General features: G+C 47.5%; 4 protein-coding genes across 4 annotated transcripts; 3 read left to right on the forward strand and 1 right to left on the reverse strand.

Moving 5' to 3' along the window:
• Window positions 1–11,846: 11,846 nt before the first annotated feature.
• Window positions 11,847–13,984, forward strand: LOC123104038 (transcription factor bHLH94). Its single transcript, XM_044525759.1, has 3 exons — window positions 11,847–12,579; window positions 12,678–13,127; window positions 13,590–13,984. Exons 1-3 carry the CDS (start codon window positions 12,097–12,099, stop codon window positions 13,692–13,694), a joined length of 1,038 nt encoding a protein of 345 aa, XP_044381694.1. The 5' UTR covers window positions 11,847–12,096; the 3' UTR covers window positions 13,695–13,984.
• A 7,671-nt stretch (window positions 13,985–21,655) lies between these two features.
• LOC123104039 (E3 ubiquitin-protein ligase RING1) lies at window positions 21,656–23,423 on the reverse strand. Its single transcript, XM_044525760.1, has one exon. The coding sequence runs from the start codon at window positions 23,230–23,232 to the stop codon at window positions 22,162–22,164; it is 1,071 nt and encodes a 356-aa protein (XP_044381695.1). The 5' UTR covers window positions 23,233–23,423; the 3' UTR covers window positions 21,656–22,161.
• On the forward strand, window positions 23,231–27,849 carry LOC123101392 (uncharacterized). Its single transcript, XM_044522866.1, has 4 exons — window positions 23,231–23,370; window positions 23,524–23,653; window positions 26,487–27,668; window positions 27,742–27,849. Exons 1-3 carry the CDS (start codon window positions 23,231–23,233, stop codon window positions 27,225–27,227), a joined length of 1,011 nt encoding a protein of 336 aa, XP_044378801.1. The 3' UTR covers window positions 27,228–27,668; window positions 27,742–27,849.
• Window positions 27,850–30,151: 2,302 nt separating this feature from the next.
• Window positions 30,152–32,505, forward strand: LOC123104040 (uncharacterized). Its single transcript, XM_044525761.1, has 6 exons — window positions 30,152–30,339; window positions 30,456–30,515; window positions 30,613–30,726; window positions 30,843–30,913; window positions 31,314–31,507; window positions 32,138–32,505. The coding sequence occupies exons 1-6, from the start codon at window positions 30,281–30,283 to the stop codon at window positions 32,249–32,251; spliced, it is 612 nt and encodes a 203-aa protein (XP_044381696.1). The 5' UTR covers window positions 30,152–30,280; the 3' UTR covers window positions 32,252–32,505.
• Window positions 32,506–71,685: the final 39,180 nt, after the last annotated feature.

Here is a 71,685-nt window from a genome sequence, read left to right on the forward strand (position 1 = left end):
TCCACCATCACCCTAGCATATCCTTCTGGAATCGGCCGGCAGTGAAAAGTTGCGCCGGGTTCAGTAGGATAAACAGAGCCAACAGCCGCCTTGACCTTCAAATTCATCCATTGCGTCATAAGGTGGCAATTTTGAGACTCCGTGATAGCATCCACGGGATAGCTGGCAGGAGCCATCAAGGCATGCTCCGGCTGAAGCAGCTCGGTGGAAGCCACGCTGCTTCTGCGCTGAGATGGCGGGGTAGCTTCGGGGGAGGCTTCGGCAGTACGTTTGCTGCGATTTGCTTCTCGTTCCTCTATCGCGTCTACCCTTGCTTGCAGCGCCTGCATTTGGGTCTGCTGCACTTTTTTCCTCCTCTCATGGGATTTGTAACCGCCTGCGTCCGGAAACCCAACCTTCCACGGAATGGAGCCTGGCGTGCCTCGTGTCCGTCCAGGGTGCTCAGGATTCCCGAGGGCCATTGTGAGCTCGTCGTTCTCTCTGTCTGGAAAGAACTTCCCTTGCTGCGCTGCTTCGATATACTGCTTAAGCTTCCTGACTGGTATGTCCATTTGATCGTTCGTCCAAATGCACTTCCCTGTTACAGGGTCCAAGGTTCCGCCAGCCCCGAAGAACCAAGTCCGGCAACGGTCTGGCCAGCTAATTGTCTCTGGTTCGATCCCTTTATCAACCAGATCATTCTCAGTCTTGGCCCACTTAGGCCGGGCTACGAGGTAGCCACCTGACCCCGTGCGATGGTGAAGCATCTTCTTCGCAGCATTTTGCTTGTTTGTCGCCGACATCTTCTTACTCTTTTCCGATGTCTTGTGGGCCACAAATGCGGGCCAGTGATCTCTGATCTTCTCATATCTGCCCTTGAATTCTGGTGTCTCATTATTTTCGACAAACTTATTCAGCTCTTTCTTCCACCTCCTGAATAGTTCTGCCATCCTCTTAAGAGCAAAAGACTTGATTAATTGCTCTTTAACTGGGTTCTCTGGATTATCCTCTGGCGGTAGGGTGAAATTTGACTTCAGCTCAGTCCAAAGATCATTTTTCTGCATATCATTGACATAAGACACCTCAGGGTCTTCTGTAGCCGGCTTAAACCATTGATGGATGCTTATCGGGATCTTGTCCCTAACCAGAACCCCACACTGAGCAACAAATGCGCTCTTTGTCCGGAGGGGTTCAATCGGTTGGCCGTCGGGCGCGATTGCTATGATCTCAAACTTTTCATCCGAGCTCAACTTTTTCTTCGGGCCTCGTCTCTTTACCGAAGTTGTGCTCGATCCGGAGGGCTAGAAAAAAGAACAAAGACTTAATTAATATGTGTACATACCAAAACAATGAATGCATCAATCAGCTAGTCAGCACAGGCTTAACTAATATATATACCTGGCCGGACTCGGTTCGGTCACCGGAGCCGTCATCACGGTCTCCTTCTTGCACCGGCATTGGGTCACCGGAGCCGTCCTCATGTTCTTCTTCTTGCACCGGCATTAGGTCACCGTAGCCAGCTTGTTCACCCTCTCCTTCCAGACCATCGGTGTCGTTGAGAAACAACGAGACGGCATCACTTCCTTCTGCGATTATGTCCCTCAACAACGCTTCTTTTGCTTCGTCTAGGGCGGTGTCCATAGTTTCTACAAATATTTACAACATGGCAATTATTATTCAAACATGACAGATGGATATATTAGTGCCAAACGTAGAACTAGCTACCTAATCATAGTAAGGAATCATATATATTAATTAGTGGCCTCGACCCCCCCCCCGGCCCACGTGTTGAAGCTATCGGGAGGGGGTATATATCGACAACGACGACACTACATCTATATGTCCCTCGACGACCCTCGTTCCCAATAAAAAAGAGGAAGAAGAAGAAAAAAAGAGGAGAAGAAAGAATAGAGGAGAAGAAAGAATAGAGGAGAAGAACTCCTCTATTCTTTCTTCTCCTCTCTTTTTTCTTCTTCCTCTTCTTCTTTTATCCTGTTCTTCCTCTCATGTTCGAAAGGATCGTCGAGGGGTCGAAAGGTTGCCTAGTGTCAAAGGATTCAACAAAACCATGTCTTCATCATTAGCGAAACTAACATGTGCATGATGGTACGAAGCTCTCCAAAGTTATTTTGGAACGGAGTCCCAGATAAGATAATTCGCTTTTTGGTACAAAGTTCAGCAACACCTTCCAAATATCATTATTTGGAAGGCCTTTGCTGAAATTCATACAAAAAGGCAAATTATCCTATCCGGGACACCATTCCAAAATAACTTTGGAGGACTTCGTCATGCCCTGGTTACTTCCGGCTAATGATGAAGCCATGGATTTCTTCAATACTTTGACACTAGGAAACCTCTCTCGACCCCTCGGCGATCCTCGACCCCTCGAACCCTCGACGACCCTGGAACCCTCGACCCCTAGACGACCCTGGAACCCTCGACCCTTGATCCCTAGACCCTATAGAACCCTCAAACCCTCGACCCTGAAACCCTCGACCCTTGACCCCTTAACGACCCTCGACCCTCTACCCTAGTTCCCGACCCTCGACCCCTCGGCGATCCTCGACACCCTCGTTCCCGATAAAAATTAAGAAGAAGAAGAAGAAGAAGAAGAAGAAGAAGAAGAAGAAGAAGAAGAAGAAGAAGAAGAAAGAGGAGAAGAAGAAAGGAATAGCTAGAGGAGAAGATCGAAGAAAAAAAGAAGAAAAAAAAGAGGAGAAGAAGAAAGGAATAGTGGAGAAGAAGAGAAAATAGAATATTATATTTTCTCTTCCTCTCCACTATTCCTTTCTTCTTCTCCTCTTCTTTTTCTTCTTTTTTCTTCTTCTTATTTATTTCTCCTCTTCTTTTCCTCTCCTCTTCTTCTTTCTTTCCTCTTCTTATTTTCTTCTTTCCTATCCTTCTTTTTCTAAAATTATAACTTTTGCATATATAAAACTTTTCTAAAATTGTAACTTTCTATATAAAACTTTCCTATCGGGAGGGGGTTATATCGACCCCCCCCCCCCTCGTGTTGAAGAAAACGAAGAAGAAATAAAAAGAGGAGACGAAGAAAGGAATAGAGGAGAAGATCGAAGAAAAAAAAAGAAAAAAAAGAGGAGAAGAAGAAAGGAATAGAGGAGAAGAAGAAAAAATAGAAATCTCCTCTTCCTTTTCTTCCTCTCCTCTTCTTATCCTTTTTCCTTTTCTTATTTTCCTTTTTCCTCTCCTAAATATATAAAACTTTTCTAAAAATGAAAGTAACCTAAAATGTACTAAATCAGAGAACATATATAGATAATCCTTTTCTAAATATTTAAACCTAACTTTTGCATATATGAACATATATACACAGAGAACATAAAAACATATATACATTTTTATAAAAAAGAGAAATACAAAATACAAACATATATATGAAAAAAAATCTGAAAAGAAGCAATATACACAATACATATATTGACATATATACATAATATACACAAAGAGGCAATATACACAAGCATATATAATATATAAAAAAACAGGGGAGGGGCGCCGGCCGGACCAACGGGCAGGGCGACGGCAACGGGCGGGGCGAGGCGGGCGACGGTGACGGGCGGGGCGGGGCGACGGCGACGGGCGGGGCGGGGCGACGATGACGGGCGGGGCAGGGGCGACGGCGATGGGCGGGGCAGGGCGACGGCGACGGGTGGGCCGGGGCGCGCGACGCGCGTCAGGGCAGGGCGGCGATCGGCGACGGCGTCGGGCGAGGGCACGGGCGACGGCGAGCGGGCGACGACGGCGACCTCGGGCGGCTAGGGGAGGCGACGGCGACGTCGGGGCAGCCGGCGTCGAGGAGCAGCGCAGCAGCCTGGCGGCGTTTGGAGAGAAGAATGGCGGGTGGGGGAAATTTCCTAAGTGTTTGGTTATATAGGAAAGGTATTGGTCCCGGTTCGTGGCTCAACCCGGGACCAATGCCCCCTTTAGTCCCGGTTGGTGCCACCAACCGGGACCAAAGGCCTCTTTTCAGCAGCCCAAAGGGCGGGAAGCGGCGGCCTTTGGTCCCGGTTGGTGAGGCGAACCGGGACCAAAGGGGTCCATTGGTCCCGGTTGGTGCGACGAACCGGGACCAATGCCCCCCTTTGGTCCCGGTTCTTCCCACCAACCGGGACCAATGGCCTTGTGCTGCCCCGCGCCCAAAAGTTTAGTCCCACCTCGCTAGTTGAGAGGGCTCGGGAGTGGTTTATAAGCGCTGCTGCGCCCACCCTCCCGAGCTCCTCTCAACTGCAGGCTTTCGGGCCTAATCTGTCACTGCAATGCCTGTGGGCCTACTGGGCCTGCTGCGGGCCTGAATCCTGGCCCATGGTAGGGTTTCTAGTCGTATTCAGGCCGTGGTGGCCCAGTAGGTGGCATTTTTTGTTTTTTCGTTGCTTTATTTATTTTCTTTTGTTTTTTGCTTTATTTTTTAATTCTTTATGCTTTTAGTTTTAAAAAATTATAAACTTTTTGTTAATGCCATTAGTTTTCAAATTTGAAAATAATTTTTTAGTTTTTTTGTTTTCTTTGTTGCTTTATTTATTTTATTTTGTGATTAACTTTACTATAAAAATAGTTTTTTCCTATTTTTTGATTTGTTTTTTGCATTATTTATTTTCTTTTGTTTTTTGCTTTAATTTTTAATTCTGTTTGCTTTTAGGTTAGCAAAATTATAAACTTTCTGTTAGTGCCATTAGTTTTAGAAAAATTATAAACTTTCTGTTAGTGCCATTAGTTTTCAAATTTGAAAATACTTTTTTAGTTTTTTTGTTTTCTTTGTTGCTTTATTTATTTTATTTTGTGATTAACTTTACTATAAAAATAGTTTTTTCCTGTTTTTTGATTTGTTTTTTGCATTATTTATTTTCTTTTGTTTTTTGCTTTAATTTTTAATTCTGTTTGCTTTTAGGTTAGCAAAATTATAAACTTTCTGTTAGTGCCATTAGTTTTAGAAAAATTATAAACTTTCTGTTAGTGCCATTAGTTTTCAAATTTGAAAACACTTTTTTAGTTTTTTTGTTTTCTTTGTTGCTTTATTTATTTTATTTTGTGATTAACTTTACTATAAAAATAGTTTTTCCTGTTTTTTTGATTTGTTTTTTGCATTATTTATTTTCTTTTGTTTTTTGCTTTAATTTTTAATTCTGTTTGCTTTTAGGTTAGCAAAATTATAAACTTTCTGTTAGTGCCATTAGTTTTAGAAAAATTATAAACTTTCTGTTAGTGCCATTAGTTTTCAAATTTGAAAACACTTTTTTAGTTTTTTAGTTTTCTTTGTTGCTTTATTTATTTTATTTTGTGATTAACTTTACTATAAAAATAGTTTTTTCCTGTTTTTTGATTTGTTTTTTGCATTATTTATTTTCTTTTGTTTTTTGCTTTAATTTTTAATTCTGTTTGCTTTTAGGTTAGCAAAATTATAAACTTTCTGTTAGTGCCATTAGTTTTAGAAAAATTATAAACTTTCTGTTAGTGCCATTAGTTTTCAAATTTGAATAGTTAAAATTTGAATTCTTTGAAAATTGTTTGAATCACAAGTTTGTGATTAACTTACTAAAAAATGAGAATAGATGCGCTTATAGAGAAAATTCAACCTAATTCCTAGTAAATTTCTATGAATTTCAGAGAAATTCACTATGAATTTAGGTTAAACTTTTCTTTATTAGGGCATCTATTTTCACTTTGAGAGGAGCTCAACAAGGCAGAGAGGGAAGGGCTTATAAACCGGTGTGAGCCCCCTTCGGTTGGCGAGGTGGGACTAAACTCGGCCCGTAACGAGGACCAACCCTTTAGTCCGGTTTGAAAGTTGGCATGGGCCAGGGACTAATGGTCATGGTATTACGAGGGCCGAACCATAAGACATGAAAGCATTTCAAATGAACTCTGAAAAAGTTGAAAGTTGAGATGGTATCATAATTTCACCCACATAGCATGTGCATGTACAAAACAGACAATGGTAGCATGTTCGTGTGTTACAAAGTTGCGGGAGAAAGTCTTCATTTTTTCTTCGCTTGTGTCATTTGCTTATTGCGCCGTAACCATGGATAATCTTCATTGTTTATCAGGATGCTTGGGTCAGCCTTGACATTGAAGGGAGGAATTTCATGAAACTTTTCATAATCTTCAGACATGTCTGTCTTGCCGTCCACTCCCAGGATGTCCCTTTTTCCTGAAAGAACTATGTGGCGCTTTGGCTCATCGTATGATGTATTCGCTTCCTTATCTTTTCTTTTTCTCGGTTTGGTAGACATGTCCTTCACATAGATAACCTGTGCCACATCATTGGCTAGCACGAACGGTTCATCAGTGTACCCAAGATTTTTCAGATCCACTGTTGTCATTCCGTACTGTGGGTCTACCTGTACCCCGCCGCCTAACAGATTGACCCATTTGCACTTAAACAAATGGGACCTTAAAATCAGGTCCGTAGTCAAGTTCCCATATGTCCACTATGTAACCATAATATGTATCCTTTCCGCTCTCGGTTGCTGCATCAAAGCGGACACCGCTGTTTTGGTTGGTGCTCTTTTGATCTTGGGCGATCGTGTAAAATGTATTCTCATTTATCTCGTATCCTTTGTAAGTCAATACAGTCAAAGATGGTCCCCTGGACAACAAGTACAACTCATCACAAACAGTGTTGTCACCTCTGAGACGTGTTTCCAACCAACTGCTGAAAGTCCTGATGTGTTCACATGTAATCCAGTCGTCGCACTGCTCCGGGTGTTTGGAGCACAGACTGTTCTTGTGTTCATCGACATACGGGGTCACCAAGGTAGAGTTCTGTAGAACTGTGTAGTGTGCTTGAGACCAAGAATATCCGTCCCTGCATATTATTGAGTCCCTTCCAAGAGTGCATTTTCCAGTCAGTCTCCCCTCATACCGCGATTTAGGAAGACCTATCTTGTTAAGGCCAGGAATGAAGTCAACACAAAACCCGATAACATCCTCTGTTTGATGGCCCATGAAGATGCTTCCTTCTGGCCTAGCGCGATTACGGACATATTTCTTTAGGACTCCCATGAACCTCTCAAAGGGGAACATATTGTGTAGAAATACGGGTCCTAGGATGACAATCTCGTCGACTAGATGAACTAGAACGTGTGTCATGATATTGAAGAAGGATGGTGGGAACACCAGCTCAAAACTGACAATACATTGCGCCACATCACTCCTTAGCCTTGGTACGATTTCTGGATCGATCACCTTCTGAGAGATTGCATTGAGGAATGCACATAGCTTCACAATGGCTAATCGGACATTTTCCGGTAGAAGCCCCCTCAATGCAACCGGAAGCAGTTGCGTCATAATCACGTGGCAGTCATGAGACTTTAGGTTCCGAAAATTTTTCTCTGGCATATTTATTATTCCCTTTATATTCGACGAGAAGCCAGTCGTGACCTTCATACCGAGCAGGCATTCAAAGAAGATTTCTTTCTCTTCTTTCGTAAGAGCGTAGCTGGCAGGACCTTTATACTGCTTCGGAGGCATGTCATCTTTTTCGTGCAAACGTTGCAGGTCCTCCCGTGCCTCAGGTGTATCTTTTGTCTTCCCATACACGCCCAAGAAGCCTAGCAGGTTCACGCAAAGGTTCTTCGTCACGTGCATCACGTCGATTGAGGAGCGGACCTCTAGGTCTTTCCAGTAGGGTAGGTCCCAAAATATAGATTTCTTCTTCCACATGGGTGCGTGTCCCTCAGCGTCATTCGGAACAGCTAGTCCACCGGGACCCTTTCCAAAGATTGCGTAGTGTAAATCATTGACCATAGCAAGCACGTGATCACCGGTGCGCATGGCGGGCTTCTTCCGGTGATCTACCTCGCCTTTGAAATGCTTGCCTTTCTTTCGACATTGATGGTTGGTCGGAAGAAATCGACGATGGCCCAGGTACACATTCTTCCTGCATTTATCCAGGTATATACTTTCAGTGTCATCTAAACAGTGCGTGCATGCGTGGTATCCTTTGTTTGTCTGTCCTGAAAGGTTACTGAGAGCGGGCCAATCGTTGATGGTCACGAACAGCAACGCCTTAAGGTTAAATTCCTCCTGTTTGTGCTCATCCCACGTACGTACACCATTTTCATTCCACAGCTGTAAAAGTTCTTCAACTAATGGCCTTAGGTACACATCAATTTCATTGCCGGGTTGCTTAGGGCCTTGGATGAGAACTGGCATCATAATGAACTTCCGCTTCATGCACATCCAAGGAGGAAGGTTATACATACATAGAGTCACGGGCCAGGTGCTGTGATTGCTACTCTGCTCCCCGAAAGGATTAATGCCATCCGCGCTTAAAGCAAACCATACATTCCTTGGGTCCACTGCGACCCGTCAGCGGGTGCTCTCAACTTCCCATCTTTCTTTCGGTTCTCACTGTGCCATCGCATCAACTTGGCATGCTCTTCGTTTTTGAACAGACATTTCAACCGTGGTATTATAGGAGCATACCACATCACCTTCGCAGGAACCCTCTTCCTGGGGGGCTCGCCCTCAACATCACCAGGGTCATCTCGTCTGATCTTATACCGCAATGCACCGCATACCGGGCATGCGTTCAGATCCTTGTATGCACCGCGGTAGAGGATGCAGTCATTAGGGCATGCATGTATCTTCTCCACCTCCAATCCTAGAGGGCATACGACCTTCTTTGCTGCGTATGTACTGTCGGGCAATTCGTTATCCTTTGGAAGCTTCTTCTTCAATATTTTCAGTAGCTTCTCAAATCCTTTGTCAGCCACAGCATTCTCTGCCTTCCACTGCAGCAATTCCAGTACGGTACCGAGCTTTGTGTTGCCATCTTCGCAATTGGGGTATAACCCTTTTTTGTGATCCTCTAACATGCGATCGAACTTCAGCTTCTCCTTTTGACTAATGCATTGCGTCCTTGCATCGACAATGACCCGGCGGAGATCATCATCATCGGGCACATCGTCTGGTTCCTCTTGATCTTCAGCAGCTTCACCCGTTGCAGCATCATTGGGCACATCGTCTGGTTCCTCTTGATCTTCACCAGCTCCCCCCGTTGCAGCATCACCGTATTCAGGGGGCACATAGTTATCGTCGTAGTCTTCTTCTTCGTTGTCTTCCATCATAACCCCTATTTCTCCGTGCCTCGTCCAAACATTATAGTGTGGCATGAAACCCTTGTAAAGCAGGTGGGAGTGAAGGATTTTCGGTTAGAGTAAGACCTCGTATTCCCATATTCAGTGCATGGACAACACATAAAACCATTCTGCTTGTTTGCCTCAGCTGCATCGAGAAACTCATGCACGCCCTTAATGTACTCGCGGGTGTGTCTGACAACGTACATCCATTGTCGGTTCATCTGCGTGCATTATATATAATTAAGTGTCCAAATTAATAGAAGTTCATCATCACATTAAAACCAAAGTGCATACATAGTTCTCATCTAACAACATATAGCTCTCCAGAGCATCTAATTAATTAAACCATACATTGAAACTATGTAAAACATTTCAATGCGAAAACAAATGCGATCATAATCGCAACCAAGGTAACAATTGATCCAACGGCATAATGATACCAAGCCTCGGTATGAATGACATATTTTCTAATCTTTCTAATCTTCAAGCGCATTGCATCCATCTTGATCTTGTGATCATCGACGACATCCGCAACATGCAACTCCAATATCATCTTCTCCTCCTCAATTTTTTTATTTTTTCCTTCAACAAATTGTTTTCTTCTTCAACTAAATTTAACCTCTCAACAATAGGGTCGGTTGGCATTTCCGATTCACATACATCCTAGATAAATAAAATCTATGTCACGTTGGTCGGCATAATTTTCATAAACAATAAATGAACCAATAGTTATAAAGATAATATACATACCACATCCGAATCATAGACAGGACGAGGGCCGACGGGGGCGGATACCAAAACCATCGCACTATATAAGATGCAATAATAAATGTAAGAAAATGATACAAGTATCTATCTAAACATACAAGTAAGAATATTTTTCCTTTCAGAAAGAAGATAAGAACAAGAGGCTCACCACGGTGGTGTCGGTGATGAGATCGGCGCGGGTGATCGACAGCGGTGAAGACGGGGACGGGGCGTGACGGACCGCTAAATCTAGACAAATCTCGAGGAAAATGGAGCTTGGAGGTCGAGCTTCGAGAGGAGAAAGCTTAAGTAGTGTGGCTCGGGCATTCCATCGAACACCTCATGTGCATAGGAGGTGAGCTAGAGCACCACAAAGCCCTCTCCCCCTCGGCCAGAGAAAAACAGAGCACTGGGGTGCTCTGCTCGCGAGCGAGGGGTATATATAGGCACCTCATTGGTCCCGGTTGGTGACATGAGCCGGGACTAAAGGGGAGCCTTTGGTCCCGGTTCAAGTCACCAACCGGGACCAATGGTGGTGGGCCAGGAGCGAGGCCCATTGGTCCCGGTTCATCCCACCAACCGGGACCAAAAGGTCCAGATGAACCGGGACCAATGGCCCACGTGGCCGGGCCGGCCCCCTGGGCTCACGAACCGGGACCAATGCCCACATTGGTCCCGGTTCTAGACTGAACCGGGACTAATGGGCTGACCCGGCCTAGACCAAAGCCCTGTTTTCTACTAGTGATAGAGGACATTCATCGGGAGCGGCGACTCCTGTGTTTGATGATTGTTATTTTATGGCTTGTGATTTTCCGTCAATTAGATTTGAACATTGTAATAGAAAAGCAAATAAAGTAGCTCATGAAATTGCTAGATTAGCTAAAATTTTTAAGAGAAGGGATTGGTTCGAGGAACCTATCAATGATATTGTAAATCCTATAGACGATGTACCATTATTTCTAATAAATAAAGAGGATGTTTTACTTCAAAAAAAAGTCTCCTTAGTTTTTTTAACCATGCAAGAGGCATGCATGTGTTATATAAAAGATTCAGTTGTTTGTTAAGTAAACCTTTTTCTGTTTTAAAGCTAAGTAAAATTGTTCTTAAACTTTGCTAACAAGCGTTTTTATTTTCTAATGTTGTAATAACAGTTTTCTCCAATGTACTTTCCTACTTTATTTTGAATGTTTCTACTGCATTATGTGCATGTACTTTCCTCTCTTTTTTAACGTTTCTGTTGCATTATGTGCATCTTCACTTCTGCTGGCTAAGAAACTTATAAACATGTACTGAATGTCAAGTAACTCCTGGGTTTTGTGATTAGAACATCAGCATTAGGGGAGAGGGGCGGACACTACCCATTTTTTTGAATAAACAACGCTTTTAATTGCTTATAAAGTACTAGTAAGGAAATATAAACAGTACACAACCGGCCGGCATCTGCACGATTGGGATACACAAAACCAATATCAACGCACATACATCAAGGATCACGCTGGTAAAGGGCAAAGATATACAAGATGGCTAAACGGATTGAATGAAAAACAAAAAGAAAGAGAGAAAAGGTAGAGCCTGTTGTTTTTTTTAGACAAAAACCGCCGGCATTGCCTCGCGGTGGCCGGCGATGGCGTCGATCCTCGTTTTCCTCGGCACCTCGCTGGAATCGGCAGGAGGAAGGGTTTGGGGAATGTTGAGGTCATCACCTCAGCACAAGCCAGACACACGTTTATACGGGTGGTGCCAGGGAAACCATGCCAAAGCCGAAGTTACATTCGTTGCCCCGATCATGGCACGTAGAACGAGGTTTCGGCTCCCCCCTTTTCTCTTCACGAGCCGAGATCAACAAATTCCAACACTGGAAAGTCGAGACTTTCTCCGTATGCTCTTTCCCACGAGGCCATGATGAGCTTTCCGGCGACGAGGCAGTAGTACGACCCACTCCGACTCCGACCAAATCATGGCCTAATCACACGCAAATCCGCAACCTTCCAAGCCCTCCCATCAATCAAAAATCATCCTATATAGCACCCTCGCCACCGGCTCACCGCAACACGCCTCCCCCAGTCCCACTCCGTTTCCCGAGCACACACGCAGCATCATTCACTCACTCACAGGAGCGCTGGCTGGCTAGCTAGCTCCCTTCGCTTCACGTGTCCGTCTCCATCCCCGGCCACCAACCGTCGCCAACTTGCCATGGAGAAGACCTAGCCAGCTCGCGCCCTTTGGTCATTGGGAGTTGGGGGAGAGATCCACCGGAGGTAGACAAGGCATGGCATTGGAGGCCGCGGTGCTCTCCCGCGCTGCTGCTGGTCTCTTCGGTCGCTGCGCCATGGCGGGGGCGGGGGCGGGGGGAGCTTGGAATGGTCTGTTCGGCGGCGGCGAAGGGCTGGCGGGCTTGGACGGCGGGGACTGGGACGCCGCCGTCGCGGCGGCGTGCTCGTCGATGCTGCTGCCTCAAGCTGCGTTCCAGGAGCTGGACATCTCCGCCGTCGCCGCCACTGCCGCTCCGCAGGAGGAGTCCGGAGGTCGCGGCGAGATGAGCGCGGCCGGCGTGGGTCAGGATGATGCTGCGCCCGTGGCGGCGGCGGCGACGGGGCGGAGGAAGCGGCGGCGGACGAGGATGGCCAAGAACTCGGAGGAGGTGGAGAGCCAGCGGATGACCCACATTGCCGTCGAGCGCAACCGCCGCAAGCAGATGAACGAGTACCTCGCCGCGCTCCGCTCTCTCATGCCGCCCTCCTACGCGCAAAGGGTACGTTAACAGCCGCCATTGACCTCCTCGACCCCTTTCCTCGGTTGTTTATGGAGTAGTTGACACTGAAGTGTGTGCTATTGCTGCGTACTACGTAGGGTGATCAGGCGTCCATCGTCGGAGGTGCGATCAACTTCGTCAAGGAGCTGGAGCAGTTGCTCCAGACGCTGGAGACGCACAGGCAGGCCCGGGAACGCGCGGCCGCCGTCGACGGCGGGGAAGCGCCGCCACCGCCGTTCGCCAACTTCTTCACCTTCCCGCAGTACTCGATGAGCGCCACCCCGGCACCGGCACCAGCACCTCCGGCGAACAACGACGAGGGCGCCGACGGCTGCGCCGAGGCGGAGGCGTCGGGATCAAAGCCGTCGGCGGTGGCGGACGTGGAGGTGACGATGGTGGAGAGCCACGCGAACCTGCGGATGCTGTCCCGGCGGCGGCCGAGGCAGCTGCTGCGGCTGCTGGTGGGGCTGCAGGGCCACCGGCTCACGGTGCTGCACCTCAACATGAGCAGCGCCGGCCACATGGTGCTCTACTCGCTCAGCCTCAAGGTACGTTACGTAGCACGCCTAGCTACAAGTAAACAACTCCGGCTTTTGTGATATGCATGCATATGGCCCTCAGTCCAAGGAGGTTTACGGCAGCAGTGCCTCTATATCTGGTTAGCAATATCATACCGCTTCAGCCTGAAACAAGCTGGTGCCTAGGTTTCCGTGCTTTTTGTATTTTGCGTTGTCCTCGACAGCAAACGCCTCCAAATTCTCCCAGCTGTTTACTCTAATGGACCTCAGCAAACCTAGCTAAAACGTCCGGCGTGTTTCCAGTTGGAATCGCTGTCTTAGTAGTAACTTAAATTACTGATGAGATCGTACGATGTGAGTCGGGGCTATAACCCTAGGCCTAGTAACAATAGCCTTTGTGATTCCTTCCTAAAAAAAAATACAAAATCACTGAAGTGCATCATTCAAGCTAATTTAGCCCTAGGCGTAATCTGATGCTGGAAATATTTGCAGGTGGAGGACGATTGCCAACTTACCTCCGTGGACGAGATCGCCACCGCGGCCCATCAGATCGTCGAGAAGATCCAGGAAGAGCAAGAGCTTACTGCGGCGGCTTAGGGCAGCATCTCACCTCACATTATGCAATGCGCAACATTAGTTTATTCTAGCAAGTTAGGCGACTCGTGTGCAAACCAATAAAGTCCATCTCTGCAATGCAATGCTTAGTGCTGAATCCATGGATGAAAAATAATGAATTTGTTCATAATGTGCATCGGTAGAGATGTTCCATGTAGAGTAGCTAGGCATGTGTTGCTTCTTCTGTTCAAAATGGGGGGCATGCAATATTGCAATGCAATGCAATGCTTCCAAACCGCTTGAAAGTTGAAGGCAGAGAACAATTCCATGCATGGCAGACATGACATATGGCATTCCCTGTGGCCTACCGTGCTCCATAGGATCGGGCACTGTTGTCCGCTGCTGTTCCTCAACCTCCTCGGTGCATCCTGTTCCCCCCGTGAAGCGCCATTCCCTGCCAAAACACCAACAGACACCATCTCCCTTTTAGTTCCAAACGAGTAGCACGATTGATTACATCCTTAATCGGTTATACTCCTGGAGTATTTTTCATGTCTTCAGCGTGCCATAGTAATGACAAGTCCGTTTCTGTAAAGAAGGCAGAGCCTTTTAGAGAAAGCAGCGTAGCACAGGGACACGAACACAGGCCAGGCAGGCATGCAGTACTGCAAAGCCAATCGATGGATGCCAAGACAAGCAGAAGAGAGGAGCTCCAAAACGCAGGACGCTTTACCTGTGCCGTGTCGTCCCATTGACCCAGGGAAAAAGATTCTAGAACAGGGCGCTTTACCGGAATAGCCTTTTACCATTTCCATGTAAGCATGATTGACCGAATAGTGGAGCGGGGGCTGCAGAGGCCGCCCCGTTTCTGCGAACAGCGATGCTCCGCACCCGGCCGATTCGACCGACGGGACAAAGCACATGCGCAGCTTTGCTCCCATGCAGCGTGTCGCGTTCCGGCCCCGAGATGTTCTGCTCCAATCGATGTAAACTCCGTCCAGGTAAAAGGGTGGCGTCTCCGTCTCGCCTGGGAGTAAAAAAATGTAGAAAGACAGCAGCTTCAGTGGTGACACCGTCCGTCCAAAGGTTTGAGTCAGGGAAAAAGATGTGCGACTGATATGAGGAGTGGTATTATTATTTACTGTGCGTGTTTCCTGGGGGGAAATAGTGGATGGATCATCATGGATATGCATCATCAGTGTATGCGTACACGTGTATGCCCAAGCATGTGACTATATGAGTGCCCGTGAAACTGACAGATCCGTGTGACAAGGGGGGCAACAGGGTAGTATATTCGTACGAATTCACCGACGATAATATTATGAATTGTCCGTATGCTTAGAGGCCGCTTGTAGCAATAGCCAACAGGGACAAAAAAAGTAGAGCATCATGGCTTGAAACATGCCAAAACAGGTTGTACGCCAGGACAAAAATCGCTCTTAATTAACCAGTCTCAAAAGCAGACATGACATGCAGGATTCCTGTTAATTATTCATTGGTTAGTGGAACAACCATAGCTTAATGCAGTAGTGAATGTGGAGAACCAATCTCAACAGCCATGGCATAGATCACATCTTTGCAAGAGCTATAGTAAAAAGGAGCTAGAGATGGTGTGGACCTGTTCCAGGGCCTCATAACCTTAGTGTTCTCAGTTATGTGCTTAACCTTGATAGAACCGGTAACGCGGTATCAGGAAAATCATAATCAACTGTGAATTTAATAATACGCAGATTAATAAATTCCCAATATGGTCATCTGACATAATACTTCCTGACTGACCAAATTTAGGTCAAGATGGCTCTTAGAGAGGACCACCTGTAAGTAGCAGCCTGTGACAGTTTAGCAAAGCAGTCCCAGTACAGCATACGGCTTTCTTTTCGAACTGACCACTCATAAGATAAATATGCAAGGATTTTACTTCTAAAAACCATTGGAAAAACAGCTACATGTAATGATGTCTTCAGGCTGTTGGAAACTTCTCATAAATAATTACCAGTTAACCAACACTTCTAAGCTCACAACATCATCACTAGAGCCCCTAATCAAAACAAGAATGATCGTGGTTTACCTTAAGACATAGGATGAGATATGCTTCACTTGCATATTCCACCACTCCATTAATCTTTGAGAATAAACTCAAGCCTGAAAGGAATCACTAGAGGAAGCAAAGGCCGTGTTCACAAATCACAGAAGGATACACAGCAACAACAGCTTCCATGCCTTTGCCTCTATCAGATCTACTGTGTACTGAGTTATACACGCATGGAAACCTTGTTATCTCAACTTCCATGTAATGAAAAGGGATCATACATGTGAAAACATGTTGGAAGAGAAAGGTAAGAATACTAATGGAATTAAAAACATGAAATATAAGTTACAAGTACAAACCATGCCAACCGAATTGTACACATGTTACAGTTTAAAAGTGCATATGTTACCATCAACCAAGGTGTAGCCTGTGGACAACTGGAGATCAGCAGCTGCGACCCCCATCAAATAAAAGCAAACAACAAATAGACAACTTAACAGATACGCAATTTCATCTGTCTCGGCTCTTAATAAATAATTCCACTTGAAGAAAGAGACTAGGTATAGGAAAAGGGGAGACAATGATGGAGAAAGAGGGTGAATAAGGGGGCATAAAGTAAAGCATAAGCAGATTTTTTCAGAAGTTGCCAATGGGAACAAAAGATGAACCGGCAGCAGCATCACAAAAAAAGACAACTTAAAATCTAAAATCCACTGTCGGTTGGTGTGATATTTTATCATGCAAGACAACTTCCTCTGTGCTTTAGCTCCAGAACAAACAACAATGATGTGCTTTGCTACGTCTATCAAGAAAGGAATTTTTAGGTACATGAATGGTGAATCATAACTCTAAAATTTAGCACTGAAGCTTCAGTATAATGAGATCTAATAGTAAACGAAGCACATGGTAAAATCTCAAGTGTTGTAGTTTTCTTTTTACAAAATATCCTTAGATGTTTGATGACCAGAGCTTAGCATGCTTTCTCAAACAACATGTATGAATGTTTTTTTTTTGCAGGGTAACATGTATGATTGTTGAGGTACAGCACCACTCCCGCTGCATCCTATGCGACCAGGAGCCAGAAACGATGAAGCACCTGCTGGTCAGATGCCCCTTCTCGCGGCAAATTTGGCACGATGCCTTCACTTGGCTACACCTGACCTGTCGGCGGCCCGACCCGGTCCAGGACAGCTGCTTCAAGGACTGGTGGCGGCAAGCCAAGCAAGCCACGCCACAACGAATGCGGAAAGGGCTTGCATCGGCGATCCACTTGACGGCCTGGATGATCTGGAAGGAACGGAACGCCTGCGTGTTCGACGGCGCGCAACCCTCCGCCACCCAGCTCATGGCAAGAATTAAAGATGAGGCGACGCTCTGGGTCAGGGCAGGCGCCACCGGCCTGGGACTGATCCTCCCGAGGACCTGGGACGTCCACTAATTTCTTACACTATGTCCCTGTAATTCTCCTGCTCGGAGAACTGTACTGCTAAACTCTCTTTCTGTTCAATGAAATGAAACGCAAAATCTTTGCGTTTTCTCGAAGAAAAAAATGTGTAATTTCGAGAAGATAATTATGAATTCTTGAGTTCTATATAACCGATAAAGTTACTGATACTTAGGTGAACAGATGGCCATTTTATTTCACAATTGATATTCACGAGTTCTCTGGTGTAAATGTGCAATATAGCTTGGAGAGCAAAGACATAGAAAAGACTTTTGATGCAGCAGCCTCATGCTTTGTCATAATCAAGATGATACTAAATATATTTTACCTACCAAATTCAAGAAAAAATTACTCCCTCCAATCCAAATTAATTGACGCAGCTTTAGTACAACTTTAATTAATTTGGATCGGAGGGAGTAGCATGTTTTCAACTCGTTTAAGCATGTGGAAACTTGTTCCTTACTGTGCACCTACCATATAATGCGATGACCAGTAGGCCTGGCGGAGGCAGGAACAATTTTAAGGTGTGGCGGAGGTACCTATTATATGCAACTCAGCTCAAATCTTCAAAGATGTACTATATATACTATATATACTAGGTATACATGGCAAATTAAAGGTACTTCACAAGCCATACCTTGCCAGATTGCTGGCTACGCCACTTCAACAGGAGAGAGATTACTGCTAGGAAAAAGAGCATAGATATAGAAAATAAACACGCACCTAGCACCTTCATCGGCACAAAAATGGTTGTAATAAAAAAAACAGAAATTGGAGGTCATGTTATGTTTGCTTATTTCCATATTTATTCCAGAAACCATTAAAAACTTGATAACAGAGTAGGGATTGTCCCTGGTAGTTGAAGCAGGGCATGGCCGCATGGGACTAGTTTAATTAGCATTTTCCGTTATTAGGATTGTTTAGAGAAAATGGGACACATGAGTTGGCTGTAATGGAAAAATAAATGGCACAAGTACAAAATTTAGTTCAGCCAAGGAAATGAAACCATCAAGTTCAATTATAGCTTACAGTAATTCTAGTCAATGGTTTTGTCCATTCATTACTTTCTGAATTATTTTTCCATACCTTAGCAGAATATGAATTTAATAGCAACTAAATTCGAGTTTTAATCAAAGTAACATTGAATGGCATATACCCAACTAGTCATAAACTAAAAAGACTAAACCATGGCCAATCTTAGGGATGCTTACTATTAGGTGCCCAAGGGGGTCTTCAGATGAGGTGGACTGCATAGATATTTTTTGTTAGTTGTTACTTAGTTCTTATTTGGATTAAATCAACCCTATCCAAAAAGGCCCTAAATGTTTTAATAGTATCCAATATGCATTATGTTACCATGTACATGAACTTTGTAAACTATAGAGAAGTTTTCACATGTTCAAAGAAATACCAACACAAAAGAGAAGTGATGTATCTCAATCTGGTGAACCTTTCCTCCTTAACCACAGGCGCACACAACAGTACTCCTTCCGTCCCCACATAGGTGGCACAAAACTGAGTCAAAAACTCAATGCTTTCTAAGTTTGATCAAGCATATATACAAAAATATGAAGATAAAAAATACCAAATCAATATCAATATATCCACCGTTAGATATATCTTCATAATGTATCTATTCAATATTGTAGTTGTTAATAGTTTCCTCTATATATTTGGTCAAACTTAGAAATAGGTGACTTTTTAACTGAAAATATAGTATATGCCATCTATTTAGGGCTGGAGGGAGTATTGCATTTTCAAATTCATGTATATGCTGCCAACGGAAGTAGTTCACACAGAAACAACCATATGATAGATAAGCCTACAGCCTAATGAATGTCTAAATGCTTTATTACTATAGTGCAAGTTCTTATATGATACAAGCTCAATGATATACATTGTGCCATGACAAGCACATGCCTACCAATATCATCAGCAAGTGTTGGTCCCCTCCCCCCACCTATCCAACCATCAGCAGGTGTTGGTCTCCACAAGCTACAGTTTCTTGATTTTATTAGATTAGCACCATCCCCTTTTGGAAATAATAAAACATTGGCATAGTCTTATTTTATACAAGCTCAATCATCTCCACTGTTCCATGCTGAACACATGCCTACCAATAGCATCGGCAAGTGTTGCTTCCCCAAACTACAGATTGTTGATCCCCGCAAAGCATCAGCAAGTGTTGGTCTACCCAAACTACAGATTGTTGATTTTATTACATTCGCACCATCCCCTTTTGGAAATAATAAACATGGACGTAGTTCTTATTTTATACGAGCTCGGCCATCTCCACTGTTACATGCTGAACATATGCCTACCAATAGCATCAGCAAGGGTTACTTCCCCAAACTACAGATTATTGACCCCCCCCCCCAAAGGCCCGCATCAGCAGGTGTTGGTCTCCCCAAACTACCGACTCTTGATTATTACATTTGCAGCATCCCCTTTTGGAAATAAAAAACATGGTCGTAAGCAATAGGACAAAATGTTGCAATAGTATTCAATACACATTATATTTGAAATGCATATAGACTTCATAAACTGTACGGAGGTTTTCACAAGTTCAAAGAAATACCAACATGTCTTTTTTTAGCTTTTATGCTCTTGGCTAGCACAGGATTTTGGTTCCCTTGCTTTGGAGGTTTCGCCTTGTAAGCTTTTCCAATTTCTTGGTGTTCTTCTAGTAAAAAAAAAACAATCACACTTCCTGGCACGTGTTTGAGCAAAAAACAAGCAATATCAACACATAAAAGTGAAAGGGCTGACAAGAGAAATTAGGTACCTCAATCTGGTGCACCTTCCCTCCTTAACCACAGGAGGAAACAACAGCATTGTGTTTTCAAGTTCATGCATATCCTGCCAACAAGAAGAACTCACACACAAAAGCTGGTATACATTAATTCACTAGACATCCAAATAACAATGATGCAAAGTACTCCCTCTGTATCAGTGTCCAAAAACGTCTTATATTTTGACACGGAGGGAGTAGTTGTTATTTCTTAAGATACTCAGTTACTAGTGCAAGGTCTTATTTGGTATGTGCTCAATGATATCCACTGTTACAGACTGAATAAGGTCAGCCCCTCCTCCCCAAAGGACAAATTCTTACATTTGCACAACCCCCTTATGGAAACAATAAACATTGAAGCAGGCACTGGTCCACTCTTTGCAAGGTTGCTACATAAATATTACATGAAGAAGCCAACCTTCAGCTTCTTCCCCAAAATTCACTTGACCATAGCTTGAAGTTGACATTGTGATAAAGGAAACTTGGGCATGCAAGTTAACACGAGCACATCCACTCAAGAAATACTTATCACGCAATAATTACTCTGGTCAACTCACAGATTTCAGATGAGAATGAGATTTTCTCTCCGAGCCACTGCAGCTATCCGGTATAAATAATACCAAATCAAATATCAATATATCCACCGTCAGATATTACATAGTTTTTTTTTGAGGAATCATAGTGTATTTATTAAATATTGTAGTTATTAATAGTTTATTCCATATATTTGGTCAAACTTAGAAATAGTTAACTTTTAACTGAATTTATAAGCCATCTATTTAGAGATGGAGGGAGTATTGCATTTTCGAGTCCATGTATATGCTGCCACAAAAGTAGTTCACACCGAAACAACCATATGATAAATAAGCCTACAGCCTACCGAATGTCCAAATGTTTAATTACTAGTGCAGGTTCTTGTATGATACGAGCTCGGTGATCTACATTGTTCCATGCCAAGCACATGCCTACCAATATCATCAGCAAGTGTTGGTCCCCCCTTATCCAACCGTCAGCAGGTGTTAGCCTCCATAATGTATCTATTCAATGTTTTATTACATTAGCACCGTCCCCTTTTGGAAACAATAAAACATTGGCATGATCTTATTTTATACAAGCTCGATCATCTCCACTGTTCCATGCTGAACACTGCCTATTTATAGCATCAGCAAGTGTTGGTCCCCAAATTACAGATTGTTGATCCCCCCAAAGCATCAGCAAGTGCTAGTCTCCCGAAACTACAGATTCTTGATTTTGTTACATTCGCACCATCCCCTTTTGGAAATAATAAACATGGACGTAGTTCTTATTTTATACGAGCTCGATCATCTCCACTGTTCCATGCTGAATACATGCCTACCAAAAGCATCACCAAGGGTTGCTTCCCCAAACTACAAAGTAATGTATTCAAGGTATTTCTTGCCATTTCAGTAGCATCAGCAACGGCTGCTTCATATGGTTTCCTCTTGCAGTCTACTAATAGCATAAACATGATAAGTGTTCTTCTAATAAATAATTTCACACCTTTTGGCACGTGTTCGAGCAAAAAACAAGTAATACCAACACATAAAATAGAAAGGGCTGACAAGAGAAATCAGGTACCTCATTCTGGTGCACCTTCCTCCTTGACCACAGGAGCAAACAACAGCATTGTGTTTTCAAGTTCACGCATATCCTGCCAACAACAAGAACTCGCACAGAAAGCTGGTATTACATTGGTTCACTAGACATCCAAATAACAATGATGCAAAGTAGTTGTTATTTCTTAAGATATTCAGTTACTAGTGCAAAGTCGTATTTGGTATGTGCTCAGTGATATCCACTGTTACAGACTGAATAAGGGCAGCCCCTCCTCCCCAAAGGACAGATTCTTACATTTGCACCACCCCCTTCTAGAAACAATATACATTGAAGCAGGCAGTGGTCCACTCTTTGCAAGATTGCAACATAAATATTACATGAACAAGCCAACCTTCAGCTTCTTCCCCAAAATTCACTTAACCAGAGCTTGATGTTGACATTGTGGTAAAGGAAACTTGGGCATGCAAGTTAACATGAGCACATCCACTCAAGAAATACTTATCACGCGATAATTACTCTGGTCAACTCACAGATTTCAGAATTCAGATGAGATTTTCTCTCCGAGCCACTGCTATCCCGTGTAAACTCTCTATTAACAGACACTGATACACTACCAGCTCCCGGCTTTGCTGAGGCTGTATCCTCTTGACAGTAACATTACACCAACTCACAGTGGCAGCACGTTGCCAGTGGAGCGCCCATTCCGTGAGAAGAACAATCCCCGACCACTGCTTGACATGGACCTGCCAATCTTGAACCCGCCTGTTTGACAAGAGGATGAAGATGTCCCTGCTGCCTCCTTTTCCTTCGCCCTGAAGATGCTCATCTGTCGACCACTCGGCAATTTGCGATTAGCCTGCAGAGCACCACCCTGACCTTCAGGCACAACCACAAGGAACAGCGGCGAGTCCATGGAGGCTGAGCGCCGTATTGGCTTGGGCGTCGCAGTTCCATTCTCCTCTGCTACAACTTGGGTGTCCTCACTTTGAGTGTCCGACGAGGCATCGGAATCCTCAGAACCCTCGGGCAGTGATTCCGACGGGGACATTTCGTCAAACACCTGGTGCTCTTCCACTTGGCGGCCCTCTGCCTCGGCATCAGTCGCCGCAGCCGGGAGGCTGGATGGCACGACGACGACGGAACGGCAAATCGGACAGCTGACGTGGGCGCGGAGCCAGGTGTCGATGCAGGGCGCGTGGAACGGGTGCGAGCAGCGCGGGAGGAGGCGGACGAGCTCGCCGTCGCTGAACTCACCGAGGCACACCGCGCAGTCCCCGCCGGCCCCCACGCCGCGGTACTCCTTGGTGGCTATGGACGCGATGGTGGCCTCGTCGAGCCCCACCGTGCGGATGTACCAGACGTGGTGCACCACCCCTCCGCCTCCGCCTCCGCCTCCCTCCTCGTCCCCTCCATCGCCGAACCCCTCGCCGTGTGGCAGCTGGGCGGCGGCCGCCCGGCGGCGGCGGCGCAGGGCGCGGCGGCGGCGGTAGAGGAGGAGCGTGGCGAGCCCGAGCGAGAGGAAGAGGAAGGCGGAGAGGAGGGAGACGGTGAGGAGGAGGCGTACGGGCAGGCGGCGGTCGACGGCGGCCGGGGCGAGCGGGAGCGGCGGCGGCGGGGGCGCGGCGTAGTCGGGGCAGTCGAGGCCGGGGCAGAGCGGGAGGCACTCGTACGCGCTGTCCGTGCAGTTGAGCGTGACGACGCCCGGGAGCGGGGGGCTCCACGACGTGTGGGGGGACATGGCTAGGCTAGGCTACCGCGGAGCGCGGATCGATCGGCGGCTGCGGCGGCTGCTGCTGCTGCGCGGGATCGGCGGCGCGCATCGGCGGGGCGGGGGAGATGAATGGAATGGCCCGCGTGCGCGGGCGGGCGGGCAGTGGTGTGTGTGGAGATGGAGACGTGGAGTGGATTGGTCGTCGTTGGGTTTGGTGAAGTTTGGCACCGGTTCAACTTGGGGTGGAGCTGGAGAGCACAGACAGCGAGTGGGAACACTTGGAACGCACAGAGACAAAGCGGTGTCTGTCGCTGACAGGTGGGTCGTGGAGACCGACAGAGTGATCCTGGCCCACGTGCCGGTGTGGTGGGTGATCTTGTCGCCGCGGTCCTTTTGTGCGCGTATCGCAGCACTGGGGTTGGAATTGGTGTACGCAAAGTCAAGAACGGTTGTAAAATAAGTGGAAGAAATACTCGGTCGTGCATGTACGTCTGGACTCCATGCTCTCCGATAATCGTAGCACGTCACAGCTTCCTGGCGCGGTATCCTAACCGTCTATTCGTGACCCAACGGCCGAGATTTCGCGGCGAGAGAGGCGAATGGATTTGCTTATATCCGGGTGCGGGCTTCACCGTGTATTGCTGGTTCCCAACGGAGAAGATCGCTGCTATGTTTATTGTGGCAAGATACTAAATACAAACATGGGGCAATTTTGTAAGACTGCTCACAGTGAGGAGTAACATAGAGTAGTAATTTGCCGATGTTACTAGTCTAGGTTACTACCTCCATATTGGGTAGTAACATATAAGTGGTATTATGAAAGAGTTCATTTATTAGACTGCTCACAGTGGGAAGTAACATAGAGTAGTAACCTGCCGATGTTACTAGTCTATGTTACTACCTCCATAGTGGGTAGTAACATATTAGTGGTACTCCCTCACAGTTAAATTTACGTGCATTTCCACAATAAACAATGTTTAGGGCACATTGCATTTATTTCTAGTAGCTAATTAGTACTCCGATATACATTTTCTATATGCATGCGTAGTGTGAATGCTATTTTTTAGCACATCTCACAACCAATAGATAACCACCTAGGTCCCAGAGAATTTCCAAGCGCGTTTTCTAAACCGTGACGGAGAGAGTATCATGAAAGAGTTTTTTATTAGGCTATAGATTCATTATGTCTTGAAATGTGTGATGTCACAGTAACTACCTAGGTTACCACAACCCCCTCTCTCCTTATTAATTAGCTGCCACATAAGCAATATTATATTGAAATGTGTGATGTTACTAGTTAAGTTACTCTTATTGTGACTAGCCTTGGGCTATAGACTCATTATGCTTTGAAATGTGTGATGTTACAGTAACTAGCTAAGTTACCACAAACCCTTCTCTCTTCATTAATTAGTTGCCACATAAGCAATCTTGTATTGAAATGTGTGATGTTACTACTCCCTCCTTCCATCTATATAGGGCCTAATGCGTTTTTCAAGACATCCTTTGATTATTAACAAGATTAATAATACATGACATGCATAATGTGAAAATTATATCATTGAAAACTCTTTTCACGTACGAATTTGACAATGTGCTTTGTGTAAGTTGCATGTCATATATTATTGCGCTAACATTTGGTCAAAGTTAGCCTCGAAAAACGTATTAGTCCCTATATAGATGGAAGGAGGGAGTAGTTAAGTTACTCCCATTGTGACTAGTCTAAGGCTAGCTTAGGTAGTAATTTAACACATCCCAAGACAATTTTGCTTAGGGCATCTCCAATGGTTGTAAGATAGTTATTGGTAGACTTTGTCACATACTAGGATTTTTGATAATGTGTCATACAATAAACAAGGGAAGAAAGGAAGGTTGTACTATATAGTAATATAGTTTAGGGATATGTGTATGTTACTAGTATATGTTACTCTCCATTGTGGCTAGTCTAAGTCTCAGTCGAGTACTTCGTTAAGTTTCAGTCGATATTATATCTATGAGATCTTACATTGAGATTTGTTAAAAAAAATCAGTGTTTTCTTTTTCTCTCTTGTATGTAATGTCACTTGACAGACTTAGTTAAATTTCAGTCGACTGAGACGTAGGCACACCCTTACGAGAAAATAGTCTTCTCGTAAAAGTTGGTGAGCTGAAGTTTCAAGAGACGAGCGCCACGAGCAACCACACCGCCACATCTCCACCTCATCCCCGCTCCGGCTAGTTGATGCGCAGCTCCGCTCCCCTGCTCGCGATGATGCGCCGCCCCATCTGACCGCGCCACCGTACTGATGTCGTGCCACGTCGACAAGGTTCTTGTTGCAATGAGGGAACAATGATCACATGATGAGCATCATACATAGGATGACTCGCAACGCGGACGATCTTTTTAAAATATCAAATGGCCGACGTGTAGCACATTGCACGCCTCATACTTTTTTTTCTATAATTTGGTCAAATTTGATGAAATTTGACTTCGGATAAAACTTATATGCGGGGAAAAAGAAATGGGGAAAAGTAATTGGTTTCAATTCTCTTCTCTAAAGAACATTCACTAAACGGAAAGAAAAGCACGGTACACTCTTTAGTTTGACATTCACTAAACTTGACAGACTCATTGTTTCACTGATGAAAGGCCAGATGGAAGATCCAGAGGAGCTTCCAATTCATCATCATCTATACAAACTAAAGAAGAGTATGTTCTCTCTGTTTAGGGTCTCTTTAATTCAAAGGATTTTTATAGGATTTTTGAAGAATTAGAATCTTTAGGAATTTTTCCTATATTGATCGTTTGATTCGTAGGATTGAATCGTGTAGGATTTTTTTCCTAAAAATTCATTTATACTATATTTTACAGGAATTCTAACATCCACTTCAACCTCTTGAAAGAAATCCTTTGTTTTTCTCGTGACACAATCAAACAAACTCAAATTCTATAGGGATCTAATGGACATGTCATTCCAATCCTACGTTTTCTCTATTCCTATGTTTTTGTAATCCTATGAATCAAAGAGGCCCTTAGTTTGTTAGTTCCTCTTTCTTTCCACTGAAGAAGCTGATATCTGGGGAAAAAGCCTTCTTAATCCACAAATTGCCACTTACCTCGTTCCTGTTCAGACTCGCCTCTTCCATTGAAGTATCCGAGTTGGAGCCAGAAACGAACACAGATTAATTCCGATTTCGTAGCGCCATATATACGATCGAAGAAGTGGAATCGCCTGGAGTTTGTGTCCGCCTCCTTATATCTCGGCGGCAGTTCTTCCCACTGGCGATGTCAATGGCGCGGTTAGGAGATAACCGTAAAAGGGGATCCTGTCGCCGGCAGCTGCAAGCGGCGGGCGACCTCCATCCCGACAAGCGGCTGGGCGTCCCTGCCCTGGGACATCGCCGACCTCATCTCCCTGCGGCTGCTCGCAGCGGACGTGACAGAATACATCAGGTTCCGCGCCGTGTGCTCGCCGTGGCGATCCTCAACGGCCAGCCCACGAGACGCGACCCTGCTGGACAAGCGCTTCAGCCCGCGCGGATGGGTCGCGCTCTGTGACGGCGACGGGGTGCCGGTGACAGCCGCGTGCAAGATCACCTTCTTCCACACATCCACCGGCCAGCGCCTCGCCGTCCGCCTGCCGGAGCTCCACCGCCAAAAGATTGTCGGCATCACCGACGGCCTCATCATCACGCTGGACAAGGACAGCTCCGTGGTGCGCGTGCTCCACCCCTTCACGCGTGTCATCGTCGAGCTCCCTCCCCTCGCCACCATATTCCACACCGAGATCAACAATTTCACATCACTGCTGTCGATGGGCGCCGCTGTCTGCCGCGCCGACACATCCATCGCCGTTGTGGCATGGTTAACCAGCGCAGAGATGGTTATCTGTGCGCGCCAAGGCCACCCTAGCTGGGTGGTGATCCATCGAGACATCATGCTCCACAACACCCTGCCCTTCCAAGGCCGGCTGTACGGCACCATACCGGCATCAGGGCAGCTCGTTCAGCTCTACCCTCCAAATCCACGCTCATGTCCCGCGTGAGTTGGTTGACATATTCAGATCCTCCTACTTCCTCGTGGAGTCCGGGGGACGCATGCTTCTAGCCGTGCAACATCATCGAATGGGTTATGACATTTGCGCTGAGATGGAGTGGTGGCGATACTTCACCGTCACGCTATTTCAGGTGAACGTGCATGGTGGGGATCTCATTCCGGTGAACAGCCTTGGTGATGAGGCCTTGTTCCTAGGGAAAGACCGCTGCCTGTCGATCTCCACCATGAACCTCCCTTGCATCAGCGGCAACTCTGTTTACTCATATGTATCAAACAAGGATCCCGTTGTGTTGCATTCTCTAGGCAGTGGTTCTTCTGAGCACACAACAATGTACACAAAGGTGCATTATTCGAATAAGATGGTTCGTCCATCCGTGCGGCCTTTCACGCTTCCAGATCATCTTATGACATATTGTCATAATCTTCAATGGTAAGTATCACCGGTACCCTAACTTCCACTGTGCAACATGATTGCCTAATGTTATCTTTCTTTCTTGCTGTAGGACAAGGGGCCTGATGCTTCATGAATATGCTGCCATTCCTTCATATCTGAGTGATCTGCGAGAGAAAATACACGCACACGAATCTGATATCAGGTTCCCGTATTTAGGGGGCTTTGGCAAAAAGGCTCGTAAGACCAAGCGTGTGCGTGCTGTTGTGAAGAAGAACCAGCGCCTCTGTGCTTAGCACCGCTGAGGGAAGAGACCATGGTAAGAGTTAAGGGTAAACAAAGCACCAACCGCCCGTTAGGATCTGCAAATTCATTTCTCCACAGAGAAGTGGTGAAAGAATCATGGGGCTGCTTAATATTATTATTTTTGGTCAGGTAGATGGGGGTTCCCCTATTAGAACAATGTTGTGCTGATGATATCACTGCAAGATTATCCATCTACCTGTTCTTTGAAATAAGATTATCCATGCCGTTTGTCATTGCACGCTTGCCTTAGCTCTTCTATATGTCTATACCGTCCCCTTTGTGTAGAAGAAATCTATCATAGAATGTTTTTACATTTCTACTTACGCATCTCTGAATCAACTTGACTTGAAGAACTTATAAGAAGCTTCAGAGTCCGGCAAACAAGAGAACCTACTGGGCTATTTCATGAGTAATTAATTTATGATAGGCTTGACCTAAATCCTGTTTCTGCCAAACCACAAATGATTTTGGAATTTGTATGTGTTTCATAACCTGCGAATTTGATACGAAATACTGCTCTTTTCTGCTTTTCCAGGTTCAATCCAAAGCTCCAAGATGGTTTGCTGCAGTTTAAGGTTTATTGTAATTACAGAGTATTGGAGGTGCCTTATTTATACTCTTTAGTTAGCAATTCATTGAAGGAGATCTCTTACTGGCCTGCCCTCGCACAAATCAGTATATCTTTGTATGTCGCAGCTGGAATGCTATGGAATTTTTATTTTCGTGGGAAGACATGAACTGAGCAAGTTTGTTAATTAAGATAAGATTGGTTGCCACAGTTTATGACCATAGATGATGTGATACTTTGAAGTAACAAGTAGGAAAGGGCATATACATTTGGATGTGCTCATTGGAGTGGATGTTGTCCTAGAAGCAATACACTTGGAAGTGGATTCCATAGTCATTTCTAGAGACCTTAATTTTACCCATGAGTTTTCATGTTAACTTGGTATAGTAGACAACGCTTGCTTCAAGTTTATACATCTTCATAGTTATCTGAACATGTTATAAATAATATTTTTGATATCTATAAAAAATACCGGTAGCTGATTTTTTTTGGGAGCCAGGAACTGCTCCTTTTCCCCTGGTTTTTTCCTTCAATGCGTATTTTCTCATGGATACTTTTTTTTGATAAAGGATGAATTTTATTAGCTTGTAATGAAGTATCAAGAGGATACAGACACAATGAACACACATCCGGCCTCTGCATAGGTAAGATGCACACAACCAACACCAACACGTGCACACACACAACAACACGACACCAAATAGCAAAGTTATATAAGACGGGGAAAAAAAACTCCAAGCGGTCAGATCCGTGATCGACAAACTACAACAATAACCATACCCGCAACAACCATCTCTTGACATCACATGGACAACGAGATTCTTCAACAACAACGCATTCAGAAAGGGAACAACGCTCAAGCACGACCGTTGGTTTTCACTTGAAGAGTTGGTTTTCACTTGAAAAATTAGACTAGGCATATCCAAACAATGTCTTCACTAAGATAACTACGTAAAAGAAACATCGCCATATCCGAGCAACATGGATACCTGAGCTTAGCACAAGCGCGCGTTATACTGAAAGTGTCATTCTACTCCCGGGTCCATGCACCCAGATGAACAGAAAATGTAGAAACTATTGTTTTTAAAAACAAAAACTGTTTTCTTGCCGGCAAACAAGAGTTTATGATAGAATGACATTCGCAAAGGTCCAAGGAAAAAAAGCCAGTGCTTAAAATGCTTTCAAAAATAGTAGTAGTATTGTTTAAGCATATGTTTTTCTTTGTCTCTAGCATTACAGATGTTTTTTCTTCACAAAACTTTACACGCAGTCGAAACACTCGTCAATGTTTGTCACAAACAACTCACATTATTTTGAACATTTTTCTACTTTTCTTGCTAATTTACTGTTTTCTTGGGCACTTTTGCATTATTTTGCAGAAACTCACTGTAGAAGTAGAACTAATCCCAACACACGTGTACGTAGTAGATAAGATTTGTCTTCGCGTCAAAAACAGATAAGATTTGTTTCTACTCACACTGCAATCGAAACTGCCTCACATACGATCAATTTTATCATACGATGTGTACGATAAGCGACAGGCCCTTTTCCCGAGGTTTGGGCCCATCACACCCAGATGAGTCTTGTCGTACATAGATCGTACAGATTTTGCGCTAGCAATTTAATGCTGACTCGGACCCTCACATGATTAAGCACTGCTACCAACCACACCACACTACTCCTACATTTCTCACGCGCAAATCGTCTCCTGCTTCCTTTCTTTCTTCCCCTCCGTCCACTCATAGCTTCTGCTCTTCGAATCGACCCTCCAAAATCCATGGCGACGCTCGCCGTGCCGCCTACCGCCGCCGCCCTGCCCGCCCAGGAAGACCCACGGTATACGGCCACCTTATTTTTTCCCTCTGTTTCTTCTCAATTCATGGTTGATTGGGGGATGCAATTTGATGCCCCTTTTTTTTCCTGATTCGTGCGACGTTCCTCCTCCGGTGCAGCACCAGCGAGAAGCCATCTGCCGGCGACTCTGCTGCGGATCCGAGCGATATCGACTCCGGGTACGTCTACTCCTATCAAGACTTCGGGTATTTTGTGCGCTGGGCCAAGTCAACCCGTGGATTTTGTGTAAATTTTGGTTTTGATCTCTGTTGATAGGTGGGTTTTCCTCGGGAAGTCTGATGTGGTTCCGGCGGACCAGGCCGCGGCCGCCGTCGACGCCGCGGGCCGCCGACGCCTCGGCTTCTCGCCGCTGCCGATGTTACCTATCTGGTGGGGATTTACGGGCTCAGTGCCACATACTGTACCTCTGTAATCTGTGCGGCTCCTGTGGGATGAATCGCGAGTTCGCGACTGACCATCCCCTTCTCTCATGCTCTTTTTCGCAGGGTGCAGATGGTGCTCGGAGGCGTAGTCTACACGGCCGTGCCGTTCTACAAGAGGGCCAGGCAGATGGAAGGTACATACACACACACACTCCAATACTACGATTTCGTCTCGATTTTGATCCACACAATACAGCTACCAATCCTGCAGACAGCTTAGAACAGAACCTCAGATATTCGCAACACAAGAACGATAGATAGGCACTGAAAGAGGGATGGATTTCAGACACCAACTCACCAATCCGGATGCAAGTTCTTGGGATCGAACTAATTCTGCAAAGTAGCTAGGGTTCTAAGCTAGACCACACCTGATATTTATCCTGCAAAGTCATATTCTTCAGTCGACAGAAGGTTCAGACTTTCAGAGTCCTGGAATTAACCTTGCAAAGTCCCATGACTTCAGGAATAGTTTTTTTTTTGGGCATTGACATTTGAAATCAAGCTCTTGCTGAAATCATTGATTTGTAATATTAGACAAGGCGATCGAAAACGTGGAAACTGCTTTGGACGTTTTGGAGCGGGCCTCCGAGGTGACGGAGAAGTTCGCTGCTAATGTGGCCAATTCCCTACCGGAGGATGGGTCCCTGCACAAGTTGGCCGAGGAGCTTGAGTACATTGCGGAGGAAGTCGATAAGGATGCACACAAGGCTGAAGTCATGATTAAGAAGGTTCGTGGTGACTTATTCATGTTCCTGCTTGATGATGTTCTTGCTTACATTATATACACATTTTAAAGATAATAGACAAGTATACATGATATAATTGCTTACGTTGTATATACATTTTAGGGATAATAAACAAGTATACATCCTACATGTGTGAACATTAAATGTTAGTGAAAGTTACTGCTAAGAATAATATATACAACTATGCAAGAGCAATTTCTGACCAATTCAGATTATTCGTTAAGTTAGCTGTTGCTTGCAAGGAATCAACGAAATATTCAATAACATATCTGCGGTCATGCTGCTACTGCAAACAAAAGAATTGGAAGACTTTGGGATGAGGAAAGCATGTGCTTACTTTACTTGGTAGTACATATATAGACTGTTTCTATGGTTTCTCAGTTTCTCTCCGAACACGCTTTTGATAGCTCAAATTTCAAACTTTCTGCAGTCATACAAGGAAAATTGAATTTATTTTAGAATAGCTAAAATTGAATGGTATGGCACGCATTGCATCTTGATTCGAGATCAATGCATATGCTATCCTTCCATCCTGTTAAAGACGGTTTCTTCTCTACCGTCCCTAGTACTATGCATTAGGAAATTTCCCTGCTGACCGTCTAGTCGTTGCAGATTGAAGCGCTCAGCGACAAGATCGACGCCGCGGTGGAGCCTGTCATCGAAAACCTCGAGGAGGAGTTCAAGCCAAACCCAGCATCCCACGCTGGATCAGACGCCGAGAAATGACCGTTCACATAAATTGGAGGAAAACACGGCCCAAAGTGTCCCCTGTTGTACATATATTGCTGTTTTTTCTTTCCTTCTTTCTAAGTGCCAACTTGTAAATATGTTCGTTGTGCCCTATGAACTAGAAGGACCCCATGGTTACAGTAAGAAATGGTGGTGGTGTGCTTGGTGCCCGGATCTGAAGCACCTTGTGATCATGATAATATTAAGAACACTGCATCTGAAGAATGGATGTGTATGTGTGTTGCACTGTATTTCCACCCAGTACATTCTGCGGTTACGTGCCTAGCTAGTACTGAGTAGTACTGTATTCTATAGAGTACGGTGAGGGCATACATCATAATTGTATGGCAGGTGCACCTACTCAGGCGCAGTGTTCCGAGGGATGGTAATTGTATGGCAGACCTCTGCGCTAAGTAGGCCCGTGCCTTGTTGGTTGGCTTCAGACCGCTGGCCAAACGAATGTCCACCCTTCTTCTTACTGCTAGCAGCCTTAGGCTTTCTTTGGTTCATAGGATATGATTATCATAGAAGTAGATTTTTTTTGAAAAATGAAATGACATGTATCTATGAGTAGGACTAAAAAACAGATGACATTTGATTCGCATCATAGAAAAAATTTCATTGAGTCTAGACTCATGTTTATTTTTCTATGAAATGTGAAGGATAGAAAGAAATCCTATATAGGAATGGAACTCATTCCTATGAACCAAAGGACTCTAAAAATAATTTCTATAAGAATCCTACCCTGTAATATTCCTATGAAATTCCTCCAAACCAAAGAAGGTCATAGGACCGGAAACTCCAAAGAGTACCCGAGCTCGCTTGCTCTTTGTCAAAAGTGCCTACCTGACGTCAGCCTCTTCAATGCATTCCGTATTAGATTTTTGTATTAGGTCTAATTAATCCCAACCTACTAGAAAGCAGACGATGTGCTAGGGCATTTTTTTCAAGGCGAACATAAACAAATCCCAATTTTCAAAGAGATGGGATTTTTAGTACCCGCATGCCCCTACACCTTCTATAAATAGTAAATTCAAAATAATTAAGAAAACAAAAAATCTGAAACTTTGGGACATCAAACAAGATCAAACTTTTGATGATCTTGCAAAGTTTTAGCTAAAAATAACATTCAAGGAGCCCTCACCTAAAAAAACAAAATTATTGTTCAAAGTTTATGTACATTTTTAAGCAGTGATTTTGTTTTTCTGGTGAGAGCCCCACGAAGGTTATTTGTTGCTGAAACTTTGCAAGAACATCAAATATTTGTTCATCTTTGATCCCTAAAAGTTTAGATATTTTTTTTATAAATTTACTATTCATGAGGGTTTAGAGGCACCCGAGAACTGTTACACCTTTCTCATTTTCAAATTGTAAAATGTAATCGCAATTTTTGCACGGTGAACATGAACAAATCCTAATTTGCAAATACTGAAATGTAATCATCATTTGCACAAGGAACATGAAAAGTTCTCATTTGGCAAATTATGAAATGTTATCGTCTTGGACCCAAATCTGCTAGACAAATGACAATGTGCTAGGCCATTTATTTGCACTGCGAACAAGAACTAAATCTATTTGTAAATTAGGATTTGAAATCATCATTTCTTAATTAATCTTAAACCTGTTAGACAAACAAACATGCAGAGTATTTATTGCACTTGAATTTACAACTACTTCATTTAACCACATCCACTCGTTCACGCTGTTACATGAAGGAGCAAACGCGCCCGAGCGCCATTCGCTCACACTCCCTTAGGACGGTTTGTAATCGGACGTGATCATATATCTTCTATATTTAAATTACCAGTCCCATATACCTATTTCTCTCAATATACAAGCATGCCACCTCATCACACAATATGCATAAAAAAGACCTATCCCTATTTCTTGCAACATGCAAGCATGCCACATCATCATGCAACATGTGCATGGGAAAAGACCCACCTCAACATGCAAACATGCATTAAAATTTCTATTCTATTATGATATTTACATTTAATAAATATTATACAACTATACAATAATCAAACACGGTAAATTATATATATTTCAGTTCTAGCTCTTATATTATTACTCCAAATATTCATGTTTCATACAAGAAATATCATTGAAATATGTTGTAAACTATCCCGCGAAAACGTGTGAGGTATCATCTAGTTACCTAAATAGTTAATCACCACTAACTCTAATTCTCTCAACATGCAGCCATCCACATCATCAAATGTGTCACATCATTATTCACTAACACTATTTTGTAGTACATGCATACCCCAATTTAATTGTTGTACCACCATTGGTCAAGTGTACATTCATACTCTTTGTCCACACACAGTTACTTCCGGAAATAATACTGGCTTTTGATTTAGGCCACTCATACACAATTCATCCACAATTAATCTTTAAATTCTCGCAGCAACACACGGTGAAATCACCTAGTTAAAGCAATAAAGCTTCCCATATTCCCAGTAAAAAGGTGCACGCCACTCATGATACAAATGCGTTGTGCTGTCAGAGCAACTCTAGCAGAGTATGACTCCGACCACCCTAATAATCGCCAACCTTGTTGTCGGTGTTCTGGGAACGGGGGTGCCCAGACTTGCCTACCTGCGGCCCACAGCGTGGCTCCATCGACGGCCTGGTACGGCCCATCTTCAGCATCAACAACACAAGACCCTCGCGAGGCGGACGATGCCAAGACCTCAAGAAAGAGCGGCCTCCTCAGGCTGACTCCTGAGGAGCGGAGATCTCTATGCAAGCCTCCACCTCGTGAGGTTCGGATGACGCAAGTCATGACGACCAAGGCCAGGCGGGCGCCAGCGGGCGCAGTACAGCAGTTTCCTCTTTGATGCTAAGGAGGCAAGCGCAGACGCGGAGTCTCGAGGAATCAGCCAAAGGTTTTCATTCCCATGCAACAAGACCAAGACCGCCAGGACGGCAGGACAGAGGTCATCACCGAGCCCACCATGGCGTCACGACCAGAAGCTTTGCAGGCGAAGACCACCTTTTGTGAGGATAAGATGTACTAGTTGTCTCCCTTCGAATTTGGCCGTTGTGAGATCCCTTCCCGCCTTCATTTTGGGGGAAGAGGACCAAGGCCACTAGAAATATAGCCTAGCCACCACCATAGAGGGGGATCGGATCCACTCCTCCCTCACCAGCTCACACCCACACAAGAACACACCTTCTGAGGTTGTTCTCCCACTGTACTAGTTCATCCTCAGCCCACATCGAGGCTAATCCACTACAAAGCAAGAGTAGGGTTTTACACTGCAGGGTGGCCCGAACCTGGGTAAACTGCCTTGTCCCATTTCTTTCCAGTTCATTGAGCTAGGCAGTGAGAGCGATGAGTAGGCGGGCTGGGGAGGTTGAGTTCTTCGCACGCACCCCAGAGTTCGAATCTATCCAGGGTTTGCGGAGCCCAGAATCCGACATGTGGCGTGCCAGGTAGGGGTGCATTGGAGCCTCTCTTCCTCCAGTCGATTCGCCACCGTTTTGCCGTTCCCATGGCTGATGCTCATCGAGTTCGTGCTGAGCGCCGGGCTGCCCTCGCCGCCCGTGTCGCCCAGACGGCGTCTGCAGGGGACGATGCTCCCCGCTGTTCCCCATCGCCTGCGGCCAACGCTGCCACCGGTCCCGCGGCCCACGAGCAACAGGCTTCGTCGATGCGGTGTTCTGTGCAGCGTGATGGGCACACAACCACCTCATTGCTAACTCCGGATGCCGCTTCATCGTCTCACGCCAACCGAGGGCCAGCGAACGCGCGAGCCGCATTGCTCATGGCATGCGAGCTCTTGCGCTACTGCCCGACCGACGACCTCTACGAGGACTGGCTGGACCGCATCACCGAGCTCGTCAGCGCCGCCGGAGAGGCCCCTGCATCGCCCCACTCGCCGCCTCCCCCACCGTCTTTCGCGGGCGACGTGGCCCACGGCGCGCCTCCTCCACCTCTCAGGCAAGACATTGTCCCCAAGCCAAGGCGTGAAGCCCCACGGCGCGACCCGCCGCGCAGGGCGCCAGCACGCGACAAGGAGAGCTGCCAAGTGGTGCAGCGGCCGCAAGGAGAGGTGCATGCGCTCCCCGCACTGCCACGTCAAGACCGTGTTCCGCCCGAAGTGGTGGTGCGCGAGCGCCAATATCAGGTACCACCTCCACGGCGGGCCCCGGTGACCACGGTGGGATGTCGCGCGTTGACTCCGGAGCTGCGCCGCGTCGTCTGGCCAGGAAGTTCAAGCCAGACATGCCTCCGCGCTATGACGGCACCCTTGACCCTGCCGAGTTCCTGCAGCTTTACGAGTTGAGCATCGAGGCGGCCAGCGGCGATGAGAAAGTCATGGCGAACTGGTTTCCCATGGCCCTCAAGGATGGCACGCACTCGTGGCTCCTGAGCCTCCCCGCGGGATCGATCTCCTTCTGGGATGAGATGCAAGAACGCTTCGTCGCCAACTTCCAGGGCACTCGCGACCGTCCACCGGCTGCCGGTGACCTGCAGCGCATCAAGCAACAGCCAGGAGAGACCTTGCACAAATACATCCAGCACTTCAATAGCGTTCGCCTCAAGATCCCCAAGGTGTCAGATGAGGCCATCGTCTCGGCGTTCACTGATGGCGTCCGCGACGTCAAGATGAAAGAGGAGCTCGCCATACACGAGGACCTATGCACGGCTCTGGAGATGTTCAACATGGCAACCAAGTGCGCAAGAGCTGAGAAGGACGCCTTTCCCTCCTCGAGCTCCCGGAGGTTGACCTAGAAGACAAGAAAACCAAGGCCAAGAATGTGAAGCGCAAGGGGCCGACTGTGCTCGCGGCTGAACCAGAAATGAAGCGTGGCTGCGACCACCCGGAGTCATCCAAGGGTAGCCGCCCGTTCTACGTCTTCCACAACGTGCACAACCACAACACTAATGACTGCCAAGAGCTCAGGGCCATCCGCGACGGGCGCCTTGGTCGCCGCCCCGAGCGCAACAACCAGGGCTACGACCATGGAGGAGGCCGACGAGGAGGGTGCCGGGACAACCGCGACCCCCACAAGGACTGGCGCAATCAGCCTCGTGAGGACCGCTGGCAGGGCCAGCCTCGCAAGGATCCCTGGAGGGATCAACCTCGTGAGGATCGTTCTCAGGGCAACGCCGGCCTCCCTCCGGCTTGCACTATCTTTTGTGCATAGGTAAATGATCCGGGTTGGGCAGCGCTGTCACCTCGGCGTACCAACGTACCACGGCACCTCGGTTGGTCCAAGGGCTTCGTCATCACTTCATTTACCCACATCGGGGACTTCGGCGTCATACTGCCGGCCTGCTCCGTCGCCTCGGTTGGACTGGGGGTTCCACCTTGCCACATTGGTCGTGCTATGTCGCCACTTCGGCTCTTCTCTCCGCCACCTCGGGACTGGCTTGGGGGTTGGGACCTCGTCCCACCGTAAGCTCAGGCCACGCATCGACATCGAGCGCATTAACCAGCTAAGTCGCTTCCATGCTCAGTTTTTTAATTCTTGTTCGGTTCGACCAAACATTATATTTGTGTCAAAAACTTAGTTTGTCAACAAACATTGTTTGTTAAAAACACTTCCTTTCCCATGTTAACTGGGGGCTCTTAAATTATATGAGCCATTTTATAATAAAACTTTTCTTCTTAGTCGTTGCAAAGACTTTTTCTACCACTCCTTTTTCGACTCGAGTATATGGTCAATAGCCGGATAGCCTAGCTTCTCTCTAAAGCCGCTCGAGTTTAGTCCGCTAAACTAGCCTCGGAGAAGCACTCCTCTTTCGGTATAAGGAGGTTGAAGCCGAAGGCTGGCCTACTTAAAGTTTAGAGATCGGATGTGTCATGTTAAAGCACAACAGAAGTAGAGAAAATTTAATACCAATTTGGGATTGACACCAAAAAACCTGATCTAATTTAGATGTAAAGTTTTTATGTGAGTTTTTTTGGTTTTCTGAGCTTATGGCACTCTTAACCTATTTGTGTGTCTCCGACATAAGTCTTGGAGTACAAAACCGGACACCTTTAAAGCTTCGGCAATAACAACGCAGGGTTGCAACTAGAGCTGAACCCCTCAAAAGCCAAGGTACTCCATGGAGTCCTCGGCAAAATGTTCTTGGATATTGGTTTATATGCATCAGTTTCGAATTGTGTCTTTGGTCAATAGTTGGATTGCCTGACTCCTGTGCTTGCCTCCTACGTTCCGCTTTGTTCGACTAGATGTAAGAAGGGAGCACCACTGCCATTGTGTTTCCAGCTCGCATGGTTAAGTGCCTCAGTGGAGAAAGCCAAAAACTGACTGTCAAAATAAGTGCAAACTGGTCAGCAATCCAATGACTGTGTTAAACTATACGATCGATAGAGGTCACCCCATGTTAAATGACGGGCCGTTCATAACATTGGCCGGCGTGTTTACGGCTTGACCTCGGCTGTTGCCGAACACTAACCGGGGGCTAGTAACTGGCCTCCCAACTTTAAGCTCCTATTACTAAGTGAAAGTTATAAAGCCCGCATACCTGATTGTCTCATTTCCGCTAACGAGACCGCCTTCGGGAACCGAGACGTCGGCTAATGGTTGTTTTGTTATTGCGGAAACACCCTGCGTAGCATCTACAAGGGGGTGGAAGCCGATGATGGGCCACTTTCAACTGACAAATGGTCGCAACGGAGTCAAAATAAACATATCATCGGCATTTGTATTCAGTTTACAAGTGCTGCTTTCCATAATTATCGTTATAAAGCCATAAATATGCATCAATTTGACTTAAGATTTTGGCCAAACTGGGTTGCCTGGCTCCTGTGCTTACCCCTACGTTCCCGATTGTTCGGCTAGGCGGTAAAGGGAGCACCTTTGTGATTGTTACTACCGGGTAATCCGCGTTAGTACCTCAGACTGGGTGAAGCCGAAAGCTAGCCATCTTAACGGATATAATTGGTCGGCAACGACGGAAGTGAAAATTTCGGTTCATTAGACCATAGAGTTCGGGAACTTTCCCCAAACTAAATCCTCAATATTTTCCTCCCACATTGATCGGAGCTGAGGTTTCTCGATCATGGTCATCATGATAGCCTGGGAAAAGGTACCCATAAAGGAATTATTTTTCCTAGAAGATGTTTCTTACGTTTAATAGTAGTATAGCATATCTCTCCGTGTGCCTTTATTTATAAAACCTTATAACTGAATTGCCTTGTTTGTCGTAAATCTTTGCCCTCATAAAGCTTTATAAAGTAGGACAAACACTCCCCGGCTACCGGCCGAGGAGGTTGAAGCCGATGATCGGTCATCAAAGTTTTGTACAATGCGGATCCGAGCATTAATGATGTAGAGTACTTAGATACGTAGAATCATTACACATAATTTGTGATTTTACTCCAGATATCGATCCTTAATTCAGCCACCCGTGCCCACATTAAGGCTCGGGGGCTACTAGGCTTCAGGCTTATCATTTACTAATATTAAAGGGGCACATCGATCCCCTGACCTGGTGTTTCCACCCGACCAGTGTCTCAAGGGCTACTGCATTGCCTATTCAATGCAGAAAATTCAAAGTGCTCAGTGTTCAGCATGACCGAACTATGGGAAAACACGTCTTCAGACAACAATAGGTACCATCTGGGACTTATCCGGCATCAAGATAATATATTACAACGACTTCTCAAAACCCTCTCTCAAGGGCCCAGCCGCCGATCTCTATCTCCTCTAATGTGCATCTCAGATTTTAGGCCGACACACACCTTGAGGGCTACTGGCTATATATCTCGTCAGTAAATAAATTGCATCAATCGGAAATAAAATCCGCAAACAATCAGCCCAAGCCCGAGGTGGTGCATCACCTCGGAAGCAGTCTGACATAAAGCTCAGATGCAAGTGGCTGGGTCTATAGAGGACATTTCTGGTATTAAGCTCGACTAAACTCCTTTGACTTTTTCGAGCGAAGGTGATCTATGACATCTTGGATACAGTCCGACATTGGAGCTCAGATACAGTCCGACTTTGGAGTTCGGATACAGCCTGGTGTTGGAGCTCGGACGTAAGAGGGCACCACCGCACGGGAACAACTTCAAACACGAGGTGTGGCGTAAAAATAACAAGGCATTGATAAAGGCCGAAAACTTAAAGGGCTCCTCGGATGCCCGACGTGTAAACACTTCGGATTCAGCTCGTCAATCCTCAAGATCAAAGTTGGGAAGATTTGATTGAACCAGTTTTCAAGACCGACGACCGAAGATAAAGAGCACTTTGGAAGAATCGGGGAGCGTCCCCAACTTGAAGACCGGTTCAAGGGGATACTGAGGGTGTCCTGGACTAGAGGGTACTCACCATGTCATCTCCCGACCAGCTGGATCGGGCTGAGGACCCCCACGGCGGTTCACTTATGGGCCACTTTGGGTAGCCCATGCCGCATACGAGGAGGATTCCACAAGACTTGGCACCCAAGACGAGGACTCCTCTAACCCCTAGGCCTCTGGTGTGTTATATAAACCGAGGCCAGGCTAGTCAATAGAACATCTGATATTCATTAGAACAATTTCGTGGTAGATACATGTACTATGTACTACACCCCATATGAATACAATCAAAAGCAGGATGTAGGGTATTATCTCTTCGAGAGAGCCCGAACCTGGGTAAAATTCCATGTCCATGTTACCATCGCTCCAAGATGCCTAGCTTAGCACCCCTACTACGAGATATGCCGGATTTGACACCGACAACCACCACCAAGACGACGGGGCCGGGGGCTTCCAAGAGCCTCGTGCCATCGCTTGCATCCTAGGTGGCGCTCAGTCCCCTGCTTCTCATCGCATCTTCAAGAAGTTCGCTCGTGAGGTGAACGCGGCCCTCCCCAAGCTCGAGGCGACGCGTCCTCTCAAGTGATCCAAGTACATGATGTCGCTTGAAGCTACATCAGTATTTCCCCAAAGAGGAAGGGATGATGCAGCACAGTGGCGGTAGGTATTTCCCTCAGATATGAAACCAAGGTTATCAAACCAGTAGGAGAACCAAGCAACACAACGTAAACAACACCTTCACACAGATAACAAATCCTCGCAACCCGACGTGTTAAAGGGGTTGTCAATCCTTTTCGGGTAATGGTGCCAGAAATTGGTGCGTGACGGTAAAAAGGTTGTAGTAGATTGGATAAATAGATCGCAAATAAAATAAAGTGCAGCAAAGCATTTTTGTATTTTTGGTTTAATAGATCTAAAAATAAATGCAAGAGAAAAGTAGATCACAAAGGCAAATATATGAGAAGAAAGGCCCGGGGGCCGTAGGTTTCACTAGTGGCTTCTCTCGAGAAAAATAGCAAATAGTGGGTGAACAAATTACTGTTGGGCAATTGACAAAACTTAAAATATTTATGACTATATCCAAGCAATGATCATTATATAGGCATCACGTCCAGGATTAGTATACCGACTCCTGCCTGCGTCTACTACTATTACTCCACACATCCACTGCTATCCAGCATGCATCTAGTGTATTAAGTTCATGGAGAAACGGAGTAATGCAATAAGAATGATGACATGATGTAGACAAGATCTATCTATGTAGAGATAGACCCCATCGTTTTATCCTTAGTAGCAATGATACATATGTGTCGTTTCCCTTTCTGTCACTGGGATCAAGCACCGTAAGATCGAACCCACTACAAAGCACCTCTTCCCATTGCAAGATAAATAGATCAAGTTGGCAAAATAAAACCCAAATATTGGAGAATAAATACGAGGCTATAAGTAATCATGCATAAAAGAGATCAAAGAAACTCAAATACTTTCGTGGATATAAAAAGATAGATCTGATGATAAACTCAAAGTTCACTGATCCCAACAAACACACGCAAAATAGTTAAATCATATGGAGCTCCAAGAGACCATTGTATTGAGAATTCAGTGAGAGAGAGGAAGCCATCTAGCTACTAACTAAGGACCCGAAGGTCTACAAAGAACTACTGACGCATCATCGGAGAGGAACCAATGAAGGTGGTGAACCCCATTCGAGATGGTGTCTAGATTGGATCTGGTGGTTCTGGACTCTGCAGTGGCTGGATCAATATTTCGTCAACTCCCCTAGGGTTTCTAGAATACTGGGGTATTTATAGAGCAAAGAGGCGGTCCGAGGGGCACCCGAGGTGGGCACAACCCACCAGGGGGCGCCTGGGCCTCCTGGCGCGCCCTGGTGGGTTGTGCTCCTCTCGGGGCACCCCCCAGGCATAGCCAGGGCCCGTTGTGTTCCTTTTGGACCATAAAAATTCTCCATAAAGTTTCATGGCATTTGGACTCCGTTTGATATTGATTTTCTGCGATGTAAAAAACATGAAAAAAAACAACAACTGGCACTTGGCACTATGTCAATAGGTTAGTACCAAAAAATGATATAAAATGACTATAAAACGATTATAAAACATCCAAGATTGATAATATAACAACATGGAACAATCAAAAATTATAGATACGTTGGAGACGTATCAGCATCCCCAAGCTTAACTCCTGCTCGTCCTCGAGTAGGTTGTCGGGATATGGGGTCCCGGCAAACCCTTAAGGTTCGAACACTGGGGTGCGCGCGAAGTCTTTCCCTTCAACCGATCTATGCTCTATCTTGCTAGGATCTTGCGGACGAACTCGACGTGCTCGCAACACAGAAGGACACAAAATTTGTACTGGTTCGGGCCACCGTTGTGGTGTAATACCCTACTCCAGTGTGGTGGTGGTGGATTGCCTCTTGGGCTGGTGATGAACAATACAAGGGCAGAACGACCTCCTGAGGTTAAGGCGTTCTTGTGCTCGGTGGGCTTGTGTGTGAGGTGGTCTCTCTCAAACTAAGGTCCATCCATCGCCCCTCCTCTGTGGTGGCTAGCCCTATTTATAGAGGCCCTGGTCTTCTTCCCAAATATCGAGTGGGAAGGGATCCAATAATGGTGGGCTAATTTGAAGGGGGACAACTAGTACAAGCTATCCTGACAAAAGTTGTCTTCGCCTGCACAAAGTTCTGGTGGTGACGCTGTTCTGGGCTCCACGATGACCTCCGTCTTGCAGTCCTTGGTCTTGGTCTTGTTGCACCGAAATGGCAACCTTTGCCTGATGCGTCGGTACTCCGCGGCTGCGCTTGCCCCCCTTTGCACCAAAGAGGAAACAAGGACGCTGTGCGCGCTGGCGCCCGCCTGGTGTCGATCGTCACAGCTCACGTCACGAGAGCCTCGTGAGGTTCGTCTCGCCTTGATATATCTGCTCCTCGTGAGCCTGCCTAGCTAGGCCACTCCAGAGGAGGTCTTGCATCGTCCGCCTTGCGAGGCTTGGCCCCTCGCGAGGGTCTTGGGCGCTTTATTGGTGAAGATGGGCCGTACAGCCTGCTAGCTCAGCCACGCCGCGGGCCGCAGGCAGGCAAGTCTGGGGTCCCCCGTTCCCAGGATGCCGACAGTAGCACCCGGGCCCAAGGTGCGCGCGGGCTTGGCTTCATGGCGAAGCCAAGGGTCAAGCTCGAAGCGCCGCGGGCCCCAAAAGCCTGCGGCCTCGGTTGACGTGTGGCGGTTGATTGGTCCTGGGGGTCTCTGCTTCCTCACTTTGCCTTGGCGACTGCACGACTTGACAGTTCCCTGCAACATGCAAGGGAAACCACCATTACCTGCGATCGCGGGAGACGCCGGTTGGCCTTCTCTTGCTATAAATGGGGAGGGGGGCGAAGCCCCCGTTGCCCATCTCTTCCTTGCTTGCTTCCTCCTTCTCGCTCCACTGCTTGCTCCAACGACGCCCATCAGAAGATTCTCCGCCGAGGAGAAGGGGAAAGCCCCCCGGGATGCCCCAGAGCCACTCCCGCCGAAGAAGAGGTCAATGCATCGCCGTGACGAGGCGGCGTTGCAGGTGGTGGCGAGGCCTTTGTGCGTGTGGCCTCCACCGGGGTACCCAATACCCCTGTACGCCCAAGCCGTAGGCTCAGGAGGACAAAGTGGAGAGCAGCATCACCCACACCGCACCCGGGGTCACCGCGCCTCAGCGACGCGGGACGTTCACGCGGCGGACTCCTCGCGCGAGCTGGTGCTGTGGATGCCGACGCCTTCGAACTCCTGGATCCGCTTCCCACGGTTCTTCTCCGACGTGATGCCGCCGAGGGGGCCTCTCGAGTTCTGGCTGCAGCACGCCGATTGTGGCACTCCGGCGATCAGAGCAAAGATCGAAGCGGTCCCCATTGGCAAAATCTTCATGACTCGCGGCTGGGGAGAGATTGCACGGATCTGTCGCGCGAGGGGTGCCCTCGCGATTCACTTCGAGTACGACGGTGCCTCCACGCTTCTCTTCAAGGTCTTCGACACTGAGGGCCGCCGCCTAGAGTGCTGCTCTGGAGAGGAGCGCGAGGCTGATGCGCGCTCCGCCCGCGACTACTCCAGCAGCAGCAGCCCTTGGGAGTCCAGCAGTTCTCCTAAGCTCTACGAGACTCCGGAGACGAGCGACGACAGCTACGCCCCCCCGAGCTCTCGCCGTGCCCAGGGCAAGGCTGCGGCGCCTGGCCGCCGCTGATCTGGATGGGGTTGGCGCTGGCCTCCCATGGCCCACTGTTGATGATGGCATCCGCCATGGGAGGATGTAGATAGGATCCCCCTTAGCATCAGCCTTTGTTTCCTGCGAAGAAGCACGAATCGCCCCGTGGGGGCATGTAAGGATCTGCAATGCCTTTGTACCTATTTTCCTTGTTATGAAAATTTGATGAACGTGCGCCCGTTAAGGCTCGGCCTCCCCTTTCTTTCTTCGCGATAGCTTGTTGCTCTATGCTGACGGGTCCTGATCCCAAGGCGGCTACAACCGTCGCTGGTATGCCAGGTCACGATGCCATGGTCAAGGCCAGGAGGTGCGCGACCCGAGGTCCAGTAAGAGCTCCTGAGGCGGGATGCTCAGGAGGTCCCCCTTAGCGCCCAAGCAGCCATGGCAAGGGAAGAAAGCAAGATGACTTGGCCGCAACGGGGTTGCGGCATGGTGCGAGCGACTATTAGGCCCGAATATTTTGCTGATCTGAGGGCGAAAATTATCTTGATGACTTCGCGGTGATTCTCGATGTTGCGCTAGGGATGCATGTCATCTTACGCGACATAGCTAGGCCGGCCCGTGCGAGTTTTCCTTCTCCCGAGCTCCTCTTAATGCTCTACGTCCTCAGGTCCCGGCCCTCGAGCGAGCTCAGCCGCCGCTGGTATGTCAGGTCGCGATGCCGTGGTCAAGGCCAGGGGGTGAGGGCTGGAGAGCCAGTAAGAGCTCCCGAGTTGCGATGCTCAGGAGCCCCCCCTTTAACGCGCAAGCGAGTCGTGCGAGAGGAAAGGAGACTCGCGGTGCCGCTTGCTATCCTTCCCGCGGGGTTCCTGTGAACAGGCATAAGGAGAAACATGGTCTGTCGTTACTGCCGCCTGCCTGCCGCTGGTTGGTCCGGATGAAGTGAAGGCACTGAGGGCCCGATGAGGTGACGTGCACGGCGCGTGCCGCGAGCCAGAGCTCGACCACTCAGATTTGTCGGTCGTGGTAGGGACGGACCCATGCACTAGCACCATGCCTGTGTAGGGGCCCCGAGGGGGGTGATGATAGAGCAGGTGATAGCAGTTGGTGGGTGATTGCAGTTGGCAGGTTAAGCAGATTGATTTGGATAAATGAAGGAAGATACATGCCACTGGGTCCGGCCCGAGCAGCATGGGGATGATGCAGCCCGAGGGGCGCCCCCAGCAAGGTAAGCTAAAGGCATAAGTAAAAGGGATACATGCCACAGGGACGGACCCACGCGGCCTGGGAATAGTGCAGCCCGAGGGGCGCTCCCAGCTTAAATGAACTTGGAAGATGTCACCTGGGTCTGTAGACAAAGTAGAGCTGGTGCAGCGGAAGCCACGCGTCGAAGGAATGACTCCTCATGAGTCAGTAGGACCCTGAGCCTCGGGAGGCTCAGGGGGCTCAAGAGGTTCCCTGAAGACCGTCGCCATCTCCTCCCGAACAGCGTGGAACCTGGCCTCCTGAGCCGCTTGGACTTGCCGCACATTGCGTTGATGGGCCGACGCCACGCTCGGCAAGCCAAAGGGCATGCGAACAAAGCTGTGTGGTGGACCCTCACAGCGGCCCGCGCGTGATGGCTAGAAGCGTTCCTGAGATGCGGCCCTGTTGAGCCCTGGGATGTCGATGTAGGCGCGCATCTCAACACCCTCGCCTGGGTGGTGAGCCACACTCTGTGAGCGGCTGTCGCCACACATGGCTCTTGCGTCTTGTAGCTCTTGGGTGGTCTTAGTGATGAACTCCTGGGTGGTGGGCATTTCTCGCCCCATGCTCTTCTGAGGAACACGTGCCGTGAAGCACGCTTCCAAGTGGTGCCCAAGCGCCTCCCTCATGAGATTGGCAAGGTCTGAGGCCCTCCAGAAGAGAGCCCCCAAGTCTTGCCTGAGGAGGGCGCCGGGCGCGCTTTCCTACGCGTTGGAGGGAGGAACCCCTGGCGTGGGCGCCGATCCTGACGAGGCTCCTGATGCGACGCCATCTTCTTGGGGTCCTTCATGGCGGGGTAGCTTCTTCTTGGGGATGGTCTCCAGAGGGCCTTCACTTCTGCTATCAGGGTTGTCGATTGCCGCGGCTTGGAAGGCGCGCTCAAGGGAGCACATCGCATCCCTTTCTTCACATGGGACCGTGATGATCCCCCCGCTTCCTGGCATCTTGAGAATGTTGTAGCCGTGGTGAGTGACTGCCATGAACTTGGCCAGGGCTGGGTACCCAAGGATGGCATTGTACGCCAGGCGGATGTGTGCGACATCGAAGTCGATGAGCTCGATGCGGTAATTCTTGCGCTCCTCGAAGGTGATAGGCGGGCGGACTTGCCCTATTGGTGTGGTGGAACCATCAGTCACTCCTGAGAAAGGCTTGGTTGGCTGGAGCTGCTTATAGGGCACTTGGTGGTTGTCGAACGTGTCGGCGGATAGGACGTTGAGCCCTGCACCGCCGTCGATGAGAGTCTTCGTGACTTGCATGTTGCTGATGACTAGGGAGCACAACATTGGGAGCGTGCCAGCGGTGGCTGCACACTTGAGTTGGTCCGCCGAGCTGAAGGTGATGGCGCATTGGGACCACCAGAGCGGGCATGTGGCCTCGAGCTTGGGGAGCGCTGCGTTTACTTCACGAGCGAACTGTTTGAAGATGCGCTGAAAGGCTGGGGCCTGAGCGCCGCCCAAGATGCAAGCGACTATGTGCGGCTCCTGGAAGCCCCCATCCCCCTCGTCCTGGTGATGGTCGTCGTTCCTCCTTGGCGGCGGCAACGGGGGAAGACCAGCATTGCCCTGGGGGCGATCCTCATGAGGCGGGTCCCTCCAGGCACCCTCGCAAGGTTGATCCTGCCAGCGGTCCTCACGAGGCTGGTCACGCCACTCCTGGCATGGGCCACAGTCGTCCTAGCGTCCGCCTCTGCGTCCTCCTCCATGGCCGTAGCCCCGCTCGTTGCGCTCGGGGCGTTGGCCGAAGCGTCCTTCTCGAACAGCTCTGAGCTCTTGACAGTCGCTGGGGTTGTGGGTGTTCAGGTTGTGGAAAGCACAGAATGGGCGGCCGTTCTTGGATGACTCGGGCTGATCTCTGCCTCGCTTGGTATCGGGCTCTGCTGTGAGCACTACTGCCTCTTTGCACTTCACATCCTTGGCCTTGGCCTTCTTTTCCTCCACTCCTGGAGCTGGCAGCTCAAGGAGAGAGAGGCGCCCCTCCTCAGCTCTTGCGCACCTGGTTGCCAGGTTGAACAACTCCTGAGATGTGCAAAGCTCCTCATGGATGGCCAGCTCTTCCTTCGTCTTGACGTCACGGACACCGTCGGAAAACGCGGAGATAATGGCTTCATCCGTGACCTTGGGGATCTTGAGGCGGGTGCTGTTGAAGCGCTGGATGTACTTCTGGAGGGTCTCTCCTGGCTGTTGCTTGATGCGGTGTAGGTCGCCCGCGACCGGTGGGCGGTCACGAGTGCCCTAAAAGTTGGCGACGAAGCGGTCGCACATCTCGTCCCAGGAGGAGATCGAGCAGTGATGTAGGTTTAGGAGCCAGGAGCGGGCCCCATCCTTGAGAGCCATGGGAAACTAGTTCGCCATGACTTTTTCGTCGCCGTTGGCCGCTTCGATGCTCAACTCATAGAGCTGCAGGAACTCTGCAGGGTCGGCGGTGCCGTTTTACCAAGGAGGCAGATCTGGCTTGAACTTGCCTGGCCACGCAACGCTACGCAGCTCAGGGGTGAAGGCGCGGCAGCCTGCCGTGGTTACCAGGGCCCGCTTCAGGGGCGGAGCTTGGTCTTGGCGAGGTCCGTGCTGTGCCACTGCAGGCGGTGCACGGTTTGGCGGCGCGGGGAGCGCTGGTGCGGCTTCTCGCGGCCGCGAGATTTCTTGACGGCTCCTTTCTTTGCGCGCGGCGGATCGTGCCACGGAGGCGCGCGCCTTGGCGCCAAGGCACCATCTTGGGGTCGAGGTGGTGGAGGCGCGCCACGAGCCTCGTTGCCCGCGGCCTGCTGAGGGGGAGGCAGAGAGTGAGATGGCGCCAGAGAGCCCCCCACGGCACGGACGAGCTCGGCGACGCGGTCGAGCCACTCCTCATAGATGTCGTCGACGGGGCGGTAATGCAGGAGCTCGTTTGCCGCGATGAACGCGACCCGCGCCTCTAGGGGAGCGCAGTGCGCGTGGTACGAAGAGCCAGCAGGAGTGAGTGATGGAGTAACGGTGCAGCCGTCCTGCCGCACCGAAGGATGTTGCAAGGACGTCTGCTGCTCATTTCCCACCGGGCCGGTGGCAGCGTTGGCGGTGGGGGACGGAGATCGACGAGGCGGCCCGCCGACGGGAGCCGTCTGAGCAACACGGGCGGCGAGGGAGGCCTGGCGCTCAGCGGGCATCGGCCATGGAGACGACGGAGAGATGGAGCGACGGAAAGGAAGCTACGGCGCACCCCTACCCGGCTCGCCAAATGTCGGGGTATGGGGTCCCGGCAAACCCTTAAGGTTCGAACACTAGGGTGCTCACAAAGTCTTTCCCTTCAACCAATCTACGCTCTAGCTTGCTAGGATCTTGCGGACGAACTCGACGTGCTCACAACACAGAAGGACACAAGATTTATACTGGTTCGGGCCACCGTTGTGGTGTAATACCCTACTCCGGTGTGGTGGTGGTGCATTGCCACTTGGGATGCTGATGAACAATACAAGGGCAGAACGGCCTCCTGAGGTTAAGGCGTTCTTGTGCTCGGTGGGCTTGTGTGTGAGGTGGTCTCTCTCAAATTAAGGTCCGTCCATCCCCCCTCCTCTGTGGTGGCTAGCCCTATTTATAGAGGCCCTGGTCCTCTTCCCAAATATCGAGCGGGAAGGGAGCCAACAATGGCGGGTTAATTTGAAGGGGGGCAGCTAGTACAAGCTATCCTGACAAAAGTAGTCTTCGCCTGCACAAAGTTCTGGTGGTGACGCTGTTCTGGGCTCCACAATGACCTCTGTCTTGCAGTCCTTGGTCTTGGTCTTGTTGCACCGAAATGGCAACCTTTGCCTGATGCCTCGGTACTCCGCGACTGCGCTTGCCCCCCTTTGCACCAAAGAGGAAACAAGGACACTGTGCGCGCTGGCGCCCGCCTGGTGTCGATCGTCACGGCTCACGTCACGAGAGCCTCATGAGGTTTGCCTCGCCTTGATATCTCCGCTCCTCATGAGCCTGCCTAGCTAGGCCACTCCGGAGGAGGTCTTGCGTCGTTCGCCTCCCGAGGCTTGGCCCCTCGCGAGGGTCTTGGGCGCTTTGTTGGTGAAGATGGGCCGTACGGCCTGCTGGCTCAGCAACGCCACGGGCCGCAGGCAGGCAAGTCTAGGGACCCCTGTTCTCAGGATGCCGACATAGGTAAGTGATAAAAACAGATTTTTTGATGTGGAATGCTGCCTAACATGTCATATCATATTTCTTTTCTTTATAGCATCGACATTTGGACTTTTTTTGTGATTCAAAGCAATAGTCTAGTTTTGACATAATAATTTAGATACTCAAGCATATCAACAAGCAACCATGTCTTTCAAAATATCAACGCTAAAATAAGTTATCCCTTGCCCATTACTGAAGCATATCAACAAGCAACCATTTTTCCACCATACTTTCACTTTCCATGGCTAACCGTATCCACGGGTGCCCTCCATACCAACAATTTCCAAGGAATTTATTATTTGACAACATAAAGTAAATTCATTTTTTGCATTTCGGGACTGGGCATCCCTAATACCGTTGCCTTACTCTCGTGCAATGACAAGGGAATAAACACTCATCTTGAGAATAACACATCTAGCATGGAAAATATTAGCCACCCCTTACCGCTCCACGAGCGAAACAAACACACAAAAGAGAAGTTTATTTTGAAAATTAGAGATGGCACATGCAAATTTGCTTAGAACAGCAAAAGAATACCGCATATAGGTTGATATAGTGGACTCATGTTGCAAAACTGGTTTAAAGGATTTTGGATGCACAAGTAGTGATCATACTTGGTGCAAAATTAAGGCTAGCAAAAGATTGAGAAGCGACCAACAAAGAAACAGATAATCTCATAAGCAAGCATTAAGCATAAATAACACCGAATAATGCACCACAAGTAGGATATAATTTCGTTGCATGACTATTGACTTTCGTACTTGCATAGGGAATCACAAACCTTAACACCAATATTCTTACTAAAGCATAATTATTCATCAACATAACTCACATATCACATCATCATATCTCAAAACTATTACTAAGAATCAAGTTTATTTTGTCCAATGATCTTCATGAAAGTTTTTATTATATCCTTCTTGGATATCTATCACTTTGGGACTAATTTTCATGTGTTGCTTTTCATAAGCTCAAACAAAAATATAAGTGAAGATCATGAGCATAATTTTTCTTCTTTCTCTCAAAATAATTTAAGTGAAGCAAGAGAGAATTTCTTGAAATTTTTACTAACTCTCAAATAAATCTAAGTGAAGCAAGAGAGAATTTCTTCAACAATACTAAGCATACCGTGCTCAAAAAGATATAAGTGAAGCACTAGAGCAAGTCCATTGCTCATAAAAATTTAAGTGAAGCATAGAGAGCAATTTTAACAAGTCATGAAATAATTTTGGCTCTCTCAAATAAGTGTGTCCATCAAGGATTGATGACTTAAAACACAAAAAAAAACAAGCAAAGACTCATATCATACAAGACGCTCCAAGCAAAACACATATCATGTGACGAATAAAAATATAGTTTCGAGTAAAATACCGATGATCATTGGAAGAATGCGGGGATGCCACTTGGGGGCATCCCCAAGCTTAGTTGGTTGCTCACTTTTGGATAATTGCTTGGGATGCTGGGGCATACCCAAGCTTAGCTCTTCCATCCTTCCTTCATCCATCGTAAGATAACCCAAAACTTGAAAACTTCAATCACACAAAACTCAACAAAACCTTTGTGAGATCCGTTAGTATAAGAAAGCAAACCACTACTATAATTAATGTATCAATCCAATTCATATTTTGATTTTGTATTATATCTACTGTATTACAACTTTTCTATGGCAAAAACTCATCAAATAAAACCATAGAGCCATCAAAATAAGCACACAACACAAAGAAAACAGAATCTGTCAAAACAGAACAGTTTGTAGTAATCTGACTATTTCGAATACTTCTGTAACTCCAAAAATTCTGAAAAAAATCAGGAAGACCTGAGAAATTTGTATATAGATCTACTTCAAGTGGAATGGGTATTTTATCACTCTCTGGTAAAAAATTAAAATTAATTTTGTTAGCGTAAAAGTTTCTGTTTTTTCAGCAAGATCAAATAACTATCACCCAAGAAGATCCTAAAGGCTTTACTTGGCACAAACACTAATTAAAACATAAAAAACACAATCATAACAGTAGCATAATTGTGCTAACACTCAAGAACATAAAGCAAAAAGCAAAAATAAAATTTATTCATTGGGTTGCCTCCCAACAAGCGCTATAATTTTACGCCCTTAGCTAGGCATAAAGCAAAGATCTAAGTTTTGTCATCTTTGGTTCGAGATCCATAAGATTCCCTCATGATTGATTCATATGGTGGCCTAATTATTGTTCTAGGAAAGTGTTCCATACCTTTCCTCAAAGGAAATTGGAACTTAATATTGCCTTCTTTCATATCAATCACGGCACCGATAGTGCGTAAAAACGGTCTACCAAGAATAATTGGGCAAGACGGATTGCAACCAATATCAAGAACAATAAAATCTATGGGCACATAATTCCTATTTGCAAGAATAAGAACATCATTAATCCTTCCCATAGGCTTTTTAATAGTAGAATCCGCCAAGTGCAAATTCAAAGAACACGATTCAAGATCGGTAAGACCAAGCACATCACATAAAGATTTAGGAATAGTAGAAACACTAGCACCCAAGTCACACAAAGAAAAACACTCATAGTTTTTAATCCGGACTTTGATAGTAGGTTCCCATTCATCATGCAATTTTCTAGGAATCGAAACTTCTAATTCCAATTTTTCTTCAAAATTTTCATCATAGCATCAATAATATGTTTAGTAAAAGATTTATTTTGTTCTTAAGCATGGGGTGAATTTATCATGGATTGAAACAATGAAATACAATCAATCAAAGAGCAACTGTCATAATTAAAGTCTTTGTAATTCAAAAGAGTGGGCACATCACTAGCTAAAGTTTTGACCTCTCCAAACCCACTTTCATCAATTTTCTCAACAAGATTTTCACCCTCCAAAATATTGGGACGCCTTCTACCTTAAGTTGACTCTTCTCCGGTCCCTTTTTCATCAATATTAACTTTAATAAACAAGGAATCAATAGAAGAAACACCAATTATTTTAAGATCTTCATCACTTTTGCGAAAGAAATCACTAGAAAAAAGCTTTTTTTAAAAATTCTTTTTTAGCTCTAAGCATAGCAGTTCTTTCCTTACTTTCATCCATAGAAACATAAAGAGCTTTAATTGATTCATCTACTTTAGGCACAAAAATTTCATCTTGAGATTTTCCATATCATGAGCAATTCTATCAACACTTCTAGACAAATCATCAATCTTACTCAACTTTTCTTCTATGGAAGTGTTGACAACTTTTTGTGTATTGATAAATGATTTAATATTATTCTCAAGATCAGAGGTGTTCCTATTATTATTATAAGATTTATTTCCATAGGAATTACCATAATTATTAGAGGAATTACTAGGAAAAGTCCTAGGATTAAAATTACCTCAATAAGCATTGTTGTTGAAATTATTTCGAGAGATAAAATTCACATATATGGCATCACTATTTTGCTCAATCAAAGTAGACAAAGGCATATCATTAAAATCAATAGTAGCACTTCTACTAGCAACCAATTTCACAAGAGCATCAACTTTTTCACTCAAAGAAGAAATTTCTTCAAGCGAATTAACCTTTTTACTAGTAGGAGCCCTTTCGGTATGCCATTGTGAATAATTTGACATGATATTATCAAGCAATTTGGTGGCTTCACCCAAAGTAATTTCCATAAAAGTAACACCTGCGACGGAATCTAAAAGATTACGAGAAACAAAATTCAACCCCGCATAAAAAATTTGTAGGATCATCCAAAGATTTAACCCATGAGTTGGGCAATTCCTTAGCATCATTTTCATCCTTTCCCAAGATTGTGCAACATGCTCATGTTCAAGTTGCTTGAAATTCATGATCTGGGTTCTAAGGGAAATAATTTGTACAGGAGGAAAATACTTAGTGATAAAAGCACTTTGCACTTATTCCAAGAATCAATACTATTGCGAGGCAAAGAAGAGAACCAATTTTTTGCAAAATCACACAAGGAAAACGGAAATAATTTCATTTTGACCACATCATTTTCCACATCTATTTTCTTTTGCATATCGCATAATTCCACGAAGGTATTAAGATGGGATGCGGCATCCTCATTAGGAGTACTGGAGAATTGGTCTTTCATAACAAGATTCAACAAAGCAGTATTAATATCACAAGTCTCCGCACTAGTGGCGGGAGGAGCAAGCGGAGTGCTGATAAAATCATTGTTATTGGTATTTGAGAAATCACATAACTTGGTGTTCTCTTGAGTCATGATTACTGTGGGAGTCCTGGATTAGGGGGTCTCCGGACAGCCGGACTATCTCCATTGGCCGGACTGTTAGACTATGAAGATACAAGATTGAAGACTTCGTCTCGTGTCCGGATGGGACTCTACTTGGCGTGGAAGGCAAGCTAGGCAATACGGATATGGATATCTCCTCCTTTGTAACCAACCTTGTGTAACCCTAACCCTCTCCGGTGTCTATATAAACCAGAGGATTTTAGTCCGTAGGACACAACAACTACAACATACAATCATACCATAGGCTAGCTTCTAGGGTTTAGCCTCTCTGATCTCGTGGTAGATCTACTCTTGTAATACCCATATCATCAATATTAATCAAGCAGGACGTAGGATTTTACCTCCATCAAGAGGGCCCGAACCTGGGTAAAACATCGTGTTCCCTGCCTCCTGTTACCATCGGCCTTAGACGCACAGTTCGGGACCCCCTACCCAAGATCTGCCGGTTTTGACACCGACATTGGTGCTTTCATTGAGAGTTCCTCTGTGTCGTCGCCGTTATGCTTGATGGCTCCTACTATCATCGATAGTGATGCAGTCCAGGGTGAGACTTTTCTCCCCGGACAGATCTTCGTCTTCAGCGGCTTTGCACTGCGGGCCAATTCGCTTGGCCATCTGGAGTAGATTGAAAGTTACGCCCCTGGCCACCAGGTCAGGTTTGGAAGCTTAAACTACACAACCGATATCCATGGAGACTTGATCTTCGCCGGATTGGAGCCTCTGCCTTGTGCGTCATGCGGTCACGATGAGTACGATTTAGCTCTACCATCGGACAGTGTCCAGGAGATCGCACAGGCAGCTGCTCCGACCCTCAATTCGGAGCCAGTTGCGCCGTCCATGGACGGGTGGATGGACCCCGCCACGAAGGCCCTACCCTCAGTGGCGATCGAGCCAAACATCGACCTTACCTTGCACAAGAGCCGTGTTGTTAAACTGCCGGATCCTTCTTCGGCCACGGACTCTGAACCGCCCGCGCCCATTCCCATCGAATCCGATTGGGCGCCGATCATGGAGTTTACCTCCGCGGATATTTTTCAGCACTCGCCCTTTGGCGACATACTGAACTCATTAAGGTCTCTCTCCTTGTCAGGAGGATCCTGGCCGAACTATGTCCGGCAGGACTGGGATGCGGACGACAAGGAAATTCGCGACCCACCCACCACCCACTTAGTAGCCACTGTCGATGACTTAACCGACATGCTCGATTTCGACTCCGAAGACATCGACGGTATGGACGACGATGCGGGAGACGAAGAGGATCCACTGCCCACAGGGCACTGGACAGCCACCTCATCATACGATATATACATGGTGGATACACCCAAAGAAGGCAATGGCGACGAGATAGCGGAGGATGACCCCTCCAAGAAGCAACCCAAGCGCCGACGTCAGCGGCGCCGCTCTAAGTCCCGCCAAAGCAAAAGTGGTGATACTAGCATAGGAGATAATAACACTCCGGATAGTGCCGAAGACAACAACAATCCCCTCCAGCAAGATTTAGAGTAGGAGGATGGAGGAGCCAGCCCTCCTGAGAGAGTGGCAGATGGAGAGGAGGAGGATGATAATTACATGCCCCCCTCTGAAGACGAGGCAAGCCTCGGCGACGACGAATTCGCTGTGCCAGAGGATCCCGTCGAACAAGAGCGCTTCAAACGCCGGCTTATAGCCACGGCAAATAGCCTTAAGAAAAAGCAGCAGCAGCTTCAAGCTGATTAGGATCTGCTAGCTGACAGATGGACTGAAGTCCTCGCGGCCGAGGAATATAAACTCGAGCGCCCCTCCAAGAGTTACCCAAAGTACAGGTTGCTACCCCGACTGGAGGAAGAAGCATATGATGCGGCTGATCGGCCACCTCGTGGTCGTGATAGAGAGGCATTCCAGCCAAAAACTCAGCCTGCACCCCGACGCCGTTGAAATAAAAAGGCATGGGGAGATACGCCAGACCTGCGAGACATATTGGAGGACAAAGCAAAGCATGCAAGATCAATCTATGGATCACGAGGGCGTGCCACTATGCGAGATGATAAACGTCACGCCGGATACAGTAAAAGTAAATCCGGCCGGGCCGAACACAGCGGGCAAGACCCGTTCGAGCAGCGTCGTGATATAGCCCAATATAGAGGCGCCGCACACCCCTTATGCTTCACAGACGAAGTAATGGATCATCAAATCCCAGAAGGTTTCAAACCTGTTAATATTGAATCATACGACGGCAGAATAGATCCCGCGGTATGGATCGAGGATTAACTCCTCCACATCCACATGGCCCGCGGTGATGACTTACATGCCATCAAATACCTCCCACTAAAGCTCAAAGGACCAGCGCGGCATTGGCTTAACAGCTTGCCAGCAGAGTCCATCAGCTGTTCGGAAGATCTGGAAGCCGCATTCCTCGACAATTTTCAGGGCACTTATGTGCGGCCACCAGATGCCGATGACTTGAGCCACATAATTCAGCAGCCAGAAGAATCGGCCAGGCAATTCTGGACTCGGTTCCTAACAAAGAAAAATCAAATCATCGACTGTCCGGATGCAGAGGCCCTAGCGGCTTTAAAACACAACATCCATGACGAATGGCTAGCCCGACACCTTGGTCAAGAAAAGCCGAAATCTATGGCAGCCCTCACGACACTCATGACCCGCTTTTGTGCGGGAGAAGACAGCTGGCTGGCTCGCAGTAATAACATATCAAAGAACCATGGTACTTCGGATACCAAGGACGGCAATAGCAGGTCACGTCGCAACAAACATAAGCGCCACATTAACAGCGATAATAACGAGGATACGACAGTCAATGCCAAATTCAAAGGCTCTAAACCCGGTCAGCGGAAAAAGCCATTCAAACAAAGTATGCCGGGTCCGTCCAGCTTGGACCGTATACTCGATCGCTCGTGTCAAATACACAGCACCCCAGAAAAGCCAGCCAATCACACCAACATGGATTGTTGGGTGTTCAAGCAGGCCGGCAAGTTAATTGCCGAAAACAAGGACAAGGGGCCACATAGCAATGACGAGGAGGAGCCCCGAGGACAGAAGAGGTTTCCCCCACAAGTGCGAACAGTGAACATGATATACGCAACCCATATCCCCAAGAGGGAGCGGAAGCGGGCGCTCAGGGACGTATATGCGTTGGAGCCAGTCGCCCCAAAGATCAACCCATGGTCCTCCTATCCGGTCACTTTCGATCGCATGGACCATCCCACTAGTATCCGTCATGGCGGATTCGCCGCACTGGTTCTGGACCCAATCATTGATGGATTTCACCTCACTCGAGTCCTTATGGACAGCGCCAGCAGCCTGAACCTGCTTTATCATGACACAGTGCGCAAAATGGGTATAGACCCCTCAAGGATCAAACCCACAAAAACGACCTTCAAATGCGTCATTCCAGGCGTAGAGGCCCATTGCACAGGCTCAATTACACTAGAAGTGGTCTTCGGATCCCCGGATAACTTCCGAAGTGAAGACTTAATCTTCGATATAGTCCCGTCCCGCAGTGGTTAACATGCACTGCTCGGGCGAACCGCATTTGCGAGATTCAATGCGGTACCGCATTATGCATACCTCAAGCTCAAGATGCCAGGACCTCGCGGGGTTATTAAAGTCAATGGAAACACAGAGCGCTCTCTCCGAACAGAGGAGCACACTGCGGCCCTCGCAGCAAAAGCGCAAAATGGCCTCTCAAGAATCCACCAGTTCGGCGTTTCAAGACCCGGACACCTTCAAGCGCGCTCGGAGCAATCGGCAAATAGACCGCCTGGCGCGATCTGAGCTCGCGTAGCAATGCGGCCCCACCCCAGTCCCAGCCAAACGGCGAAACTCGTGCCACACATACATAATTACACATTAAAAATACCATGGGCACAGGTGGGGAGGGGGGCACAACTGCGGCACGCCCCAAGACGCGGCTTAAACCGCACTAGGGGCTTCCCGTTTGGTTATTTTTCTCTTTTTCAGGACCTTAATCTCTAGAAACCCTGTCCGGCAGCACTATTGCCGAACACATGATGCAGCAACCAAGGAGGCAGAAAGCTACGTCACACCACGGAATTCCCAGGTGGATTACAATAACGAGCGAAATATTTGATTTAATACTATTCCTCAGCTTGCCCTTGGAAGGGACATAGTCCCACTCTTTGCTTATTGCACTATCTGTATCATTCTGCTTTAACGCACCTTTTTGAATAAACAATGCATAACATCACGACTATTATTGCATTCTTGTTATATATATGTTTTCATTAACAACGCCTTGCAACCGTACACTTTGGTATGGCCAATACACCAGGGGCTTACGTACCCCACAATATGGTGTGAAAAGTCCAAACACTTTCACAAGTGCGGCACCCCAAACTTTTAGCATTATATGCATCGGCTCCGAATCTTGCCTTTGGTCAAATGTTGGGTTTGCCTGGCTCCTATGTTTTGGTACCTTACGTTCCGCTCTATCGGCTAAGGTAGCGCTAGGAGAACTATTGCGATTGTGCCCCGGTTCTGCCGGGCTTAGCACCTCAGTAGAGAAAGCTAAAACTAACTGTCATGATAAGGCGAGAGACTGGTCGCTGTTCGGCGAGGTTTTCGAGTCCCTAATGATTTATGCCGCTTAGGGCGAGGGGCCGGCCCTGTCCGGCTTAAAGGCGTGTATCGCGCCCTGAATTCGGCCTTCCGAATACCAGGGGCTTCGCTGAAATTTAAAATTATAGAATTCCATGGCTAAGTGAGAGTGATAAAGCATTATTAGTCTGATTGCCTTGTTCGTTGTGCTGAGCACCTCCCTCGAAGGACCCAAACATGGGAACAAGAGTGCTCAGGTTTATCCCGAACACCCCAGCACTCGTGGCATGGGGACAGAAGCCGGGGACTAGCCATCTCTCAGATTGGATAAATGGCCAAACAGAAGGTAATATTTTAAATTCACACAAGCGTTGCATAGCGCATATGAAACAAGTTTTCATCATACATGATCACACGAGCAAGTTTACTCAAATATTACATCCTTTGAACATTCGTCCGCTACAAGATGGGCATCCTTGAGGACACCCTCATAATAAATCTTGGGGGTGCGATACTCCTTGCCCTACAGCAGCCCTTCCTTGATCAGCTTCACAACGTCTAGCTTGGCCCACTGCACCTTCACACGGGCGAAAGCCCGGCGTTGTCAGGACCCCGACTCGATGTCACATCGATCTAGCTGGTAACACCTCATATCACTTTGCGGCCTCACGCACGGTATCCCCACGGGTGTCGCCTCACCTTTGCCCGGGACCGTTTGCGCCTTTTGGCTCACGTATATGATAGTGTCGCTAGCATCCATATGATAAGGTGCCCGGGCTGACATGACTAGTCGTAAACCCAAAGTGGCACAGACTTACAGGGACAGGCATCCATGACCCAGCTTCGAACGTGTCGGTCATCAGCAAGTGGGTCCGGGCTGTAGCACTGGGCTAGCAGGACTCCGATAAACCGGGCTGTAGCGGGCTAACAAGACTCCGGTACTCAAAGCGTGACATTTCCCCGAAGGGACAGACACAGGAACGAAGAAGGACACATGCCGGCCAGCCTAAGTGTTCCAGAGCAGTAGCAAGCTACCATGGCTCAGCGGTAACACTAGGAGACATTTCCCGGTAAGAGAGGCTACTAAAGATAAACAACTAGATAGTCAGATCCCACACATACCAAGCATTTCAATCATACACACAATATGCTCGATATGTGCAAATACAACGAAGCATCACAACATGACTCTACGACACAAGTACTTTATTTAAGGCTCAGGGAGCCATACATAACATACACAAAGGTACGGGTCTCACGACCCAACATTCAAGTCATACAGTCATACAAACCAGCAGCGGAAGTAACTTGTCTGAGTACAGACAACTAGTAAAATAAAAGAGGCTTGGAAAGCCTAGCTATACTACGTGGTCCTTCACAAGCTCAGGGTCACCACCTGGGTCTTTAGCCTACTCGTTGATGTCAACGTCTACATAGAACCCATCAGAAGGGGTTGCAGCGTCTTCTGTAAAAATGTAAATTATAGCAACATGAGTACAAAGGTACTCAGCAAGACTTACATCAGATCCTACATACATGCATATTATCAAGAAGGGTTGGTGGAGTTATTGCAGCAAGCCAGCTTTGACTCTTGGCTAGACTATCCTACGATACTCCAACTTGAAATGGTTTTGCGCACACGAGTCCACTACTCACCACTTCAATACACTACCGAGGATCCGCCTCCGTCTTCCTACGGAAGAGCCATCCTCGGCACTCACACTTATCTTGAGGCTTTTAGTAGTTTCCATTTACTTGTCTATGAACTGTATAGGCAACCAAGTAGTCCTTTACCGCGGACGCGGCTATTCGAATAGATCATGTTAACCCTGCAGGGGTGTACTTCTTCATACACGCTCTCACCACTTACCGTCGTTTACACGACATGTACTCGGCAACCTTCAAGCGGAAGCCCAACGTGGGTGTCGGCCACGACCTACCTAATCACCTAAGCCTCCAGTCCAGGTTTATCGCCTATCCAGGTTCCATCCGCAGGGAGTCCGGCCGAGGTTTCCCATACGGCCCCGAACGATGTGAACAGGGTTCCCGAGATACCTAACGGGTATTCGGTACACCCGGCCACGTACCTACCGCATCACAGCCCACCCCTACGGTCAGCGCTGTCCACGGCCTCCAGTAGGCTACAAACACCAGAAACTACTTGCAACTCCTGGACGGAGAACTAGGGTGAATAAGAAGCCGAGAGGGTCCATTGGTTTCGGGCCCAATGCATGGTAGTAGCTGATTCTTAAATCACACATACAGATCTCAGTGCTTAAGGTCGGCTTCAATGAAACAACCCACCATGTACTCCTACATGGCCTCTCATCGATACCTTTACCAAATCGTGTTCACCACACCACTCTCATTACCGACATAATCATTTCACTCTAGCCCATCACCCAGATGAACCAGACCTGACACGACTCTAAGCATAGCAGGCATAGCAAGGTAGGAACAACACATACATATGGCTCAATCAACTCCTACACATGCTAGTGGGTTTCATCTAGTTACTGTGGCAATGACAGGTCATGCAGAGGAAATGGGTTCAACTACCGTAGCACACAGCAGTTTGAAACGCGTTGTCTTAATGCAGTAAAAGAGAGCAGGAGCGAGAACATGGGATTGTATCGATATGATCAAATGGTTGGTTGCTTGCCTGATGGTTCGATGCACTGATACGGTTCTTCGTTAGGGTAATCACGGTACTCCTCGGAGGCAGAACCTGTCGCAAAGGACACCGATACACAACCATCACCAAACAATGTGCAACAATATGATGCATGCATGAAACATGGCAATATGAGTGTGTTGGGCTAATGCAACTAAAACCAGAAGGGTTTGAACAAATTTGAATCAAAGATTCAAATTTCAAACTCAAACATGGCCTTTTAAAGTGCTTTTCCTTGTTCTGCTTAAAACATCAATTTAACTTGTTTGATCATGCATGAAAATAGTACAGATGGATAGATTGGATTTTTCTGATCATTTTTCATATATAATTTGTCCAATTTGGAGTTACAGAATAAAAGTTATGAATTTTTGAAGTTTAAATAATATTCTGGAATTTCCTGATTTAAATTAAATCCAGAAATATAAATATTGCGCCAGCATGACGTCAGCATGACGTCAGTGGTCAACTGCGGCTGGCTGGGGTCAAACCTGACGTGTGGGGTCCACACGTCAGTGACAGGGGGGTTTAACAGGGTTAATTTAATCCTAATTAGGAATTAGTGGCGCTGGGGCCCACTGGTCAGTGTCAGGGGGGGTAGTTAGTTTAACTAATTCGGTTAGTGCTAATCCTAATTAGCTAACAGGGCTGGGCCCACCTGTCAGGGACACAGGGGGGGTCCTGCCGTGGTCAAGGTGGGTCAAACCCACCGGCGACATGACGCCGGCGAGGCCCGAGACGGCGGCGCGATGCGGAAACGCGCTACAGGGCACGGGCGAGGCCGTGCTTGGGCTCGTTGGAGAGCCCTTGCTCCCGCGCGTCGAACGGTGGTGGTGGCCGTGCCTGTGGTGGCCGGTACCGACGACGGCGAGCTCGTGAGCGGCGGCCGGAGTTCGGCCAACGGCGGGTTAGGCGATGCAGGGCGCTAGGGGAGGCGTTGGTGCGTGCTACGTGCTCCTGGTGAGGTGTGGAGCACGATGGTGTGCTCGGCTTCGAGCTACAACGGCTCCAGCCACGGCGGCGACGAGGCACGGCGGCGGCGAGCTTCGGAGCTCAAGGGGGCGGCAACTACAGGATGCTAGGGACGACGGGGCAAGGGGGAATCGGGTCAGTGGCTCACCGCGGAGCTGCAGGGATGGTTAGCGGGCTCGGGGACGTCCGGTAGCTCTCGATTCGACGGCGACGATCTCCGGTGGCCGAGGAGGGGAACGGCGACGTGGGCGGCGATGCAGGGCTTCCGGAGGGGCTTGGCTTGGTCGGGAGGAAGAGGGGGTCGCGGCGGAGCTCCTGAGCTCAGCGGAGGGGTGAGGGGTGGCCGGTGACGGCTGCTATGGCGAACGGCGGCGATGGTGGTGTTCGGCCGTGAGAGAGAGAGCGAGGGAGAGGAGGGGAAGAACCGAGGGAGAGTGAGAGAGAGCAGGGGGAGGGCGTGGCGTCGTCCGGGGCATCGAGACGAGGAGGGGAGGGCAGGCAGGCAGGCGAGCAGGTGGCGTGGCGCGGTGGCGCGCGCGCGCGCCGGCCACACTCCCCTCCCTCTGTCGAGGACGAAGACGACAGAGGAGGGAGGCGGGCTGGGCCGCCTGCTGGCTGGGCCGGCCAGCTGGCTGGGCTGCACAGGGAGGAGCCCAGGTAAGGTTCTCCCTTTTATTTATTTCTGTTTTCTAATTTCTGACATTTGTTTTGATTTAAATAAAATATTAAATCATTTATTTATCTTATGCCAATTTTTGCAGGAGCTAGATATATTATTCCAGAGCTCCTTTATAATTGGCATAATATTTGGACATATATTAATATATATAACTAATATATTTCCAATGCAAATATTTATGCATTAATTCCAAATGCCCAAAATAAATACCTATGAGCTCTTAAAAATATTGGTTTGATTTTTATCTCTGTCCAATATTTTCAGAGAGCAACATGAGCATTTTCTTGGACCCTTTTGGAGAAATTTTTATTTGGGTCATTTTCAAAAATGATTCTGAGGGTTTCACAAATCCCCATTTCAAATTAAATGGAATTTTAAACATGATGCACACACTCTGATGCATGACTAGCTAGGGTGTGACAACTCACCCCCACTCAAAAGAATCTCGTCCCGAGATTTGGGTTCCTCCGGGAAGAAGGCGGGATACTCAAGTCGAAGACGATCCTCCCTTTCCCAAGTTGCTTCATCCTCAGAATGGTGCGACCATTGAACTTTGAGAAACTTGATATTATGACGTCGGGTGGTACGTTCGGCCTGATCGAGGATACGAATGGGGTACTCTCGATATGTAAGATTATCTTGGAGATCAAGCGTTTCGTGGTCCACTCCACGGATAGGATCCGAGAAGCAACGCCTGAGTTGAGAAACGTGGAAGACATCGTGGACTCTGGAGAGGTGCGGAGGTAGTTCCAACTGGTAGGCAACTTCTCCTCGTTTGGCGAGAATGCGAAAAGGTCCAATGTAACGAGGAGCCAATTTGCCTTTGATACCGAAACGATGGGTTCCCTTCAGAGGGGTGACCCGAAGATAAGCCTTCTCGTCAACCTCGAAAGTCATAGCCTTATGTTTTCGGTCATATTGACTCTTTTGACGAGATTGGGCTGTTTTCAACTTTTCACGAACGATACGAACTTGTTCTTCTGCTTCCTGAATCATATCCGGGCCAAAGAATTGTCTTTCCCCGGTCTCTGACCAGTTAAGGGGTGTTCGACACCGTCGTCCATAGAGAACTTCAAAAGGGGCTTTACCCAAGCTAGATTGATAGCTGTTGTTGTAAGCGAATTCGGCAAATGGAAGGCACTTCTCCCAGTCCATTCCGAATGAGATAACAGAGGCTCGAAGCATGTCTTCTAGAATCTGGTTGACGCGTTCCACTTGACCACTCGACTGAGGGTGGAAGGCGGTGCTAAAGGAGAGACGGGTTCCCATAGCATTTTGGAAACTTTCCCAAAATCGAGAGGTGAAAAGACTTCCTCGATCCGAGTTAATTTCCAAAGGAACACCATGGAGGGACACTATTCGGGAGATGTATAAGTCTGCCAGCTGGCTAGCGGTTATACTCTCACGAACAGGTAAGAAATGGGCTACTTTGGAAAGACGATCGACCACGACGAAAATAGCATTATTCCCTCTCTTGGTCCTGGGAAAACCGGTAATGAAATCCATACCAATTTTATCCCATTTCCATTCAGGAATAGCTAAGGGTTGAAGGGTGCCAGCAGGCCGTTGATGCTCTGCTTTTACACGACGACAGACGTCGCAATTAGCAATATACTGAGCAATTTCTCTCTTCATCCTAGTCCACCAGAACCTCTGGCGTAGGTCCTGATACATCTTAGTACTACCGGGATGAATGGTGAGAGGAGATTCATGAGCTTCCTTAAGGATCAATCGCCTCAGGTTTCGCACTTTGGGAACCACTAGTCGATCCCCGAAGTATACGACCCCTTGATCATTAATGGAGAAACAATTCGCAACTCCTTTCTGGATGTTTCTCTTGATGCGGGAAATTCCCGGATCTACCTTCTGTGCTTTGATAATCTGATCCGTAAGGGTAGGTTTTGCCACCAAGGTGGAAAGAAAACCTTGAGGTACAATGTGAAGGTTAAGCTTCCGAAATTCCTCATGGAGAAGCGGTTGACTTTGTTGTAACATCAGGTTGTTACAATAAGATTTACGACTTAGCGCATCAGCCATGACGTTGGCTTTCCCTGGGGTGTAGGTTATTCCTAAGTCGAAGTCTGTGATCAACTCAACCCAACGTCTTTGCCTGAGATTCAGATCCGGTTGGGTGAAAATGTACTTCAGACTTTGGTGATCAGTGAATATTTCGCAACGATTACCGAGGAGGTAATGTCGCCAGGTCTTAAGTGCATAGACTACGGCTGCAAGCTCTAGATCATGAGTAGGATAATTCTCCTCATGTGGGTGCAATTGCCGTGAAGCGTAGGCAATTACGTGTCGATCTTGCATGAGAATGCAACCTAGTCCTTGTCGCGAGGCGTCGCAGTAGATAACAAAGTCCTTGGAGAAGTCTGGCGGTACCAGTACGGGAGCAGAGGTCAGGCGTCTTTTCAGTTCCTGAAAGCTGTGCTCACATTGTGGAGTCCACTCGAACTTCTTATCTTTCTTGAGGAGTTCGGTTAGAGGTTTAGCAACCTTGGAGAAGTTCTCGACAAAGCGACGACAATAGCTCGCTAAGCCCAGAAAACTCCGAACTTGCTTGACCGATTCAGGTGGAGTCCAATTAAGGACGGCTTGAACTCGCTCAGGGTTAACAGCAATACCTTTACCAGATATTACATGACCCAGATAGGTCACTTCTGACAACCAGAATTCACATTTAGAAAATTTGGCATAAAGGCGATGCTCTCGAAGTTTCTTCAACACTAGCCTTAGATGTTCGGCATGTTCTTCCTCGTTCTTGGAGTAGATGAGTATATCATCGAGGTAAACCACGACGAATTTATCCAAATACTCCATGAAGATTGAGTTCATTAACCGAGAAAAGGTGGCTGGAGCGTTGGTTAACCGAAGGACATGACGGTGTACTCGTATTGGCCATAACGAGTAACAAAGGCCGTTTTAGGAATGTCCCCGTTTCTGATTTTGATTTGATGGTAGCCCAACCTCAAATCCATCTTGGAGAAGACTGAGGATCCAGCGAGCTGATCATACAGGTCGTTGATCCTGGGAAGTGGATATTTGTTCTTGATTGTGACCAAATTGACAGGTCGGTAATCTACAACCATCCGGTCCGTACCATCCTTCTTCTTGACGAATAGGACGGGGCAAGCCCACGGAGATGAGCTAGGTCGGATGAAACCCTTTTTCAAGGACTCATCGAGTTGTTTCTTAAGCTCGGCTAGTTCTAGGGGTGCCATCTTATAAGGTCTTCTAGCAATCGGAACGGTTCCTGGAATGAGGTCTATTACGAACTCAACATCCCTGTCAGGTGGAACACCTGGCAATTCCTCTGGAAAGACATCCGGGAAGTCACGGACTACCGGAATGTCCTCAAGGTCTGGCAAAGGGCTGGCGTTAAGAGAATATAATTGTCGCTTGGCTAATCGGGTCAAGACATTGACTATCTTCCCCGAAGGATGGGTGAGTTGAACAGTCCTAGAGAAGCAATCAATTTTGGCTTGATGAGCTGACATCCAGTCCATACCCAGAATGATATTAATATCTGAAGATTTAAGGGCTATCAAAGACGCGAGGAAAACAAGTCTGTCGACTTGGATTTCATTTCCATAACTTACCCTAGAGGTCTGCCATCTAGACCCGGGAGTAGAAATTTCCATAGTGGATGGCATGTCACAGAATGCAACGTTATGCAAACGAGCATAATTTTCGGATATAAAAGAATGAGAGGCTCCTGTATCGAAAAGAACAGATGCCGGGTGGCAATTAACAAGAAGCGTACCGAGAACGACGTTGGGATCCTCTTGAGCTTCTTCGGCAGAGATACAGTTGACACGGCCACGTGAAGCGGTGACCGGCTTGGCGTGGAACACTTTCCCTGTCGGCTTGCCACGGCCAACAGCTTTAGCAGACTGGTTGGGGTTGGTCTGGGGACACTCACGCATATAGTGACCAGATTCCCCACACTTGAAACAAGTCACGGAACTGGTACGTGGAGGAGCATTGTTGGCTGGACCCCCATAGGGCTTGGCCGGTGCAGACTGTTGAACAGGGCGAGGCGCCTGGAAAGATGGCCTCGGTGTGAACCTGGGTGGCAGGGCGGTGTTGGGTACCCACACGCGGCGCTTCTGAGGACCAGCACCGGATGAGGAACCCATGTCACGGCCATGCTTGCGTGTTGCGTCATAGTCAGTCTGACCAGTTTCAGCACTGATGGCTTTGTTGACAAGTTTCTGAAAAGATGTGCACTCATGCAGACGGAGGTCACGGCGAAGCTCAGGACTAAGGCCCTTACGGAACCTTGCTTGCTTCTTGGCGTCAGTAGAAACTTCCTCGGTTGCATATCGTGCGAGGTTACCAAACTCCCTGCTGTAAACATCCACAGAAAGTCGGCCTTGGGTGAAACTGCAAAATTCCTCACGTTTACGGTCCATGAGACCCTCCGGAATGTGATGTTCACGGAAAGCCTCGCTGAATTCAGCCCAAGTAGTGACATGGCCCGCTGGGCGCATAGCTCCATAATTCTCCCACCATAGACTGGCGGGGCCTTCAAGATGATATGCAGCAAAGGTGACCTTGTCAGCCTCCGCTACCAGCGCGGAACGCAGTTTGTGAGCGATACTGCGAAGCCAGTCATCAGCGTCGAGAGGCTCGACGGAGTGGTGGAACGTGGGTGGATGTAATTTGATAAAATCACTGAGTGACACCACGTTAGTCCTCTGATGGTGTGCTGTGTTCTGTTCAATACGCTCCAACAAACGGTTGGTCTCCCGCTTGTTTCTCTCAGCTTCCATCATAACCTCGGCTAGGGAAGGAGGATGAGGCAGATTTGCATCCCTGACTTCACTGCCTTCGGCCTGCTCTTGAGGAGCAGGGTTAGTGCGCGTGTTGACCATCCTAGGTAAACAAGACAATGATTTAGTCAGGATGATAAAATTCCGACATAGGATATAAAATGTAAGGAATAACTCGAAATGCAAGATGATCATCCGTATGACATGGTAAATACAGAAACTGCTTCTTTATTCCATCGTCATACACACCATACAGGGTTTAGTACAAGACCAAACAAAGTACTATTACGGTGAAAAGAGGATTACATCTCATCGGAGGCATTCCAAGCTCCTATACATTATTTTTCTACACCTCCGGAAAGAGTACAAACTAGGTCATATCCCACGAGTCACGCGGGACGATAGACGACACAGCTAGTGCGAACTAGTGATACTACCACTAACTCAGACCGATCCGTAGTAGTCCTCGTAGAAGTCACCTCCATAGCCTGGAAGCTCAACATGATCATCCGGAAACAGACGATCTCGCGGAGCTTGTGGACCATAGGGGCTAGGATGAGGCCTTGGACCAACAGACGGTGGCCTGCGGGGACCGCGAGGTGGGGTGATGCCTCCTACATCACGCCAACCCATCACGTCTGGCAGAGCAGATCTCACAGGATAGAGATCGCGCATATCTGAATATCCAGCTTGCACCGCCGGTGCGAACCGAGTCAAAGTGGCCCAGTGGTCAGCACGGGTATTGAAGAGCTCTAACCTCAAGGCCCGATTTTCACGGTCCTTATCCTCGAGCATCTCAGCAGTGGTGCGAGTCCGTGAATCCTCCTGAGTGGGGTCAGCATAGATAGCCTGGAGATACCCTTGTGCTCCCGGAAGTGATCCTGGCATATACCGGAAATCAGAGTCCCGAAATAGACCAGATCTGACTCGCATAATGGTCATCATAGAGTAGGCGGCGTCCTGCACAGCCATCTCAATAGTAACCCCGAGTCCATAGGAGCAGTGAAGGGGCTCGGTGGATCCAGGATAAGATGGAAATATCCTGACAGTGCAGAGATACTGGCTTTGATTAAAGTCCCGAAATTGCTCTTCGACCGTGTACTCAGGATACCAGCGGTATCCAGCCTCAGTCATTACCCTGACCAACTTGGCAGTATGGCCGGGTACATCTAGGCATCGAGTCAGGCGAACCACTTGATTGAGGTCGCGAGTGGCCATCTGAAAGCACAATCATAATGCAAAGGCATTAGAATTTCTAGCAAAATTTCGGCAGCATAACAGCTGTAAATGCTCAAGAAGGATTTTGAGACATTTGACAAAGGATTTCATACACACTCAACATCATCATATCAAAGTTCTGAGACCATCCTAGCAACATAATGTGGTAAAAGAACTGAACTAGGCTTGTATCCATCATACCTATAAGGTACTACTGATTAGTAACACGTGATCCTGATAGAGAGAATAGATCCTAATTCCTTAACCCCCGGTGGAAGAATGGACTGACTCAGATCAGAATGTCATAAGATAAAGGAGTAAAAAGAGCCTTACGTTCCAACCCACAAACAATTCCCCTACATATAACTAAAGAATTTCTAGACTCAACATCGACCAGTTTGGCTTGGAGAACCTACAGGCAGTCCGGCTCTGATGCCAACGCTGTCAGGACCCCGACTCGATGTCACATCGATCTAGCCGGTAACACCTCATATCACTTTGCGGCCTCACGCACGGTATCCCCACGGGTGTCGCCTTACCTTTGCCCGGGACCGTTTGCGCCTTTTGGCTCACGTATATGATAGTGTCGCTAGCATCCATATGATAAGGAGCCCGGGCTGACATGACTAGTCGTAAACCCAAAGTGGCACAGACTTACAGGGACAGGCATCCATGACCCAGCTTCGAACGTGTCGGTCATCAGCAAGTGGGTCCGGGCTGTAGCACTGGGCTAGCAGGACTCCGGTAAACCGGGCTGTAGCGGGCTAACAGGACTCCGGTACTCAAAGCGTGACATTTCCCCGAAGGGACAGACACAGGAACGAAGAAGGACACATGCCGGCCAGCCTAAGTGTTCCAGAGCAGTAGCAAGCTACCATGGCTCAGCGGTAACACTAGGAGACATTTCCCGGTAAGAGAGGCTACTAAAGATAAACAACTAGGTAGTCAGATCCCACACATACCAAGCATTTCAATCATACACACAATATGCTCGATATGTGCAAATACAACGAAGCATCACAACATGACTCTACGACACAAGTACTTTATTTAAGGCTCAGGGAGCCATACATAACATACACAAAGGTACGGGTCTCACGACCCAACATACAAGTCATACAGTCATACAAACCAGCAGCGGAAGTAACTTGTCTGAGTACAGACAACTAGTAAAATAAAAGAGGCTTGGAAAGCCTAGCTATACTACGTGGTCCTTCACAAGCTCAGGGTCACCACCTGGGTCTTTAGCCTACTCGTTGATGTCAACGTCTACATAGAACCCATCAGAAGGGGTTGCAGCGTCTTCTGTAAAAATGTAAATTATAGCAACATGAGTACAAAGGTACTCAGCAAGACTTACATCAGATCCTACATACATGCATATTATCAAGAAGGGTTGGTGGAGTTATTGCAGCAAGCCAGCTTTGACTCTTGGCTAGACTATCCTACGATACTCCAACTTGAAATGGTTTTGCGCACACGAGTCCACTACTCACCAATTCAATACACTACCGAGGATCCGCCTCCGTCTTCCTACGGAAGAGCCATCCTCGGCACTCACACTTATCTTGAGGCTTTTAGCAGTTTCCATTTACTTGTCTATGAACTGTATAGGCAACCAAGTAGTCCTTTACCGCGGACGCGGCTATTCGAATAGATCATGATAACCCTGCAGGGGTGTACTTCTTCATACACGCTCTCACCACTTACCGTCGTTTACACGACATGTACTCGGCAACCTTCAAGCGGAAGCCCAACGTGGGTGTCGGCCACGACCTACCTAATCACCTAAGCCTCCAGTCCAGGTTTATCGCCTATTCAGGTTCCATCCGCAGGGAGTCCGGCCGAGGTTTCCCATACGGCCCCGAACGATGTGAACAGGGTTCCCGAGATACCTAACGGGTATTCGGTACACCCGGCCACGTACCTACCGCATCACAGCCCACCCCTACGGTCAGCGCTGTCCACGGCCTCCAGTAGGCTACAAACACCAGAAACTACTTGCAACTCCTGGACGGAGAACTAGGGTGAATAAGAAGCCGAGAGGGTCCATTGGTTTCGGGCCCAATGCATGGTAGTAGCTGATTCTTAAATCACACATACAGATCTCAGTGCTTAAGGTCGGCTTCAATGAAACAACCCACCATGTACTCCTACATGGCCTCTCATCGATACCTTTACCAAATCGTGTTCACCACACCACTCTCATTACCGACATAAACATTTCACTCTAGCCCATCACCCAGATGAACCAGACCTGACGCGACTCTAAGCATAGCAGGCATAGCAAGGTAGGAACAACACATACATATGGCTCAATCAACTCCTACACATGCTAGTGGGTTTCATCTAGTTACTGTGGCAATGACAGGTCATGCAGAGGAAATGGGTTCAACTACCGTAGCACACAGCAGTTTGAAACGCGTTGTCTTAATGCAGTAAAAGAGAGCAGGAGCGAGAACATGGGATTGTATCGATAT

Source organism: Triticum aestivum, chromosome 5A (assembly GCF_018294505.1).
Source record: "Triticum aestivum cultivar Chinese Spring chromosome 5A, IWGSC CS RefSeq v2.1, whole genome shotgun sequence".
Lineage (NCBI taxonomy): Eukaryota > Viridiplantae > Streptophyta > Magnoliopsida > Poales > Poaceae > Triticum > Triticum aestivum.

Coding starts and splice junctions, on each gene's coding strand:
- LOC123101392 (XM_044522866.1), top strand. CDS start 23,231: ATGGCTAGGCTAGGCTACCGCGGAGCGCGGATCGATCGGCGGCTGCGG. Junction 23,371..23,523: donor GCGCGGGCGGGCGGGCAGTG/GTGTGTGTGGAG, acceptor TGTCGCTGACAG/GTGGGTCGTGGAGACCGACA. Junction 23,654..26,486: donor TGTACGCAAAGTCAAGAACG/GTTGTAAAATAA, acceptor TGGCGCGGTTAG/GAGATAACCGTAAAAGGGGA.
- LOC123104039 (XM_044525760.1), bottom strand. CDS start 23,232: ATGTCCCCCCACACGTCGTGGAGCCCCCCGCTCCCGGGCGTCGTCACG.
- LOC123104040 (XM_044525761.1), top strand. CDS start 30,281: ATGGCGACGCTCGCCGTGCCGCCTACCGCCGCCGCCCTGCCCGCCCAG. Junction 30,340..30,455: donor CCCGCCCAGGAAGACCCACG/GTATACGGCCAC, acceptor CCTCCGGTGCAG/CACCAGCGAGAAGCCATCTG. Junction 30,727..30,842: donor CTGCCGATGTTACCTATCTG/GTGGGGATTTAC, acceptor TCTTTTTCGCAG/GGTGCAGATGGTGCTCGGAG.
- LOC123104038 (XM_044525759.1), top strand. CDS start 12,097: ATGGCATTGGAGGCCGCGGTGCTCTCCCGCGCTGCTGCTGGTCTCTTC. Junction 12,580..12,677: donor CGCCCTCCTACGCGCAAAGG/GTACGTTAACAG, acceptor CGTACTACGTAG/GGTGATCAGGCGTCCATCGT. Junction 13,128..13,589: donor TCTACTCGCTCAGCCTCAAG/GTACGTTACGTA, acceptor AAATATTTGCAG/GTGGAGGACGATTGCCAACT.